The sequence below is a fragment of the Mytilus trossulus genome, chromosome 11 (assembly GCF_036588685.1).
Source record: "Mytilus trossulus isolate FHL-02 chromosome 11, PNRI_Mtr1.1.1.hap1, whole genome shotgun sequence".
Lineage (NCBI taxonomy): Eukaryota > Metazoa > Mollusca > Bivalvia > Mytilida > Mytilidae > Mytilus > Mytilus trossulus.
In genome coordinates, this window is record NC_086383.1 from 46,330,026 (window position 1) to 46,392,255 (window position 62,230).

At 32.6% G+C, this 62,230-nt stretch overlaps 1 protein-coding gene across 1 annotated transcript; it reads right to left on the reverse strand.

The window, feature by feature from the left end:
* Positions 1-3,472: 3,472 nt before the first annotated feature.
* LOC134691207 (uncharacterized) lies at positions 3,473-60,121 on the reverse strand. The gene is made up of 19 exons (XM_063551540.1): positions 59,982-60,121; positions 56,689-56,821; positions 55,254-55,365; positions 53,423-53,508; positions 52,222-52,313; positions 48,381-48,492; positions 47,555-47,661; positions 44,757-44,883; positions 44,409-44,529; positions 43,282-43,367; positions 41,938-42,077; positions 40,727-40,786; positions 39,267-39,428; positions 34,191-34,319; positions 32,974-33,088; positions 25,410-25,553; positions 21,725-21,900; positions 19,513-19,604; positions 3,473-8,711 (listed from the first exon to the last, which is right to left on the reverse strand). Exons 2-19 carry the CDS (start codon positions 56,792-56,794, stop codon positions 8,516-8,518), a joined length of 2,163 nt encoding a protein of 720 aa, XP_063407610.1. The 5' UTR covers positions 56,795-56,821; positions 59,982-60,121; the 3' UTR covers positions 3,473-8,515.
* Positions 60,122-62,230: the final 2,109 nt, after the last annotated feature.

Consider the following 62,230-nt stretch of genomic DNA (forward strand, 5'->3'; position numbering starts at 1 on the left):
ATGCTCAAAAGCTTATAACCACAAACACCATCAAACATGCTCAAAAGCTTATAACCACAAACACCATCAAACATGCTCAAAAGCTTATAACCACAAACACCATCAAACATGCTCAAAAGCTTATAACCACAAACACCATCAAACATGCTCAAAAGCTTAAAACCACAAACACCATCAAACATGCTCAAAAGCTTATAACCACAAACACCATCAAACATGCTCAAAAGCTTATAACCACAAACACCATCAAACATGCTCAAAAGCTTATAACCACAAACACCATCAAACATGCTCAAAAGCTTAAAACCACAAACACCATCAAACATGCTCAAAAGCTTATAACCACAAACACCATCAAACATGCTCAAAAGCTTATAACCACAAACACCATCAAACATGCTCAAAAGCTTATAACCACAAACACCATCAAACATGCTCAAAAGCTTATAACCACAAACACCATCAAACATGCTCAAAAGCTTAAAACCACAAACACCATCAAACATGCTCAAAAGCTTATAACCACAAACACCATCAAACATGCTCAAAAGCTGATAACCACAAACACCATCAAACATGCTCAAAAGCTGATAACCACAAACACCATCAAACATGCTCAAAAGCTGATAACCACAAACACCATCAAACATGCTCAAAAGCTTATAACCACAAACACCATCAAACATGCTCAAAAGCTTATAACCACAAACACCATCAAACATGCTCAAAAGCTTATAACCACAAACACCATCAAACATGCTCAAAAGCTTAAAGCTTATAACCACAAACACCATCAAACATGCTCAAAAGCTTATAACCACAAACACCATCAAACATGCTCAAAAGCTTATAACCACAAACACCATCAAACATGCTCAAAAGCTTATAACCACAAACACCATCAAACATGCTCAAAAGCTTATAACCACAAACACCATCCAAACATGCTCAAAAGCTTATAACCACAAACACCATCAAACATGCTCAAAAGCTTATAACCACAAACACCATCAAACATGCTCAAAAGCTTATAACCACAAACACCATCAAACATGCTCAAAAGCTTATAACCACAAACACCATCAAACATGCTCAAAAGCTTAAAACCACAAACACCATCAAACATGCTCAAAAGCTTAAAACCACAAACACCATCAAACATGCTCAAAAGCTTATAACCACAAACACCATCAAACATGCTCAAAAGCTGATAACCACAAACACCATCAAACATGCTCAAAAGCTGATAACCACAAACACCATCAAACATGCTCAAAAGCTGATAACCACAAACACCATCAAACATGCTCAAAAGCTTATAACCACAAACACCATCAAACATGCTCAAAAGCTTATAACCACAAACACCATCAAACATGCTCAAAAGCTTATAACCACAAACACCATCAAACATGCTCAAAAGCTTATAACCACAAACACCATCAAACATGCTCAAAAGCTGATAACCACAAACACCATCAAACATGCTCAAAAGCTTATAAATTACATTCTTTATCTGTCGCAGAAATCATAATCAGTAAACCAAGAAGGTGATTCAAACATGATATAAAATATGAATATATGAATCAATGTAAATTATAACATTTTTTCATAAAATGTCCTGTCCCAAGTCTGTCCCTAAATCAGTTGTCAAAATCAAAAGCTCAAACACCTCAAACGAATTGAAAACAACTCTTATATTCCTGACTTGGTACAGGTATTTCCTTATGAAAAAAATGGTGAACTAAACATGGCTAGCTAGAAATCTTACTTGTATGAAAGTCACATAAAGTTCCATTTAATTGACAACAAGTTGTCTGCATAACAAACAGACAAAATAGGTAAAAATATCAAAAATTGGGGTACAGCTGTCAAAATTATGTTATAACTTCAACTATCACATACACTTAACTTGATCCAAGAAAATGAGATCAAGGTCATATATAACCCAACTTTAAATACATGTACAACTTACCATCATTCATAACACCAAATGTACTTTAAATACAGTTGACCTATTGCACATCTTAGAAAAGATCTTAAACAGGAAAACTTAACATTGGTCAATAAACCATAAAAATCAGGTCACGGTCATATGAATCCTGCCAGACAGATATGTACAACTTACAATGCATATAGTATCTAAGAGACACATGTAACCAGGAAAACTTCAGATTGACCAATGAACCATGATAATGAGGTCATGGTCAGGAGATAATTGCCAGAAAGACATACCAAGTCAATCATTCACATTGATAGTTGTATGACCAAAATGTAGTTGATCTATTTAAAAAAGAAAGAAGAAAAAAAAGATATCCATATGATGAAGACATGATCTTTATCAGTTTATTTGTGGTCTGTAGCTGGCATGTCAGTAACTGCTAGTAGTCCTTTGTTAATTTATGTATCATCATTGTCATTTTATTTAGTATCTTTTGTTACCTACATGTATTCTGACATCAGACTTCTTTTATACTGAGTTTCATGTGTATTTTGCTGTGCATTTGTTTTTTCTACATTGGCTAGCTATATATATATATAGGGGTATAAAGGAAGGGTCGAGATCTAAACATGGTTTACACCGGTTTGTCTTGTATGGTTTTTTGTTCATTTTTGTTCATTTATATGTTTTGTAGTTTAGTATGACTTCCATTTCCACTGAACTACAATGTAGTATATCTTTTTTTATTAAAAGGCAAGTGGAGGACCACCTCCAGGTTCAGGATTTTCTCGCTGCATTGAAGACCCATTGGTGGCCTTTGACTGTTTTCTGCTCTCTGATTGTGTCAGTGTCCCTTTGACACATTCCCATTTCAATTCTCAATTTTACAAAACATTAAACTTTACATTGAGCAATCAACCACAAAAATGAAGTCAAAAGTCAAATAAAGTTTGCCAGACTGACCTGTACACTGTAACACCAATAGAAGTTGACCTCATTCATCAATGTTTGGGACATCTTTAATTGTAAACCAGTGTGGATCAACAAAATTTAAAAGAGTTATGCCCCTTGAAATTCAAATTATTAATTCTTTGAAAATATGCAAAGAAACTTTTGAGGGATGGATAAAGTAATTGCAATATAGCCCTTACTTTTAGAACCTTTCACAAACTATAATTCTCCTCATGCTGTTGTAGACCTTAGTCTCCTCTTCAAGACTTGGTCCAGGTGAAAAATAAATTGATCTAAAGTACATGTTATACATAGAAAACACATGTAATCTTGTAAGGAATGTCACTGCATAGGTGATGGCCAGTTATAGGGTGAACATTATAATTCATGTCATTGACTTGTATACTTTAAGTTTAAAGTGGAATACTCAAATACTGGATGTTCACATTCTTCAGGATCATGATTACAATATTTCCTTTATAGATATATATGAATGGATATAAACAAAGAAATTGAATACTATTTTGTCTTTGAAACTTATATTCCATAATGTGTAATTTATTAGGTTTCATCTATCAATAAAATAATGTTATAAATCTGTTATACATAGTTATTGATAAATCATCTTATATCATATACTTAAAAAAATATAATTAAAATCAAAATCACTTTAACAAAATACATATTAACTATATGTAAAACTTTTAGAGTCAATGATCCATGACTGAGGCAGCTTTTTCTAAATAATCTTCAATAAAATGATATGTGTAAATTCTAATACAACTGTCTTCTTAATATCATTGACCTACCAATTGCAATTCCCCTGTAAGAACTTATCATAAGCTTTAACAAATATGCAATAGTTTTAAAGTCGATTATGTTGTCATAGAATTTTATTTGCAGATTATTTTTATAGGTTACATTAGTTCTTTTAACTATTATACTTCCAAAAAAAAATGCAAATAACACAAAAATTGTCATAAAAGTGTAATAATTACCCAAACAAGAGTGTGTCCCAAGTACACTATCTTTTTCTTTGTTTCTAATGACCCATGAAATTGGGGTAAAAACTTTTATTTGGCTTTAAAAGTAAAAAAATCATATAGGGTACATGTTTACTAAGTTCCAAGTTGATTGGACTTCAACTTCATCAAAAACTACCTTGACCAAAAACCTTAATCTGAAGCAGGATAAATGAACAGACGAATGACCGGAGGCACAGACCATAAAACATAATTATAATGCCCCTCTACTATCGTAGGTGAGGCATAAAAAAAGTTGATAGACAACTTGGTTATGTAACTAACTTCAATGTTGCTGGTCATTTTTGTTGTTTAAGTTTCTCTCCATATATTCTAAATTTTTAGATAAATGCCAAAAACAGACAAAAAACTATTACTAAAAAAAAAAACTATTACTAAAAAAAGCTATTTGAAACCAGTAATAATAATTTTCTAGATTCAGTGGACCATGAAAATGGGGTAAAAACTCTAATATGACATTAAATTAGAAAGATCATATCGTAGGGAGCATATGTACACTAAGTTTCAAGTTGGTTGGCCTTCTACTTCATCAAAAACTACCTCAACCAAAAACTTTAACCTGCAATTGGACAAACAGACCGACTAACCAACGAACCGATGGATGAACGGAGGTACAGACCAGAAAACATAATGCCCATGTGGGGCATAAAAATAGTCATGAATGCTATTGAAACATTGGACTAGAGTTGATATACAATTTCTGCCAGGTTGATTCTCTTGATGATTCAGTTCAGAAAAAGTTAAAATTGGTCTACTAGTTTCACAAGGAGATATTTTTTAAAACTTTAGGATTATTGATGCAAATGACTTTATAGTGGACTTGAGATTTTCTTGATAACCTTGGAAATAACATACATTAACATAATTAGTAAAATGAAAATATTATATAGCTATACCTAGGTGTCACTTTTAACAAGTGAGGCTGATTCCATTAGTAGTTAAATAACTCTTTTAGGAAACCGGAACAAATTAAATGATGTGGCATTGTATAAGAGCAACAATGAGAAACCTAATTAAGAAATTACAGGTATAACATGTCTATTCAAAAATTTATTTAAAATATTTTATAAAAATCTAAACAATTACATAGGTTTGACCTACATCAGTAAACAATTATTATACTGATTAGAAAAACATTTGCAAAACATAAACCAACCTATTAAATGCCATTATCATACCTGCCAACTTTGGAAGTGCCCATGGGGGTTTTAGTGCATGACAACAATTTCAAAGGTTACAATTCATGGCAGCACTCCTTTTGCGCCAATTACTGTTTTTCAGGGGTATCATTTGCGCCAGTTTTCGGAATTCATTTGCGCCAATTTACCTGAACGCATATTGATTGTACATATTAAAGATTTATATATATATTTACGGTATCATATTTGTCTAATATATTTTTATTCGCTAAATAATTGTTACTCTTGTTGGTGAAAGGTGAGTATATATAATAGGATTACAATTAAACTAAAGGTATGCATACATATAATTATTAATTTTGGTTTCTTGTGTACAATTTGGAAATTAGTATGGCGTTTATTATCACTGAACTAGCATATATTTGTTTAGGGGCCAGCTGAAGGACGCCTCCAGGTGCCGGAAATTCTCGCTACATGGAAGACCTGTTGGTGACCTGCTGCTGTTGTTTTTTTCTTCGGTCGGGTTGTTGTCTCTTTGACACATTACCCATTTCCATTCTCAATTTTATATAAACAAACAGGCTTAAGGAATGTTGTGACAGGTTTAATCTTCAAATGAATTTTACATCTATGTATGTAGATTTTGAGGAGAGAATGCATGTTGTCGTTAAAGAGTTTTTCCCAGGATAAGGTGGAGGGAAGTCATTTTTCTTTAAATTGGCGCAATCGTATATTTAATTTTTGGCGCAAATGATACCATGTAATTTTAAAACAGGTGGCGCAAACAGAGCTTTGGAGAAAAAAGTTGTGGCGCAAAAGGACGCATTTTTGGCGCAAACGGATCTCTCCCCAATTCAAATTCGACGACTATTTTGCGCGTGCTGTTTTGTGAGCTAGAAAATGTGTCATATTTGTAAACTTTCTTAAGTTTATTTGCATTATTCTAGTTATTATATATCAATGCAAAAGATGAACATGTAGCTGCAAGACCAGGAATTAACTTTATGTGTAAGGATATTAAATAATTGTTGACTTTTCCAATTTTATTCTTATTCTGTGTAAGAACCTTCTTGCAGGTGAAAAATGATTTGCCATGTTCACAATTTTAACAAACAGAGGAATACAACACAAGTTTAAAATTTAGGATGTAAGAATAATGTTGAGAGAAAACGTTTTTATTTGATTGATTAATTTGATCATGAGAAATATAGAATTTGATTGGCTTAACAAAATCGTGTTTTAGAGGGTTTTTCATGATCACGATCGTGCAATCATGACAAAGGGTCAAAATCGTGTAGGACACACCTCAATCGGGAAAGTTGGCAGGTATGCATTATTGCCTTTTAATTGTTAACATTAGAAACACGTCATAATATTCACAACATAGATATTATCACTAAATTTCTTCGCCCAAAGAGAATATACACAACATGTTATTTCATACTGAAAATCTAATTATTATTAACATATAAATGATATATAAAATCTTGAACCCTCTGACTAATATTGAAAAATTAAGTTATAAATATGTAAACATTATAAAATCCTGAGCAATAGAAATTTGACCAGCACACCTTTTCTATTTCATGGGTTGAAAATGACAAATTGCCAACTAGAGCATACCTGCTCTTATCAATTAACCTAGGATGCTTGTTATGATTGTATATTAGACCTTAATACTTTTAATGCTGAAAATTGTTTTATTTCTCCCATAAATTCAGTTGAGTTTGACAATAAACAATCCATGCAATTTTTTCACATGAGAATCTGTAAATGGCAAGGGTAAATTTAATTTTGTGAGGTCGATTTTTTTTTAAAGAATAAATAAAATGCTTCGCTGAGCGCAGCCAGTCACGATAGCAGATGTTGAACTGTGAACAGTTGGGGGCAAATTTGGACACAATCATCAAGCTTGATACTGTCTGAATTTGGATTGTGATCAAATTTTGAACATAGTATAGGTTTTAAACACAAAATAAATGTCAAGATCTTACAAATATATATGAATACAGTGCAATTAAAAGATTTCTTCTTGAAACTTTTCAAAATTTTGAAAAATAAATTTGGACCCATTAAAACAAGAGTGCACACACTGAAATGTCTCGCCTTCTAAACTAATCCTTGATACTATCTTGATAGACCTAAATATAAAGCTTTATTTCAACTGTCATATAAACTCAACATTAACCATGAAAATGAAGCATTGATCAATGAACCATAAAAATGAGGTCAAGGTCAGATGCTAGGCAGACAGGTACAGCTAACAATTCTTCAATACAACAAATATAGTTGACTTATTGCTTATAAATAAAGAAAAACTGACCAAAACACAAACACTTAAAACTTAGCAATATGGAGCGTGAAAATGAGGTCAAGGTCAAATAAAACCTGCGTAACCGACATATAGATCATAAAATATTTCCATACACCAAATATAGTTGACCTAATGCATAAAGTATTAGATAAATAGACCAAAACTAAAAAACTTATTTACTTTGACCATTGAACCATGAAAATGAGGTCAAGGTCAGATGACACCTGTCAGCTAGACATGTACACCTTACAATCATTCCATACACCAATTATAGTAAACCTATTGCATATAGTATAAGAAAAACAGACCAAAACACAAAAATTAACTATAACCACTGAACCATGAAAATGAGGTCAAGGTCAGATGACACCTGCCAGTTGGACATGTACACCTTACAGTCCTTCCATACACTGAATATACTAGACCTATTGCTTATAGTATCTGAGATATGGACTTGACCACGAAAACTTAACCTTGTTCACTGATCCATGAAATGAGGTCGAGGTCAAGTGAAAACTGTCTGACAGGCATAAGGACCTTGCAAGGTAAACACATACCAAATATAGTTATCCAATTACTTATAATAAGAGAGAATTTAACATTACAAAAAATCTTAACTTTTTTTTCAAGTAGTCACTGAACCATGAAAATGAGGTCAAGGACATTGGACATGTGACTGACGGAAAGTATATACAAAGTATGAAGCATCTAGGTCTTCTACCTTCTAAAATATAAAGCTTTTAAGAAGTGAGCTAACACCGCCGCCGTAGCCGCCGCCGGATCACTATCCCTATGTCGAGCTTTCTGCAACAAAAGTTGCAGGCTCGACAAAAATTAGAACCCCAAACTTTTTGAATCCCCCCTTGGAGCTGTAAATTACCGAGCCTTTCCTTTGACAAAAATTAAAAAACAAATTGGAGAATTTATCATACTCTATATATAGCTAGTAAATACAAAAAAATGACAGAATATATTACTAAGGCTAGCATGTTTTACTAAATATGTTTAACTGATTGTCCTACAAAATTTAAAGAAATATATTCTAGCAGGAGTATTTGCCTCCATATTCCTCTGTCAATCAGACAATTATTAATATCCATTCTACTGGTCAAATTAGAATTCTTTGTTACACATGTTTCACCCTCTGAGGTTGCCATGGTGCCCAAATTTTCACTCTGTCCAAGTTTAATTTTTTCTGACTTATATTTGGAGGAACTGCTTGGTAAGATTTCAAGGACATCTGAGCTGCCATTAATCCGGCCTTGACACAGAGGTCGGGATCATGACCATGAACTATTCCACTGATCATTGTTGCTGCTAAACTACAAAGAGATGGATAATATATAAAAAAAATATCAATAATAGATACATGATACATAAGACTTTACATATCGCTATTGTGTGCATACTTGCATTACTTTTCTTTAAATTATGAAAACCTCATTAAATTACCATGAGATCTTAACTTATTGAACTTTTATTGTACAACAGGACAATTTCTTTAAACCATTATCCAAAGTAATCTGTGAATGTGTCTATGGGACACAGATGATGCACCACTGACCACCACCTTTTCCTGTCATATAAAGTTATAAAGGGTCAATCTGAAGAACGGTAAAAGTGACACTACCCAAATTTGTACTTGATCTGAGTTCAGTTGTAATAAGTATTGTGTAAAAGTTTTATTGCATTTGGTTCCGGCAAACTAAAGACTAAAGAGTCCACCTGAAATCAGCTTATACACATAAGTATTAAAAAGATGTGGTATGATTAATGAGACAACTGTCCACAAGAGACCAAAATTACACAGACATTAACAACTATTGGTCACTGTACGGACTTCAACAATGAGCAAAGCCCATACCGCATAGTCAGCTATAAAAGGCCCTGATAGGCGAGTGATATGAGAGCCAAAATTACATTTTTAATGCACCTACCTAACACATGGCTAAATTATATATCACTGGAAAGCTAAGAATGTGTACTTTCTAAATATCCCGGTCGTCAAAAGAAATTATGGTGCATTTTTTTTTTAATCGAGGTCAAAGGTCATAGGTGCAATTTCAATTCACGGATACTTCCAGTAGATAAATCGATTCAAAACAAATGCAAAAACGAAACAATTTTATAAGAATGCTGTATTACAATTGGGAAAATATATTTCTATCATACTATTAATCAATTTTGGTTGATTTTAACGGTAACGCATGTTGCGTAACGTTTTCTCTCAGAGTCTTTGAAAATCAACCTTTAAGTCACAAAAATATTTCTGTAGTCGCATTTGCATGATCTAAATCTTATAATACCTCCATATCATTTGATTACACGTATTTACAAACATGTATCTGCAAATTTGATATAAATAATCCGAAACAAAATATTTGAAGCAAGGGGAAAATATAACATATGACGTATTTTTAATTGTTTAGAATAAGTCCCACGATGAGCTGTACATTAAAATTGAGGAAGCGTATGGTCTCCTGTAAGTTTGAAAGACTGCCAACCGCTTCAAGATTAGACAACCATAGGGCAGATTTTTTTTTATTATTGTAGTGCAATATGTTGAGTCTGGATCATACCGCGTTTTCATTTACATCACTAAATCAGATATGATAAGAGTACTATAACTAACATTACTGAAATGAGTAAAGCACTACTAGTATATTTATATCAACAAATTGACCATTTTGATTTAAAACATCACAAGAAAATATGATCACTCATTGTACGTCAAACTGTGTTTGAGTTTACTTTAGTCGGCCGCCGTGTATCTTGAGATATCTAATTATTCAAACAACACTTGACAAAGAAGCTTTTTTTTTTAATTAATAAAATTGAGAATGGAAATGGGGAAGGTATCAAAGAGACAACAGCCCGACCATAGAAAAAACAACAACAGAAGGTCACCAACAGGTCTTCAATGTAACGAGAAATTCCCGCACCCGGAGGCGTCCTTCAGCTGGCCCTAAACAAATATACACTAGTTCAGTGATAATGAGGACAAGGTTATCATTTAAATATTGAACCTTTTATTTGGCTTTCTTATGTTAAAATCCCGTTAGCGTATAACCTAAATGATCGAAACGTTGGACCAATGGGATGTTGGACCATTTAGATATCGGAATATTGCGATATCGGAATATTATTATAGCTTCATTTTAACTTGTAATCTCATTCTTCTTATCGGTCAACATATCCATACATGCAAAGACAACTGCCTTGGCATGGGCATATATCATTATCAGTACAGCAGAGGTTTTGCCCAAAGCGGAACAAGATCTGCTATTTACAGATTGAATTACAAATTGGGAGTGGACATGATGGATTTGTCAAAGAGACACCAACCCGTTCAAAAAGCAGGTAACGGCCGAAGACCACCAATGGGTCATCAATGCAAGAAACTCCCAAACCCGGAGGCGTTCTTCAGCTGGCCCCTAAAACAAAATTTGTACTAGTTTGAAATGATAATTGACGTCATACTAAGCTTCGAAATATACTCAAGAAATTAAGATAAAAAATCATACAAAACTAAGAAAGGCCAGAGGCTTCTGACTTGGGACAGGGGCAAAATTGCAGCGGGGTTAAACATATTTTTTTTGGAAATCTCAACCCTCCCCTTTACCTATACCAATGCGTGAACAGATCAAATCTTATAGAAAGTTGCATAAAATCATACCAGACCGATGTTGCCTTTTAGCCAACCAAAGTCATACCGAAGAACTTTTATTGTTTCTGTAGATCTACATTGTCTTGGATAAGGTGTTGACCACCAGGAGAAAAAGAATGCCATGTAGAATTTAGGCCCCATTTTCAATTTTTCTAATCTCCTGAGCAGTCAAACTTGTTGATAGTAAAGCAAAGGTGTGTCCATAAATACGGTGCATTTGTAATAATAAACCTAAATGAAAAAGAATAAAAAAAATATTTAAAGATAATATACATTCTACTTTAGCTACATTTAAGCTTTATTAACAGCCACAGATGCGCAATCGTCCAAAAGACAAAACAGAAATGTTCTGAAAGCAGGTGGCATAATTTTAATTGAATAACTCAGTGAAATGTTTTTAGAAAATAGACATTCGTCTGATCGGATTACAACTTTACCGTATTTCTGCTTCCGTAAAATACTAGTAGCTGCATAAAGTGCTTGCAACCAGTTTGGCAGTCACTGCTCATATCTTTATATTCGACAGACTGTATATCACAGTCATTTTAAACGGGTAATTTTCCGTCATTACGGCATTAGACAAAATTATAGAGCTACTGTATACAATATTGGATATTGTACCTTGGCCTTGTTGATGCTGTATACATGTAACTATAAATTGGCCATATATTTTTAGTTTTTGATGAAGTTGATAATATGTTGTGTAGTTTTTTTCGGCGGCGATCCTCGGGCAAAAATTAAGCCCGGTTAACTGACCAAGTAACCAGAATACGTCGTTGTGTACACCCACGTCATCTTTAATCGTCGAAATGTTAGTAAACGCTGTTTTATGTTCAGAATTTATTAGCTCTTTACTTTCTTATTTCAAATTTTGTGGCAAATATTTAGCGATGCAAGCTTGATGCTTTAAAGATTTAATAGTAAAATGATCATGACTTCATTTGTAAATCAGATCATTGTAGGAGATATATGTAGTTACACTCAATACAGGTTGAGTTTGCTCCTCAGAGGATACCTTATGAAGTTGTGTTACTTGCTTATAGGCTTTATACATTTCCAAATAAACAAACAGACAAATCAGAATGAGTTGTAGATCTATACTGCCCTCGTCGATATAGGAGAAGAGACTTGTCGGTAGAATTGGTACATGTAGTACAAAGTCTTTGTACAATCAAACAGAAGAAAATAGGTTGTGCTTACTTTTGAAATATTGATAGCAACTCTCATGATATTTTGTATTTTCAAATGGGATGTTTTAATTTTTTTCATATTCATCGACTGCCAGTCTTCTGTAAACTTCGTCATACCGTTTTTCCACTGCGGCAATACAACTGTATCTTTATTTAAGTGTTGAACCAAATAGTTTCTTTGTAGTAGAAACCTGACAGACCATGCTTCTGTGTCAATCAATGGATAGGTTTTTGCTTTTTAGCATAGGAAGGGTTTTATTGTGAACTGGACTGAAAATTTTACAAGACTCGGAAGATTTTCTACAATTTTCCGATACGATTCCTTATTTAGAAAGGGGTGAATTCTACAGAACTCAAAAACTATGTTTTACTTTGATTTGATCTTAATTTCGGACGATTTTATATATATTTAAGCTACACTGAAGTTAAAGATAGAAATATAACCGTTTAAATATGATTTATCGTACTCTAGTAGCACTATTAAGTACACGGAAATCGACTAAAATATTCAGTAAAAAACGATATCGAAATAGATAAGGGATTCCGGAAACTATATTGATTTTACCCACCATCATAAAATTACAGAAATTCGTGATTTAAAGAAATGTTGAGATAAAGTCTTGATCTTGAATGAAAAAAACGATAACTGATGAGTAATTTGGTGTGTTCTAAAACAGATAGAGTGCGAAAGAACTTAATAAAAATTTAATTGTAGATCCGAAAAGGTCAGGATTATGAAAATTTTCGTACAAAATGTCAAATATTTAGGAGGAATGCAAAAGCATGCGGACTTACAGTTGTAAATATTGTTTTTCATTATTTTAAGAATATAATTCCTTAAATTATTCTGTCTAAAAGAAGAGATACGACTGATTTCCTTTGCTTGAAAAAAAATGTCGTAATTTTATAATTTTCAACTAATTTCTGAAATAAACGTCAATTTTACAAAAACTGCACCGTACGATTTTGTGACGACCGGGCAAAAATCAAAGTTTAATCATTATTCTTTCATTTAAAAACAAAATTAGCCGTGTGTTAGGTGGGTGCATTAAAGTCCTTAACTAGACGTCTTTTTCAAATATTACACTCGCCTATGATAAGACAATGTAAAACAATTCAAACGAGAAAACTAAGGGCCTAATATATATAAAAAAATGAATGAAAAACAAATATGTAACACATAAACAAACGGCAACCACAGAATTACAGGTTTAACAGTACAACATAAGAATGAACTATAAAAATCATTTGAAAAAGGCTTAACTCAACAGATGGACAAAAATACAAGTGGACGTGGCCAGCTACTTATACATCCCGACAAAAAAAGACACAATGAACAGATCTGAGAGTACTCACAGTATACCTAAAACGACAAAGTTATTTACCTACATATATATTATTAAAACCATTTTTTTCAAAAGCGATTTTTTTTCGAAGGGTTTAATATTTCGCAGTGGTGTCTTGGCATGGCTTTGTTTGTTTGCTTTTTGGCCTTGAATGTTTGTCCTTAATATTTTATTAACTGTGCATTTGCAATCAGATATTGCAGATCAAAGGAGTTAGTTCGGTAAGGGCCATATTTGGGCCCAATTATAAAGTTCATAGTTACAAGATAATAAATGTTTTAAGTTACCTTAAAGACATGTTAGAAAGTTAAACAGAACTGTTTTTGTCAAAGTTTAATTCGAACACGTTGATTTTTACAGTAAAAAAAGGTGAAAATAAGGGATTTTGGTGAAATTTGACAAAATCAGCTAGATTTCAACCAAATGAAGGACAAGGACACATAGAGCGCAGGCGTCGACAAGCTTAAGATCCAAATAAGACATGTGAAATGTCTTCACAACCAATATTTTAAAAGATCTTTGTTGTCGACGTATGCGCTCTATGTTTCCTATCCAATAATATATAGAAATTTACCCATTTTCATTGATTTTTTCTTGAAAAATCAATATGAGTACAACTTGTGACGTCATAATGAAACGCAGAAACATAAAATTTTCAAAAAAATGGTTTATATCTTAGCTAGGCAATGTATTAGCTGTAATTTATCGTGATATTAGTCACTAAATCTGAATTTGAAATTTACGCTAAAAAAGGGGGCCATTTTAGGACCTTATCGAACATACTCCTTTATTCGTTCATAGTGTGTTAATTTACCTTTTTTGATTGAGTTAAGCCTGCCAATTGATATTTTATTGTGTGATTTTCTATGTTGTGATGATATGCTATTGTTTCAGAAAAAGGGAGAAGGTTTGGTAATAAAACATTTAATTCAGCTGCAAATGTTTGCACCTATCCTAAGGGACCGGTCAAAATTTCTTGATGCATGGGACCGGTGCAAACTGTAATGGGACAAGCACTTTTTGCAGTGTTTACAGGAATGGGACTCAATGTTTTTTTCATTATTGGCAAGCATGGGACATGAACTTTTTGAAACAATGTCTGTATATGAAAAAAAATCTCCATTTCATATGCTTTAGAAGTTTCAATAAAAAGAAATGTGGTGTATAAACCAGCCATACTTTTAAGAAAATTGACAAAATGTGTGATTTCCATATACTTTGTATACAAATTATCTCCCTTGGATTGAAACAGAAATTTTGAAAATGGCCAAGCAATTAAAAGTGCTACTTCAACTATAATTAAACAAAATGAATTGTTTTAATGTTTCTGTTTTATTTTGTACATGTAGACCATTATTCCTTAAATAAAACAAAAATCTAACAGGCTCAGAAATGATGTTCAGTGATGACCCCCTGAACTACCTTAATCATAAATGTTATTATCATGATTATGCAAATTCAACAAACATTGTAGAATGAAAACTCTTTTTTTTTATAATACATACTGGCTGTAGAAAAAGAATGTTTGTGGAAATTTAACAAATACAGTAGCATACTACCAAAAGAAATGATTGGAATATTCATTCAAAGGTCACAACAAATCTGGAACCCATACCCAACAAGCTCTGAATAGCCCAGATATAAATATATAATCACTCAAGCTGCATATATGTTGAGATAGTAAATTTTACTTTTTTCCACTTTTAAAAAAAATGTTTAAAATACAATATTGTTGTAAGTGGAAGTTGGAGATGTTCACTTCTTTAATTTTGATGCTATTTTCACATTCCTCTCGTTTTAAATTTGAAAATTTAACTGTCTCGAGATGTTCACTTCTTCTGGTATGACTATTCAAATAATGGGGATTGTTTTATTCTAAGCAGAAAAAAAAATCATATTTTTGTAATTTTTTTTTTTGGAAAATTTACCTACCCACTGTTAATTTAGAATAGTTAGATTCTAAATTAAGCTGCAATTTTTTTGAAAAAATGTATTCTACCATACACTTCATACATGTTAATTGTTTAATATTGCATGTATCATTTATTATAATCAATAACATATTGTCATCTGTTTGGGCTCCTGTGTTGGCAATAACATATGCTTATGTATTGTTTTGTTTACTTTATAATAGCAAAATAGATACAGTTCACACATAGTAGCATTATTTTTCAGCTATCCAAATACATTGTAGCATGAAATGTATCCACAACTTTGATCATGTTTTTGTGCTTTAACATGGGACACACACTTTTTTACTAGGTAAAGTGCATGGGACAAGCATATTTTCATTCTGCCAGTAGCCATGGGATCAAGAGAATTATTTCAGACAATTTTCTTTTTGCACCGGTCCCATGCATCAAGAAATTTTGACCGGTCCCTAAGTCAGGAATCTGATGTACAGTAGTTGTTGTTTGTTTATGTAATTTATATGTGTTTCTCGTTTCTTTTTTTTTTTATATAGATTAGACCTTTGGTTTTCTTGTTTGAATGGTTTTACACTAGTAATTTTGGGGACTTTTATAAATTGTTATTTGGATGGAGAGTTGTCTCATTGGCACTCACACTACATCTTCTTATATCTATTAAAAAAAGCCTTCTTTTCTGTTTCAAGGGATTAGTTAAAACAAGAATATCAGTTACATATTCATAGATTAAATGAATAAGGAATTGAATGACGTACATGTATGATTTATTTTCTGGAAAATAGGCCTTTTATTATTTCAAGATGATATAGGTAAGCAATTTTCAAAAGGCCTAAAAAATAATATTTACAGGTTGAGTAATATAATAATGATAAATCAATAAAGTACAACAGAATGAATTTCTTTTTACTTGAAGCCATATTAATAACCTGAATAAGCTGAAATGTTTTTATCATGTAAAATATAAAACCAAAACACATAATAAACAACACCTATCCATGATTCGTAGCCTGAATAATTAGGGTCCTTTCCCTGACTTTCTTATGAGGCAGTCATTGGATTAATAGTAGCATCATATTTTTATAGACTGGGTATCCATCAGATAAAAGTTATACGGTCTTCCATAGAAACCAGTCAGACTATGAATCTTCACCCAGACATCTTTGTTGTTCTATCGATCTTTAAAACTGTCCAATTAGTGTGAAAGTTAGTAAGTCAATATAACCTTTAACCACACATTCTATTTGACGGCAATTAAATGTTTCTCAGTTAAAGCTTGTAAATCAGTTTAAAATAAATTTATTTCTGCCTGATTTAACTTATTAAAACATTCAATAATTTTTCTCTTGAAGATTGTTCATTTATCAAAATCATTATGTTTGTTTTATTTCTGAATTATACATTATGATCGTCATATTTTGTTAGATTTCTTTATACAAATAAGGAGATGTGCGATCTTTTACCAATTATAGTTAATATTCTCTCACATATATGCTATTCAGTGGCGGATCCAGAAATTTTCATAAGTGGGGGCCCACTGGCTGACCTAAGAGGGGGCCCACACCAGTCACGCTTCAGTGATTCCCTATATAAGCAACCAAATTTTTTTCCAAAAAGGGCCCCCCCCCTAAATCCGCCTATGCTCTTCAATGCAACAATTCAAACATAATTCCTCACAAACCAATCTTAAGGACTGTTTTGTATTTGCAGTTAAGATTTAAGAATGTACTTTTCTGTGTGTTCTCATACTAGTTTTAACAAGTATGGACACAACATTTAAGCTTGATACAGCTCTGAATTTGGATTGTGATTAAATAGTTGACAAAACATAGGTTTCTGACACAGAATTAATGAACTTAAACTTAAAAACTTAAAAAATTTAAGTCGGACATTTACCTATTATGGTCCAATATCCAAAATCTAAATACATGGTTAGATTCAGCATATCATAGAACCACAAGAATTCAATTTTTGATGAAATCAAATAATGTTCAATTTTAGACCCTTTAGACCTCAATGTGGACCAATTTAATAACTTGGCCCAAATATTAAAAATCTATATACATGGTTAGATTCAGCATATTGAAAACCCCCATATATTCAATTTCTGTTGAAATTAAACAAAGTTTAATTTTTGACCCTTTGGACCTTATAAATGTAGACCAATTTGAAAACTGGACAATACTGTGCAATTGAATATTTCTTGCTATTGCGCAAAATTGTGCAATTGAAATTTCTAGCTATTGCGCAATATTGTGCAATTAGATATTTCTAGCTATTGCGCAATACTGTGCTATTGAAGATTTCTTGCTATTGCGCAATACTGTGCAATTGAAAATTTCTTGCTATTGCACAATATTGTGCAATTGAAAATTTCTTGCTATTGTGGAATACTGTGCAATTGAAAATTTCTTGCTATTGCACAATACTTAATATAATAATTTTGGACGCCAATTTGGACCAACTTGAAAACTAGGCCCATAATCAAATATCTAAGTACATGTTTAGATTCAGCATATCAACATGATGAAAGAACCCCTAGAATTGAATTTTTGTTAAAATCAAGCTAAGTTTAATTTTGGACCCTTTTGGCTCCTAATTCGTTGGAACAAAAACTCACAAAATCAATCCAAACCTTCCTTTTGTGGTCATAAACCTTGTGTTAAAATATCATAGATTTCTATTAACCCATTAACCCCTAATGACGCATATAGGCGTCATGGCGACAACCATTCTTTGATGGCACGTATGACCCTCCATACCTTTTTTGAATTGCCCAACTTGAACTGTCATGATAGCAGGGACTTCAACCAAGCAGTTCATGGTCCATTACCTCTTGTCAGACGTCTGTTCATGAAAATATGGCATTTTGAAAGCTGTTTAAGAGTTCAAAATCGGAAAAACGTGAAAAGTAGCCAAAATCAGGTGGGGGTGGGCATCTGTTGATGGCCACTACTTAACTGGTAGTCATTGTAGGTATACACTATTATCGTAAATGCATGCATAGGTGGTATAGGAACACAAAGAGGTATAATATGGACAATAGGAATCTAGTCTGTACCTGACTTGACGATAATAATTCGCCAGCAAGACACTTTAAAAGTCCCATATACTCCCAGTTAGCATGCATGGACTGCTGTAACAATAGGGTAATACTTGAATGACACAGAAACACAGTCTGGTTAATGTTCACCTCTCAAGGTCATTTTAAAATCGGAAAATAGACGGAAAATGACCATTTTTCAGTGGGGGTTGGTTCAAACCCACGAGAAAATCTTCCACCTCCCACCCCAGCCCCCCAGCCATGCCTTCCGCCCCCAAATGTCAATACATAGTTTAATAGATGAGCAGCAGTTACAGCATCAAGAGTCTGTAATTTGCATATAATTTGCATATTATTGCAAATTTTCGAAAATGGCTGATTTTCCAGAAATCTCTTAGGGGCCAATGAGTTAACTTATACTAAAGTTATTGTGCAAAAACCAAGAAAAGGCTTATTTGGGACCATTTTTGGGTCCCGAATTCCTAAACTGTTGGGACTTAAACTCCAAAAATCAATCCCAACCTTCTGTTTGTAGTCATAGACCTTATGTTAAAATTTCATAAATTTCTGTTTACTTTAAAAACTAAATTTATTGTGGGAAAACCAAGAAAAATGCTTATTTGGGCCTTTTTTGGCCCCTTATTCCTACACTGTTGGGACCAAAACTCCCAAAATCAATCTAAACCTTTCTTTTATGGTATTAAACCTTGTGTTTAAATTTCATAGATTTCTATTTACTCTTACTAAAGTTAGGGTGCGAAAGCCAAATGTTTTTGGACGACGAAGCCAACGTGATACATTTGTACCAATATACGACCAAAATTTTTTTAATTTTTGCGGTTGTATAAAAAGAACTACAAAGATACACTGTTTGTTTATTTTTGTAAAGAGTGGGCAACTAAATGTAATATAATAAAACGTTAAATCTGTTGTTTCTGGCTTTAGTACATACCAATCTCCTGCTCCAGATACACTGACAATATTCTCTGGAGGATATCCTGCATTAAATGCTGGGAAAATGTCTGCTGTCATCTTGTCAGAATGCTGCAAAAAAATAAAACAAATACTTAGATAACATTTAATTGAGCAATTTTCTGTAGGAAATGAACAAATGTAAGTTAAAATACAACCAAACAAAAGATAAAGATTATTCATTCTTTGTCTTCATTCAGGTATTTTGTTGAAACAAGAGTGCACACGCTGAAATGTCTCGCCTTCTTTACTAATCATTGATATTATGTTCATAGTCCTAAATATAAAGCTTTATTACAACTGACACATAAACTAAACATTAGCGAAGAAAACTAAACATTGACCAATGAAATATGAAAATGAGGTTGAGGTCAGATGACCCATGCCAAACTACAAGTTTAGTTGACCTATTGCTTATATTTTAAGAAACAGAACAAAACACAAAAACTTACACTGAGTAATGAACTGTGAAAATGAGGTCAAGGTCAAATTAAACCTGTGTGACTGACCTATAGATCATGAAATATTTCAATACACCAAATTTAGTTGACCTATTGCACAATGTATTAGGAAAAATAACCAAAACTCAAAAACTTAACTTTGACCACTGAACCATGAAAATGAGGTCAAGGTCAGATGACACCTGCCAGTTGGACATGTACACCTTACAGTCCTTCCATACAGTGAATAGACTAGACCTATTTCTTATAGAAGCTGAGATATGGACTTGACTACCAAAACTTAACCTTGTTAACTGATACATGTAATGATGTTAAGGTCAAGTGAAAACTGTCTGACAGGCATGAGAACCTTAGAAGGTACACACATACCTAATATAGTTATCTTTTTACTTATAGTAAGAGAAAATTTAACATTTCAATTTTTTTTTTCAAGTAGTCACTGAATCATGAAAATGGGGTCAAGGACAATGGACATATGACTGACGGAAACTTCGTAACATGAGGCATCTATATACAAAGTATGAAGCATCTAGGTCTTCTACCTTCTAAAATATAAAGCATTTAAGAAGTTAGCTAACACTGCCGCTGCCGGATCACAAGTTTGCAGGCTCAACAAAAAATTAACTTGAACTGTTAAAGTGGACTAAAACTACTGGCTCCCCTTCATGTTCAGAAGTCATTCTGTAAAGAAAATAACAAACAAACACATTCTAATACAGCAAATAAGAATATATACTGATTTGGCACATTAAATGAGGTAGTCCTGAATTTTCAGAGGGTCAATATGATACATGTACTCAGAGAGGAATATGAAGATTTGTGCAATGTTAAAAGGAATTGTCTCAACCAATTAAATGTTGATTTCACTATCACTATCAATATGTATATACTGTAGAATAATATAGGGTTATTGCATGAATATTGGGGAATATTGTCCCCAGTAGAACTTTATAATACACAAGCTTGCGAGGGACAATATTCCCCAATATTCATGTAATAACCCGTTTATTGTATAGCTATATAATATTTAAAAGTAAAAATTTGGTTTAAACTAAGATTTTGTCGTTGATGACGTCATGAACTTTGAAGACTAATTGCACTAGGGCAATATTAGAATTTATTGCACGCTAACTTTTGGTTACTTTCTGTGGGAAATTTATATTGCTTTACAATAATATATCGTAGTATACCTTACATTATAGATTAATCATTTAATTGGCTAATATTGAATGAATCATGTGTTATAGTTGCATTTCAATGTTTTTTCCCAACAAATTTAAAGTATGACATTATTAAACATCGGATAAACAAAAACAAATATGGCAACAGCCAGTTAAGAAGCCCATCAAGTGACACAGAAACAAGATCAAAGAAGGCTTGGAATTTCATATAGTGCCAAAGATATCTCTTGTAAATGGCCCTGAAAGGGGCCATATATATTTTAAAGAAAGAGTCTACCTTTGTTGTACATACTTCTATAATGAGACTGACACAAAATAGTTTTCTAACCTAAGTGTTTTTTATACAATCAGTAACAATATATATTTTACTTTTAATTGTAACTTGTTCATTCGGTATAATAAAACAGTTATGGCACATTCAGTTGGTGATGTCAAACATTGTCATCAACCCAAGTAAGGGTTGACAATGTTGGATATACACCTCCTTAGCAGGCCATAATTGTATATATAGTATCTATTTATAATTTATTTGCTTTTCATGAACATTCACCTCAAGTCTGTATCCTTTGACAGGAAACTTCTGATGCTGACTCCTCTGACACAACATAACTCCATGTCTTCCTAGTGTCACTAAGACAATTGGTACTTCCTCAATGATGACCTTTGTCAGCCAAATAGCTTCATCTATAATTCCTTCTAAAGTCACTACATCTGCATCTTTATGACCTGCAGACAAAAGTAAATAAAGGATCAGTAGAAAATCTATATAATTATATCTATGACATTTTCAGTCGTTCATGCTAATATTTAAAAATCAAAGCGCTGTAAGCACCGTAGGCAGTTAACCAAAAACCAAGGCAAACATAATTATGAAAACTGTGGCAATGTTGCTTCAACTATTTTTTAAAGATTTAAAAGAACAAACATTAAACATTCATATATAATTGTGCATTTATGTTCATTTAATGAATTAAACATTAAGGCAAATTATTCATATTTGATCAAGGTTTTCAATAGCAAAGCACATGACCACGAATGGTCATGAGTCTTTCGTGAGTCAGCAGTGGTACAAATTTGCAATGATTGCATTTCTTCTAGTTGAGCCTTATTGTTCGCATTAGTTGACTGTTAGTAGTTCAAGTTGATTTTAGTACGAAGTTGTAAAAGTATGAATGGACTTGCTTCCCTGGAAAGAAAACTTTACAGTACAAAAGTTATGAGACACAAATCAGACAAATGTTTACTACTACAGAGATCAATGGTGAGGTCTGACTGACCTGTCCATAGTAAATGTAAATGACTCCCACCTTCACCCCAAGTCCATGATGTCTAAGTTTGGAATAAAATGACAGGTGTTAGAGTCTAGCAAAGAGATATGCATATGTGTCGCCTATGAGATTGACCTTGTATGTCATTCAATCTTTTTGAAATGAAAAACAGGAATGAATATGGTTTAGGCATTGGTATCTAAATCTTTTACAAGTTCTCAAAACACACACAAGAGTGTGTGGGGTGACCCTAGGGACTACCCCTATTTTTCATTTGATTTATAATATATTCCCATACATGAATATATATAGTTTATTGGTGGGGATCTCGACCGTTATCAAGTTTTCAAACAGGAGGGGTGGGGGACCCCAGTGACTTCCCCTATATTTCATTTGATTTGTTATATTGTCCAATGCATGATTATATATGGTTGAGGGGTGGAGATCTCATCTGTTTCTAAGTATCAAACAGGAGTGGGTAGGGTGACCCTAAGGACTCTCCCTATATTTCATTTGATTAGTTCTAATACATGAATATATATGGTTTAATTTAAAGGTGGGGATCTAGACTGTTTCCAATTTCTCAATCAGATGACTGCAGGGACTCCCCCTATATTTCACTTAATTTAGAGTTGGGGATCCCAACTGTTTCAAAGTTCATAAACATGAGGGGTAGGGTGACCACAGGGACTTCCCCTATATTTTATTTGATTTGTTATATAGTCTTATACATGAGTATATATCGTTAAGGGGTGATGATCTCGAATTTTTCCAAGTTCTCAAACATGAAGGTGTACAGTGACCATAGGGACCCCCTTATAATTCATTTGATTTGTAATATTGTCCCATACATAAATACATATTATTTAAGATTGTGGATCTCGGCCGTTATAAATTCTCAAACAGAAAGGGGTAGAGTTGCCCCACGAACTCCACCTATATTTCATATGATTTGTTATATTGTCCCATACATGAATATATATTGTTTAGGGGTGACGATCTTGACCATTACCAAGTTTTGGTCATTTTGGTTTCTTGTGGATAGTTGTCTCATTGGCAATCATACCACATCTTTTTTTTATATAAGAAAATTCCAGCTATTTTAACTGACCTATCAAAATTGAGAAGAAAAAAATACCCCTTGAAATTGCAGTAATAGGTTTAACTTGAAAAGCCTTTAACATGCATTACCAACATTTATCACTGATAAAAAAGATTATATTGTTACCAAGAACATGTATATTGTTAGATAAACTGTTCCCAGCTGTCACTTGTATTGGATTTTGACATTAAAATTGGTGTACAAAATATTTTCTGCTTTTTCCTTCTTTTAAACAGTTTTGGTTTTCAATTCTAGTGTTTATATTTATTTACCATGCATAGCTGTATTTTGCTTCTGGAATCGAATCCGATATTGTAATCTCGCGGCAGCCATTTTGTTAACAATGTTGTTTTTGACAGAAAGTGAGATACAATTTTACTCCGATTTACACATTATTTATCGGCGATTTTCTGTATAAAGCTAGCGGTTAAACAAATTGAACATCGCTTTCATGAATAGGAAGGATGAAAATAAGTTTGAGATTGTTTTTTTAGGAAACTTTGGTAAAAATGTTGGCAAGTTATTTTTTTATTTTCTTTAAAGGTCCGTCGGACGTAGCTAGACTGCAAAAGTTCGACTGCAAAAGTGGAAGGTCACAGACCTCGGACCACTGCTTATTTGAACCCCTGCGTCGAAATTAAAAATATACAAAAATTTCGTCTTCTAATTCAAAATTGTCGCCAACAGCGTGATCAGTTGAACAGTCATTACGTTGTTGACTACAGTATTGACGACAAACAATATTCCTACGAGTTTTGCAATTTGGGAAATCTTTACTACTTGTCTTTAGAGATTTTTGGCGATTGAATATTTTATACATTTGTTCTTTGACATCTTAGCCAAAAGCTCATGGGATAATAAACTACATAAGGATTCCTAATGTGCTCTACTTCCTATGTGCAACTTCAAAACTTTTGGGAAAATCGACAATCATTTAAGGTTTTCTGGTCATATTTTTTGTAATCCAGAATGAAAAGTATGAAAAAACTGTCCAATAAGTTATAAATAATATAGTAGCCAGCTAGATGATAACAATGGCATGTAGTTCAGCATTTCTTGGGTAGCACACAAAGCCAGGGTGCTCACATAAGGCAGCTTAACTGCCTAAAAACCAACAGAACAAACAGCAAAACCCAATCTTAATTATCCTGGATAACACTAATTAGAGAATTTCACTTAAAAATATGACATAAAATTCCTTGAAGAGTAGACAAAAGATATTGCCTATTTCTAAGCAATGATTTGCTTTTACATGGTGTTCTTTGTATTAGTTTATAATTGACCTTGAACAACTGATTTTAATTTCTCTTTAAAAGTGTGTGACAAATAAAGGCAACAGTAGTATACCGCTGTTCAAAACTCATAAATCCATGGATAAAAAACTAAATCAAACAAACCGAACATCAGACAAAATCACACGAGAATAACAAATATTACATCAAAACCAAATACATGAATTTGGGATAGACAAGTACCGTGCCACGTCTTATCGCAATATGAATTTACACTCAATAATAAGAGAAAACAAACGACACAATGTTAAAATGTAATACATGACAAGTGTGTAAATACATACATAACACCATAGACAAAATGACTGATCATCTATTAATGCCAAGCTGACAAAAAAACAGCAAACAATTCTAACAAGTGCAAGAGCTTTTATCAACCTGAAGCTTGGCTTAGCTCCTGACTGTATATCAAATATCATTGACCTAATACTTGTAGTTCTAGGTTAACTGGCATAATCATAAACAAATACATTATTAAAATGCAGTCACCGCTTGAAACAACACGCTTATGTAAAATTCCTGATTTTCTAAGAAAAAGCTGAATCCCTATGACATACTCTAATAACTTCTTACCTATTTGCGAATCCAGTGTGTTAGTTAAATGTCTGTATATAACTCTTAACTCATTCAAATTTGGCGAAATGTAGGTTAACCTTTGCCCTGCTGATGTCAAAAAGGGTTTATGTGCTTTGTTAACATCTGTAGGTTCATACCAAACTGAAAAATAAAAAATGTTTGTATCATGATAGGGTGGTTTTTACCTTGACTACCTATAAGCGTCTTGCACAGTCGGTACGACTTGTGTCAGACAAAATCTTAAACTGGAAACTGCAAAGAGCCTGTATCACTAGTATCTTCTCTGATTTAATAAAAAAAAAAATGGTTAATGATGATGAGAGGTAAGGCATCCAACATCTTTCCAAAGAGAACAATCATTTCATAATTTTGGATCCCAAGTGCTATTAAAATAACTATGTACTTTATTTGGCCTTTTTATTTGTTTGATTCTAGTGACACTGATGAATCTTTTGTAGGTGAAACATTTGTTAACAATTTTAAGCCCAGTTTCTACATTATTCCAACAAGATAAACAATTTATTTTGCATAAGTGTTTTACCCCATGTGGTATTTTAGAGATGAATGCTATGTTTATCAACTTTATATAAATAGTTTATCAGTTCAATAAATTTAAGTTAAGTTGCAAATCTATTCAGGTCTCCTCAGAAATTTTATTTAAAATTTGTGTAGAATTTAGAGAATATTAAGTGTGTCATCCCCTTTAACCCTTAATTTAAACTGTACTTTAAAAAATATTTTAAGATTGAGACTCACAAATCCGACTAAAGACTAAAGTGAACACACAGGCAAAGTAAGAAAATGTAATGCTCTGAATCTAGAATTAGAATCAGGAATAGTGTTTAATTTCTAAATAAACTTTTGAAACTGCAGGATGAAATATAAATTCACAATAGCTTTTCATTCGTATAGCTCTAAGCAATCTAAGTGAAATATAAATAGAATCAATCAATATACATTTTTGGTACAATACTACATGGTGTTATATTGTTTTCATTGAAAGCCTCCACTTACCAGGATATTTTTTGTACAATACTACATGGTGTTATATTGTGTTCATTGAAAGCCTCCACTTACCAGGACATTTTTGGTACAATACTACATGGTGTTATATTGTGTTCATTGAAAGCCTCCACTTACCAGGACATTTTTGGTACAATACTACATGGTGTTATATTGTGTTCATTGAAAGCCTCCACTTACCAGGACATTTTTGGTACAATACTACATGGTGTTATATTGTGTTCATTGAAAGCCTCCACTTACCAGGACATTTTTGGTACAATACTACATGGTGTTATATTGTGTTCATTGAAAGCCTCCACTTACCAGGATATTTTTGGTACAATACTACATGGTGTTATATTGTGTTCATTGAAAGCCTCCACTTACCAGGACATTTTTGGTACAATACTACATGGTGTTATATTGTGTTCATTGAAAGCCTCCACTTACCAGGACATTTTTGGTACAATACTACATGGTGTTACATTGTGTTCATTGAAAGCCTCCACTTACCAGGATATTTTTGGTACAATACTACATGGTGTTATATTGTTTTCATTGAAAGCCTCCACTTACCAGGACATTTTTGGTACAATACTACATGGTGTTATATTGTGTTCAATGAAAGCCTCCACTTACCAGGATATTTTTGGTACAATACTACATGGTGTTATATTGTGTTCATTGAAAGCCTCCACTTACCAGGACATTTTTGGTACAATACTACATGGTGTTATATTGTGTTCATTGAAAGCCTCCACTTACCAAGATATTTTTGGTACAATACTACATGGTGTTATATTGTGTTCATTGAAAGCCTCCACTTACCAGGACATTTTTGGTACAATACCACATGGTGTTATATTGTGTTCATTGAAAGCCTCCACTTACCAGGACATTTTTGGTACAATACTACATGGTGTTATATTGTGTTCATTGAAAGCCTCCACTTACCAGGACATTTTTGGTACAATACTACATGGTGTTATATTGTGTTCATTGAAAGCCTCCACTTACCAGGACATTTTTGGTACAATACTACATGGTGTTATATTGTGTTCATTGAAAGCCTCCACTTACCAGGATATTTTTGGTACAATACTACATGGTGTTATATTGTGTTCATTGAAAGCCTCCACTTACCAGGACATTTTTGGTACAATACTACATGGTGTTATATTGTGTTCATTGAAAGCCTCCACTTACCAGGATATTTTTGGTACAATACTACATGGTGTTATATTGTGTTCATTGAAAGCCTCCACTTACCAGGATATTTTTGGTACAATACTACATGGTGTTATATTGTGTTCATTGAAAGCCTCCACTTACCAGGACATTTTTGGTACAATACTACATGGTGTTATATTGTGTTCATTGAAAGCCTCCACTTACCAGGATATTTTTGGTACAATACTACATGGTGTTATATTGTGTTCATTGAAAGCCTCCACTTACCAGGACATTTTTGGTACAATACTACATGGTGTTATATTGTGTTCATTGAAAGCCTCCACTTACCAGGACATTTTTGGTACAATACTACATGGTGTTATATTGTGTTCATTGAAAGCCTCCACTTACCAGGACATTTTTGGTACAATACTACATGGTGTTATATTGTGTTCATTGAAAGCCTCCACTTACCAGGACATTTTTGGTACAATACTACATGGTGTTATATTGTTTTCATTGAAAGCCTCCACTTACCAGGACATTTTTGGTACAATACTACATGGTGTTATATTGTGTTCATTGAAAGCCTCCACTTACCAGGACATTTTTGGTACAATACCACATGGTGTTATATTGTGTTCATTGAAAGCCTCCACTTACCAGGACATTTTTGGTACAATACCACATGGTGTTATATTGTGTTCATTGAAAGCCTCCACTTACCAGGACATTTTTGGTACAATACTACATGGTGTTATATTGTGTTCAATGAAAGCCTCCACTTACCAGGACATTTTTGGTACAATACTACATGGTGTTATATTGTGTTCATTGAAAGCCTCCACTTACCAGGACATTTTTGGTACAATACTACATGGTGTTATATTGTTTTCATTGAAAGCCTCCACTTACCAGGACATTTTTGGTACAATACTACATGGTGTTATATTGTGTTCATTGAAAGCCTCCACTTACCAGGATATTTTTGGTACAATACTACATGGTGTTATATTGTTTTCATTGAAAGCCTCCACTTACCAGGACATTTTTGGTACAATACTACATGGTGTTATATTGTGTTCATTGAAAGCCTCCACTTACCAGGATATTTTTGGTACAATACTACATGGTGTTATATTGTGTTCATTGAAAGCCTCCACTTACCAGGACATTTTTGGTACAATACTACATGGTGTTATATTGTGTTCATTGAAAGCCTCCACTTACCAGGACATTTTTGGTACAATACCACATGGTGTTATATTGTGTTCATTGAAAGCCTCCACTTACCAGGACATTTTTGGTACAATACTACATGGTGTTATATTGTGTTCATTGAAAGCCTCCACTTACCAGGACATTTTTGGTACAATACTACATGGTGTTATATTGTGTTCATTGAAAGCCTCCACTTACCAGGATATTTTTGGTACAATACTACATGGTGTTATATTGTGTTCATTGAAAGCCTCCACTTACCAAGATATTTTTGGTACAATACTACATGGTGTTATATTGTGTTCATTGAAAGCCTCCACTTACCAGGACATTTTTGGTACAATACTACATGGTGTTATATTGTGTTCATTGAAAGCCTCCACTTACCAGGATATTTTTGGTACAATACTACATGGTGTTATATTGTGTTCATTGAAAGCCTCCACTTACCAGGATATTTTTGGTACAATACTACATGGTGTTATATTGTGTTCATTGAAAGCCTCCACTTACCAGGACATTTTTGGTACAATACTACATGGTGTTATATTGTGTTCATTGAAAGCCTCCACTTACCAGGACATTTTTGGTACAATACTACATGGTGTTATATTGTGTTCATTGAAAGCCTCCACTTACCAGGACATTTTTGGTACAATACTACATGGTGTTATATTGTGTTCATTGAAAGCCTCCACTTACCAGGACATTTTTGGTACAATACTACATGGTGTTATATTGTTTTCATTGAAAGCCTCCACTTACCAGGACATTTTTGGTACAATACTACATGGTGTTATATTGTGTTCATTGAAAGCCTCCACTTACCAGGACATTTTTGGTACAATACCACATGGTGTTATATTGTGTTCATTGAAAGCCTCCACTTACCAGGACATTTTTGGTACAATACTACATGGTGTTATATTGTGTTCATTGAAAGCCTCCATTTACCAGGACATTTTTGGTACAATACTACATGGTGTTACATTGTGTTCATTGAAAGCCTCCACTTACCAGGACATTTTTGGTACAATACTACATGGTGTTATATTGTGTTCATTGAAAGCCTCCACTTACCAGGACATTTTTGGTACAATACCACATGGTGTTATATTGTGTTCATTGAAAGCCTCCACTTACCAGGACATTTTTGGTACAATACCACATGGTGTTATATTGTGTTCATTGAAAGCCTCCACTTACCAGGACATTTTTGGTACAATACTACATGGTGTTATATTGTGTTCAATGAAAGCCTCCACTTACCAGGACATTTTTGGTACAATACTACATGGTGTTATATTGTTTTCATTGAAAGCCTCCACTTACCAGGACATTTTTGGTACAATACTACATGGTGTTATATTGTTTTCATTGAAAGCCTCCACTTACCAGGACATTTTTGGTACAATACTACATGGTGTTATATTGTGTTCATTGAAAGCCTCCACTTACCAGGATATTTTTGGTACAATACTACATGGTGTTATATTGTTTTCATTGAAAGCCTCCACTTACCAGGACATTTTTGGTACAATACTACATGGTGTTATATTGTGTTCATTGAAAGCCTCCACTTACCAGGATATTTTTGGTACAATACTACATGGTGTTATATTGTGTTCATTGAAAGCCTCCACTTACCAGGACATTTTTGGTACAATACTACATGGTGTTATATTGTGTTCATTGAAAGCCTCCACTTACCAGGACATTTTTGGTACAATACCACATGGTGTTATATTGTGTTCATTGAAAGCCTCCACTTACCAGGACATTTTTGGTACAATACTACATGGTGTTATATTGTGTTCATTGAAAGCCTCCACTTACCAGGACATTTTTGGTACAATACTACATGGTGTTATATTGTGTTCATTGAAAGCCTCCACTTACCAGGATATTTTTGGTACAATACTACATGGTGTTATATTGTGTTCATTGAAAGCCTCCACTTACCAGGATATTTTTGGTACAATACTACATGGTGTTATATTGTGTTCATTGAAAGCCTCCACTTACCAGGATATTTTTGGTACAATACTACATGGTGTTATATTGTGTTCATTGAAAGCCTCCACTTACCAGGATATTTTTGGTACAATACTACATGGTGTTATATTGTGTTCATTGAAAGCCTCCACTTACCAGGATATTTTTGGTACAATACTACATGGTGTTATATTGTGTTCATTGAAAGCCTCCACTTACCAGGACATTTTTGGTACAATACTACATGGTGTTATATTGTTTTCATTGAAAGCCTCCACTTACCAGGACATTTTTGGTACAATACTACATGGTGTTATATTGTGTTCATTGAAAGCCTCCACTTACCAGGATATTTTTGGTACAATACTACATGGTGTTATATTGTGTTCATTGAAAGCCTCCACTTACCAGGACATTTTTGGTACAATACTACATGGTGTTATATTGTGTTCATTGAAAGCCTCCACTTACCAGGACATTTTTGGTACAATACCACATGGTGTTATATTGTGTTCATTGAAAGCCTCCACTTACCAGGACATTTTTGGTACAATACTACATGGTGTTATATTGTGTTCATTGAAAGCCTCCACTTACCAGGACATTTTTGGTACAATACTACATGGTGTTATATTGTGTTCATTGAAAGCCTCCACTTACCAGGACATTTTTGGTACAATACTACATGGTGTTATATTGTTTTCATTGAAAGCCTCCACTTACCAGGACATTTTTGGTACAATACCACATGGTGTTATATTGTGTTCATTGAAAGCCTCCACTTACCAGGACATTTTTGGTACAATACCACATGGTGTTATATTGTGTTCATTGAAAGCCTCCACTTACCAGGACATTTTTGGTATAATTCCACCTTATGTAATAATGCTGTATTTTGATTGGATGAGAAACATGGTATTTTTCACCAATTTCTATATATTGAGATTTTCTTTTCTCTGCCGGGGTATTTGCCATTAGGGAATTCCATGTGCCGGGGTATTTGCTAGCAAATACCATGGCAGATGGGAACTACCCTAGCAAATACCATGGCAGATGGGGAATACCATGTCTAAAAATAGCTCAATGAATTATTTTTATTCTAATATGACAAATTCATGGTCATTCTAAATATATGGTTCCATATGAAATATTTAGAATAAAAATGCATCATTAATGAATTTGGACCAGATGACGTGAAAATTCCGGGAATGACGTCATAAATAAAACTCAACGGTACGAATTGTCAACCAGTCACATAAAACTGGAACCCACTTGTATTACGTTTCACTGAAACTGATGAACAAAGTTTAGTAGTCAGCCAGAGAACCAGCTTATTATCATAAAAAGGGAGATATGTATACATTCAGTGACTTTACATTAAAAAATGAAAAAAAATGATTATACGGTCAATGCAATTTGACTGCGCAAATACAACAGCTGCAGTGTATACAAAAATTATACATTCAAGTAGAAATTTCGTATGATACCTGATTATAATAAACTTTCTGAGGTGGAACATTCGGTGGAATTAAACAATTATATCATGCTTACAAGGGGTATTTGCCAAAAATACCGGTTTCGAGGTAATCAAATTTCCCTCGCCTAACGGCTCTGGAAATTTGTACCTCTCAACCGGTATTTTTGGCAAATACCCCTTGTAAGCATGATATATTTGTATACAATACTACATGGTGTTATATTGTGTTCATTGAAAGCCTCCACTTACCAGGACATTTTTGGTACAATACTACATGGTGTTATATTGTGTTCATTGAAAGCCTCCACTTACCAGGATATTTTTGGTACAATACTACATGGTGTTATATTGTGTTCATTGAAAGCCTCCACTTACCAGGACATTTTTGGTACAATACTACATGGTGTTATATTGTGTTCATTGAAAGCCTCCACTTACCAGGACATTTTTGGTACAATACTACATGGTGTTATATTGTGTTCATTGAAAGCCTCCACTTACCAGGATATTTTTGGTACAATACTACATGGTGTTATATTGTTTTCATTGAAAGCCTCCACTTACCAGGACATTTTTGGTACAATACTACATGGTGTTATATTGTGTTCATTGAAAGCCTCCACTTACCAGGACATTTTTGGTACAATACTACATGGTGTTATATTGTGTTCATTGAAAGCCTCCACTTACCAGGAACATGGTTCTTATGACAAACTTGACAAACATATTCTATTGAATCAGTTGATATATTTCCATCTAATACAACCATTGGTGCTAAGGCTAAGTTCTTCTCAAAACCACTAATCTATTAAAATATATATAATGGTATGATATGATATGATCAGTTTTTCTCCTACACTGGTATCACACCACATTTCAAACTGTGGAGACTTAAGAGCCTGGTTTATGTCATCAAAACAATGTCTTATAAATGGAAATATTTGAATTTAAAAAAAAACTAATTAACTCTGAAACTGCAGTCACAGTCAAATGGAATTTGTTTGATAAAAATATTCACTAACCTGGTATTTAATTTGCATAGTATAAATCAATGTGTTTAACCTATGATAGACCTACTTCAAATGCCTTTTTAACCTGACTACTTGTGGTCATAAGGTTAGGGTTATATTTCATATATGAAATGGATATGTTATAGTCTAGAATATAAATCCACTTATCTTTTACCAGTTGTGGTAAACATGTAATGTATACTTGCTGAAGAAAATGTCTGTATCTTAATAACTTAATCGCATCTACAACCATTTCTAGTGCAATTGTAAATGTTGTGTAATTCATTTTTTGTTAATTGGAATAATGTGACTAGGAGATTAATGATAAGAACTGCTGGTAGACTGATATCTGTATGAAGCCTTTCCTAAAATCACAACTATTTGGTTCATTCTTCAAAAATCACAATAATTTCTGAATTTAAAGTATGTAATTTTTTTATATTAGTGTTGTCAATGGTTAATAGGCAAATTGAAACAATTCACATAATTTTCTGAGATATCAAGAGAAAATGGAAGAATCATCGGTTTCAGACATTTTCAATTAGATGAGATCAGAAAGGTTTATTATCTTACAATCTGAAGTTATTACAACTGACACCATAGCAGGTACAGTGTAACTTTGCCAGGAATCCTCACAAACAAGCCTTATAATGCCAAAGGACTAAATTTAATTCATTGTATTATAAAAACGTACTATTGTAGGGTACTATAGATAAGGCCTTAAAACATCAACTTAAAACTATCGGTTTACTGGTTAATCAGTTGAACAATTATCTGAGTAACCAGTTAGGTAAAACTGTCAATTTGACAATCATATTCATACTCCCCCTTCTTGTATATTTTGCCCTACATTAAACAATCACCTTCTTTAAACTGAATACAGATACAGATACTCACATATTCAGGAGTAATTTGTTTGTGGACATTCATATCTCCTATTCCAAACATCAGTTCACCATTGCTACTTAAAACAGCACAGTAAGTGGCAGTGTTGAACTTGTCAAGAGAGGTCACTCCTGATAGATCCTAAAATGGGGGAAAAAATGTTACAATTATAATAGAGTGCACACGCTGAAATGTCTCCCTTGCTTTACAGATCATGATTTATCTTTATGCTGATCAAGGATTTACTACATAATATATATAATGTACATACAACCTTAGTATAATCAATGCTCAATGAAAAAGCCCTGTAGGTCAGATGAACACTGCCAGACAGTTGTTTATTCCTTAAAATCTTTAGCTAACTACAGCAGACCTATTGCTTATAGTGTCTGTGAAATGTTCGTAATCATGAAACCTTAATATAGATTACTGAGCTTAAGGCAGACTTGTTCAACTATTAAAGAATCATTTCATTCCGAAAATTTAAATATTGGTGACCTAGCTATTGCTAATAGAATCTGAGAAAATGATACTAATCACAAGGAGAGCTTTCTGAATAAATGTAGTACATCTTCAAAATATTATAATTTTGTTCACTTGCAAGTGGAATTTAACAGTAATATGTTCGAATGAGATACATACTTTTTAAGGAGTAGGTGCCATGATATAGCTAAGTGTTCTCAAAATGGTGTTAAACTAACAATCAATAATACATATAGATTCTACCAATGCATCAAGTGTAATACCATATTTATCCACTCGAGACAGTTAAAATTTAAAAGGTGAGGCTTGCCAAGGCGTTTTAAGTATTTAAAATTTAACTGTCGGGAGTGGATAAATATAGCATTACACAACATTTGGTGATGGAATCTGTTTCTCTAATGATTTTCTAACAATATTCAGGCAAATGTTTTCCTTCTTTTCGAATGATCTGCAAAAAGATGTGTTCTTTCTGTGTGACGTCATCAGGCACGGTTGCCTTTTTTCATGCCGTCACAATAGGAAATGCAAATGAAAGCAAGAAAATTCAATGTCATAGTCGGATTTTAACCAATAAAGTACAAAGAAACCACACGTTGAATAATTTTTTTTATACAATGGGTGCAGAAAGGGATAAATTGACAGAGAATTAGAGAAATAAGGTTAGCTTACCATGTGTTTACAATAATCATCAAATACTGTTCTGTTAGCATCATTACCAGTGGCTGATATAAACAGTGGATTGGTATCTAACTTACCATGTGTTTACAATAATCATCAAATACTGTTCTGTTAGCATCATTACCAGTGGCTGATATAAACAGTGGATTGGCATCTAACTTACCATGTGTTTACAATAATCATCAAATACTGTTCTGTAAGCATCATTACCAGTGGCTGATATAAACAGTGGATTGGCATCTAACTTACCATGTGTTTACAATAATCATCAAATACTGTTCTGTTAGCATCATTACCAGTGGCTGATATAAACAGTGGATTGGCATCTAACTTACCATGTGTTTACAATAATCATCAAATACTGTTCTGTAAGCATCATTACCAGTGGCTGATATAAACAGTGGATTGGCATCTAACTTACCATGTGTTTACAATAATCATCAAATACTGTTCTGTAAGCATCATTACCAGTGGCTGATATTAACAGTGGATTGGTATCTAACTTACCATGTGTTTACAATAATCATCAAATACTGTTCTGTTGGCATCATTACCAGTGGCTGATATTAACAGTGGATTGGTATCTAACTTACCATGTGTTTACAATAATCATCAAATACTGTTCTGTTAGCATCATTACCAGTGGCTGATATAAACAGTGGATTGGCATCTAACTTACCATGTGTTTACAATAATCATCAAATACTGTTCTGTTAGCATCATTACCAGTGGCTGATATAAACAGTGGATTGGTATCTAACTTACCATGTGTTTACAATAATCATCAAATACTGTTCTGTTAGCATCATTACCAGTGGCTGATATAAACAGTGGATTGGCATCTAACTTACCATGTGTTTACAATAATCATCAAATACTGTTCTGTAAGCATCATTACCAGTGGCTGATATAAACAGTGGATTGGCATCTAACTTACCATGTGTTTACAATAATCATCAAATACTGTTCTGTTAGCATCATTACCAGTGGCTGATATAAACAGTGGATTGGCATCTAACTTACCATGTGTTTACAATAATCATCAAATACTGTTCTGTAAGCATCATTACCAGTGGCTGATATAAACAGTGGATTGGCATCTAACTTACCATGTGTTTACAATAATCATCAAATACTGTTCTGTAAGCATCATTACCAGTGGCTGATATTAACAGTGGATTGGTATCTAACTTACCATGTGTTTACAATAATCATCAAATACTGTTCTGTTGGCATCATTACCAGTGGCTGATATTAACAGTGGATTGGTATCTAACTTACCATGTGTTTACAATAATCATCAAATACTGTTCTGTTAGCATCATTACCAGTGGCTGATATAAACAGTGGATTGGTATCTAACTTACCATGTGTTTACAATAATCATCAAATACTGTTCTGTTAGCATCATTACCAGTGGCTGATATAAACAGTGGATTGGCATCTAACTTACCATGTGTTTACAATAATCATCAAATACTGTTCTGTAAGCATCATTACCAGTGGCTGATATAAACAGTGGATTGGCATCTAACTTACCATGTGTTTACAATAATCATCAAATACTGTTCTGTTAGCATCATTACCAGTGGCTGATATAAACAGTGGATTGGCATCTAACTTACCATGTGTTTACAATAATCATCAAATACTGTTCTGTAAGCATCATTACCAGTGGCTGATATAAACAGTGGATTGGCATCTAACTTACCATGTGTTTACAATAATCATCAAATACTGTTCTGTAAGCATCATTACCAGTGGCTGATATTAACAGTGGATTGGTATCTAACTTACCATGTGTTTACAATAATCATCAAATACTGTTCTGTTGGCATCATTACCAGTGGCTGATATTAACAGTGGATTGGTATCTAACTTACCATGTGTTTACAATAATCATCAAATACTGTTCTGTTAGCATCATTACCAGTGGCTGATATAAACAGTGGATTGGCATCTAACTTACCATGTGTTTACAATAATCATCAAATACTGTTCTGTTAGCATCATTACCAGTGGCTGATATAAACAGTGGATTGGCATCTAACTTACCATGTGTTTACAATAATCATCAAATACTGTTCTGTTAGCATCATTACCAGTGGCTGATATAAACAGTGGATTGGCATCTAACTTACCATGTGTTTACAATAATCATCAAATACTGTTCTGTTGGCATCATTACCAGTGGCTGATATTAACAGTGGATTGGTATCTAACTTACCATGTGTTTACAATAATCATCAAATACTGTTCTGTTAGCATCATTACCAGTGGCTGATATAAACAGTGGATTGGCATCTAACTTACCATGTGTTTACAATAATCATCAAATACTGTTCTGTTAGCATCATTACCAGTGGCTGATATAAACAGTGGATTGGTATCTAACTTACCATGTGTTTACAATAATCATCAAATACTGTTCTGTTAGCATCATTACCAGTGGCTGATATGAACAGTGGATTGGCATCTAACTTACCATGTGTTTACAATAATCATCAAATACTGTTCTGTTAGCATCATTACCAGTGGCTGATATAAACAGTGGATTGGCATCTAACTTACCATGTGTTTACAATAATCATCAAATACTGTTCTGTTAGCATCATTACCAGTGGCTGATATAAACAGTGGATTGGCATCTAACTTACCATGTGTTTACAATAATCATCAAATACTGTTCTGTTAGCATCATTACCAGTGGCTGATATGAACAGTGGATTGGCATCTAACTTACCATGTGTTTACAATAATCATCAAATACTGTTCTGTTAGCATCATTACCAGTGGCTGATATAAACAGTGGATTGGCATCTTACTTACCATGTGTTTACAATAATCATCAAATACTGTTCTGCATCATTACCAGTGGCTGATATGAACAGTGGATTGGCATCTAACTTACCATGTGTTTACAATAATCATCAAATACTGTTCTGTTAGCATCATTACCAGTGGCTGATATAAACAGTGGATTGGCATCTTACTTACCATGTGTTTACAATAATCATCAAATACTGTTCTGCATCATTACCAGTGGCTGATATAAACAGTGGATTGGCATCTTACTTACCATGTGTTTACAATAATCATCAAATACTGTTCTGCATCATTACCAGTGGCTGATATGAACAGTGGATTGGTATCTAACTTACCATGTGTTTACAATAATCATCAAATACTGTTCTGTTAGCATCATTACCAGTGGCTGATATAAACAGTGGATTGGCATCTAACTTACCATGTGTTTACAATAATCATCAAATACTGTTCTGTTAGCATCATTACCAGTGGCTGATATAAACAGTGGATTGGCATCTAACTTACCATGTGTTTACAATAATCATCAAATACTGTTCTGTTAGCATCATTACCAGTGGCTGATATGAACAGTGGATTGGCATCTAACTTACCATGTGTTTACAATAATCATCAAATACTGTTCTGTTAGCATCATTACCAGTGGCTGATATAAACAGTGGATTGGCATCTTACTTACCATGTGTTTACAATAATCATCAAATACTGTTCTGCATCATTACCAGTGGCTGATATGAACAGTGGATTGGCATCTAACTTACCATGTGTTTACAATAATCATCAAATACTGTTCTGTTAGCATCATTACCAGTGGCTGATATAAACAGTGGATTGGCATCTTACTTACCATGTGTTTACAATAATCATCAAATACTGTTCTGCATCATTACCAGTGGCTGATATAAACAGTGGATTGGCATCTTACTTACCATGTGTTTACAATAATCATCAAATACTGTTCTGTTAGCATCATTACCAGTGGCTGATATAAACAGTGGATTGGCATCTAACTCACCATGTGTTTACAATAATCATCAAATACTGTTCTGTTAGCATCATTACCAGTGGCTGATATAAACAGTGGATTGGTATCTAACTCACCATGTGTTTACAATAATCATCAAATACTGTTCTGTTGGCATCATTACCAGTGGCTGATATAAACAGAGGATTGGTATCTAATCTACTGAGACAGTCAGCTAAGTTCCTGCCAACCCCTCCAAACGATTGTCTCACATTCCCAGGATAAGTAGCTCCATTCATCTGATTAAAAAATAATAAACAATAAAAATAAAAGATCTTCAATTAATTTAAAATATGGATCTATAATTACTTATTAAAGACATATTATTGCCAATTCAAGAAATCCTGGAGTTTGGTCATATGTTTTTTTTTTTAAATAGATCCTGGAAACACTTAATTATGTCTTGAATGACTCAATTTATCATTGATCTGGACCACCAAAACCTTCACTTTTGTTGTTTAAACAAATGTTCTATCCATTATCCTTACATTATAACCCACATTTTTTAGTGAAGTATCTGATTATGTTACATATTTACCTGTATATTCTGTGATGACATTTTTGTTCTATTTACCTGTATATTATGTGATGATATTTTTGTTTAATTTACCTGTATATTCTGTGATGAAGTTTTTGTTCTATTTACCTGTATATTCTGTGATGAAGTTTTTGTTCTATTTACCAGTTTATTCTGTGATGACATTTTTGTTTTATTTACCTGTATATTCTGTGATGAAGTTTTTGTTCTATTTACCTGTATAATCTGTGATGAAATTTTTGTTTTATTTACCTGTATATTCTGTGATGAAGTTTTTGTTCTATTTACCTGTATAATCTGTGATGAAATTTTTGTTTTATTTACCTGTATATTCTGTGATGACATTTTTGTTTAATTTACCTGTATTCTGTGATGAAGGTTTTGTTCTATTTACCTGTATATTTTGTGATGACATTTTTGTTCTATTTACCTGTATATTCTGTGATGAAGTTGTTGTTCTATTTACCTGTATATTCTGTGATGACATTTTTGTTCTATTTACCTGTATATTCTGTGATGAAATTTTTGATCTATTTACCTGTATATTCTGTGATGACATTTTTGTTCTATTTACCTGTATATTCTGTGATGACATTTTTATTCTATTTACCTGTATATTTGATGACATTTTTGTTCTATTTACCTGTATATTCTGTGATGAAGTTTTTGTTCTATTTACCTGTATATTCTGTGATCACATTTTTGTTCTATTTACCTGTATATTCTGTGATGAAGGTTTTGTTCTATTTACCTGTATATTCTGTGATGACATTTTTGTTCTATTTACCTGTATATTCTGTGATGACATTTTTGTTCTATTTACCTGTATATTCTGTGATGAAGTTTTGTTCTATTTACCTGTATATTCTGTGATGAAGTTTGGTTCTATTTACCTGTATATTCTGTGATGAAGTTTGGTTCTATTTATCTGTATATTCTGTGATGAAGTTTTGTTCTATTTACCTGTATATTCTGTGATGAAGTTTTTGTTCTATTTACCTGTATATTCTGTGATGACATTTTTGCATAAAAGTCAACTATAGATCCTCCAATGACAACCTAAAACAGGAAAACCACACATTTTAAATTCTAACTACCGGTATACCAATTTCTTCTACAACAATTTGAGGCAGGTGCTACATCATGGAAATACAGTCAAAATTTCGTTGCATGATAAACTCAGGTGAAAACCAGGTGCTATGCCAAGATCTAACAAAAACAATATTGTGCAATTAGAGATCATAAAAACCTAGTTTTCCCCCTTTTTTGGCCCTTTTGCCCCCAATTCCAAAATATTTTAAGCAATAACCCACCAGAGTCAATACTAACCATCCCTTCATGGTGTAGAAACTTGTGATATAATTTCAGAAAGATCCGTACCCTTAAACACAAGTTATTGTTTGAAACTACAAAAATGCTGATTTTGGGCCCAATTTTTGGCCCCTTATTCCTAACCTATTGGGACCATAACCCCCAAAATCAATCCAAACCTTTCTTTAGTCGTATTTAACTTTCTGGTAAAAATTTATAAAGATCCATTCAATAAAACAAAACTTATTGTCAGGAAACTAAATGCGTCTTCCGAAGACGGCATGATACCATTAAATTATACAACGCAAAATTTTGTTTGCAGTCGTATAAAAAGTGTTTCATGGGTAAAGTTCGTTGAGAATATATAATTTTTTAAAAGTTTTATTATTGAGATAATACAGTGGTTAATTAATCTCAATCCTTGTGAAGATCTTTGCTTGATTTTCTCAAGTATAAGTTATTGATTGCGGGTATGTTCAATAATGAATGACAATTGATGACCTAGTTTGAATTTTTTGAAATACTAAGGCTTTTCTACCTCAGGCGTAGATTACCTTAGCTGAATTTGGCAAAACTTTTAGGAATTTTGGTCTTCAATGCTCTTCAACTTCATACTTTTTTTGGAATCGAGCGTCACTGATGAGTCTTTTGTAGACGAAACACGCGTCTAGTGTATATACAAAATTTAGTCCTGGTATCTATGATGAATTTATTTACCAGGAAAGAATAAAGTCAAGCCAAGAAACAACTCAAGAAATAAATGTTTATAAAGATATACAGAAACTATAATGTTTGTTTCTTCATAATCTTAAAAAAAAAGTTTGTATTTTCAAATAAAATAAATATACAACAAAATCAAACTTGAGGTTTCGTTATACAAAAATCTGCACACTACTTACAATCCTGCTGTCGCCTGTCTCATTTGACTGAGGTCTGTGTCTGGAGGTAGATATATCAACTGGTTTGTAGTTTCTTATATCACTTAGTTTCCTTGCTATCTGACACCCTACTATGGCATTATTTTTCACCAATGCAATATCATAGCTGGTTAAGGGAAACACTGAATACCCTTTTGTTACCCTTTCTTACAGTCTTACATTAATAAATGTTATAAAAAATTTAGAACATCATTGAGAAATTCTAAATTAAAAAGGTTTAACCTTTGAATAATTAGTGATATAAAGCTTGTTTAGTTTGGATCTAGGACAACAGAAAAAAAGATACTGTATTTCTGCAGATACTTTTTTTTCTAACATGTCTAATAAGTACTTTCTGGCTGCCTTCCATGTAGTTTAATTTTAGTGATTTTCTATTTTTTTCCCCAAATATATACATAAATTTAATCAAGAAAGTGTCAATATAGTACACAGATGCCCCACTCCTACTATATATCAAAACTCCAATTTGGCATTAACATTAGACAGATCAGATCATTGAGAACATGTGTACAAGTTGATTGGACTTTAATTTAATCAAAAACTATCTTGACCAAGAACTTTAACCTAAAAGGAGACTGATGGACCAACAGACAGACCAAGGGACAGCACAACTAATGAAGGGAAAAAACTATTGAAACAGACTTAAAACATAATGCCCCTAGGTGGGGCATAAAAATAGAAGACCCAAATTTTAAACATTTGAGAGTATTTATATTCCCAATATGTCCTTCTCTTCAATCATATTATAGCACACATGCATACAATTTAAAAACATGCATTTTCTTCATCTGAACTTCATGTTTAAAATATAAAAATTAAAGAAAATATTTTCAAAAGCTTAGATCATGTGAAGCAATTCTGTAAAGAGTAACTGTAAACAAAGAAGACATTTATTATGAAATATACTCTATTGTTAATAATTACAATATGTGTCCTTGAACTTCAAAGACATAACCTTAAGTCAATATAACAACCTTTTTTTGTTTTTTGATTTTAAGGTCTCATTGAAAAATACACAATCAGACTTATATAATGCTATTAAAGGCAAAAACACAAAACAGTAAGAGATACCAGGTTTACAATTTTGTGTGTCAGACACATGTTTTGTCTACACATGACTCAATATAATGCTAGGAATTATTGTGTGCAAAAGTTATGATAGGTGTAACAAAACATGAAACTACAGTTTTACATGCACATTTTGAAAAAAAATATCTGCTAAAACCGATTTCAATTAATTACAAATAAAATCAATTGATTATAATGTCCTACATAACCAACAAACTGTACAGTGATAAAGGATACTGGCTGTCAAAGATGATCCTTGTGTCATCTCATTTACTCTCTGTAACACAAATGGTGTTACTTCCTTTCCAATAATATTCTGCTTCCTACAATAATATAATAAATTATTTAGTAAATATGGAAAGTACAGAACGGCACATCTAAACATAGACTCCTGTTTCTTCATGTTTGTATTAGCAATCTATAGAAAAAATATTTTGTTTTTACAATTATATTTCTTCACCATTTGGTCTTAGATAATCTCATTTGTAATGTAGGCAATCATGGTTGACATCAAATTGTTTGGAGATTTGTACAAGTACATATACAATGACTTTTTGCTAATGGTCACATTTAATTCTGTTATTGAAAAGTTTTACATAAAAAATAATCTGAAACATATGGCAAGCCGTTTTACTATTTATTCTAACTTCAAGATATCTCAAATAATATATAAGATATCTAATATATTCCAGTTTTTATAAGATATCTTATAAACTTTAGAAGATATCTTGTAAAGTGTATAAGATATCTTATAAAGAAAATTAAATGAGATATCTAATAAACTTTACAAGATATCTTATATAGTTGATAAGATATCCTATATAGTTGATAAGATATCTTATATAGTTTATAAGATATCTTATATAGTTTATAAGATATCTTATATAGTTTATAAGATATCTTATATAGTTTATAATATATCTTATATAGTTTATAAGATATCTCATATAATTTTCTTTATAAGATATCTTATATACTTTATAAGATATCTTATATATTATATGAGATATCTTATATAAAAAATATTTACAAGATATCTCCTAAAGTTTATAAGATATCATATATAAATAATTGCATTGAAAATCAAAGTCTCCCATTAAATCATAATTAAATGCGTTTCCTTAAACCAACATACATAATAAATCTCAAGCCTTTACACCGTTTTATTTAATTTATTTATATGAAAGCTTGTTGCCTATAATTAAGATAATAACTTATAGATATCTTATAAAGAAAATTATACTAGATATCTTATAAAGAAAATTATACTAGATATCTTATAAAGTTTATTAGATATCTTGAAGTTAGAATAAATATTAAAACTGCTTGCTATAGAAACACCATAACTTATTTAGTATACTAACTTAGCCTCATTGAGTGCTTGCTGTATAGCCTCCTCTATTACCTCTCCATCAGCTGATGATTCCTGAGGTATAGGTACTGCTATCAGTATTCCACTTTGTAAACCTAAACTTAGTTGAGCATCTGTAATATAAAAGCTATTCCCGTAACATATATAATAATCTGCTATCAAACTTCAACATCCACATCATTTGGTCTTTGGTGAACAGCCATCTTAGGGGTAATTATATCACTTCTCCTTAATTTTATGTGTCAATAATCATGATGATAACTTCAGAGTTTAAATAATTTGCATGAAATATATGGATTGTATAGCTGAAATTTGAACATGTTTCTACTGTTATAATTACCAATAAGTTGTGCTGCTTTTGTAGCATCTTGTACATTATATGGTGATTGGTACCCACTTGTTGGTACAAAGAATGCTGGGAAATCTCTACTGGTTCCATAACTGGCCACACAAACTCCTTTTGTTTCCTATAATATACAATGATCAACAAATGTCAGTCTTACTTCAAATTAAGACCATGTTATTCAGTATCAGTCAAAATCAAGATTTTAAGACAAACAGTACCACATTGTTTATTACATATTGAAACATATATTATCAGTAGTAATTGAAAAAAAACACAATATGGACAATAACTAGACATTTGTTATATTCAATTATTTGTGAAATAGCTTTGGCCATATTTCAAAAAATGTATCCTATCAGTGACAGCTGTGTATAATCACAGACCTTTATTACATAAATAAATGTTTCAAACAGTGTTTTAATATACATTTTACTAGTATGCTAAACGTGGTGAAATTTAATACCACAATCGGTCTGTAGTATAATAAATGTATAACTAAATTTAATGATTATTACTCGCTAAGAAACTGGAAAAACAGTTTCTTAAGTTGTAACAAATAAATATTATAGCTTCAGTTAATAGTCATATACTGTGTTAATATATCGTATGTCTAAAAAGTACTAAAAAAATAAATATTATTCACAAAAAAGTACGCACAAATCAATTAAATAATAATTGATTGAGAAAAGAATTAATTTGTTGAAAGTTCAATAGATGGAGAAGAAATATCTAAAAAGAAGAAGGTTATTAAAGACCATTCACAAAACATCTAAGTAATTCATTTCAGAAAATCTGAATGTATCTAACATACATGCAACATATCTTTGTTTTCACTGTTACATTTCAATGTATATTTAAGAATTGAATACTTCTTTTGGTAACTTCATAGGGTTGTAAAAACGTTGACCGAAGTACATTTTGTATAAAGCGTGGAAGCTCTTCATTCTAAAAATGTGGGCACAGTCAACACTTTTACAACCCTATGAAGTTACAAAAAGAAGCATTCAATACTTATAACTAAAATTGAGAAAGGAAATGGTGAATATGTCAAAGCGACAACCACCCGACCATAGAGCAAACAACAGCCCAAGGCAACCAATGGGTCTTCAATGTAGCCAGAATTCCCGCACCCGTAGGTGTCCTTCAGCTGGCCCCTAAAATATGCATAATAGTACAGTGATAATGGACGTCATACTAAACTCTGAATTATACACAAGAAACTAAAATTTAAAATCATACAAGACTAACATTTATAAAGGCCAGAGGCTCCTGACTTGGGACCATGAAAACCTGTATTTAATCAATTTTTTATTTAATTCATCTGTGCACTTTATTGTGGGACCTCGTGTTATCATGAATGATAAGTTTTATTGAGTAATGCAATTGCTTAAGGAATAACAAGTGATGTGCAATTCGCCAATCAGTATAACGTAAAATAATGAAACATACAGCTGATGTAATTATATATATGTGTTTATAAGTCTGAAAATTACACCCAACAATGTTAGAATAAGATTTTTCTGCTGACAAATTTTTGTCCGTCCCTCTGTGGGATATATATATGTGTGTTTATATGAAATTAACTATTACAACTAACTATATCAAAAAGAAAGGCTATATCAGTCTTAATGAAATGAAAATATTGTTTTTGTATACCTTTGGTAACTACTGTATACATTTGTGATTCAAACAAAGGGAACAACAATTAAACATCCAACACAACACATGAAACAGATTAATAAACGAAATCCTTTTGGTAAAACATAATGATTTATAAATATCACTAATATCAAGTTTAAATAGCAGGAAAAAATTAGTAAAATTATTGTGAAGCAAAAGTAAGTTGACACAGTGTTGAGACAAACCTTAGATCAGGCTGACATATATGTACTGAAAATTAAGAGATGTCATAATATTTACTTTAATGGTTTTCTAAAGAATAAGTTGATTTTCATACATACATGAATTATCATCAAAATACATGCGGCATCATTGGACAAATGGCATTTTTTTTTTATCTTTTTAAACTGAACTTCATTGAAGATTTTATGGTTATTAGCAATGGTTGATTGTAAAAGGAATATATTATTACAAACAACTTTCCTAGCTAAACAAGCGAATAATGTATAAAGTGATTGGCACAGGTTGTAGACATTTTTCTATTTCGAAATTTCAGACCTTTGATTACTTCTGATGATTATTTTATATCCTTTTAGTGGTTGGAGTTTGGTATTTTTGTTATTTTACTTTTTATTAAGACTTTTATTGCTTGATAAATGATAAAACTGTTACAATTAGAGATGTTTTAATTGTTAGAAAGTTTGCTAATTCATATTTACACTATATAACTCGGAATTTGGAATATGAAAATAAGTAGATTTGGTATGATTGTAAATGAGACAACTATCCACCAAAGTTCAAATGAAGTATAATAGGCAACTGCACAGCTTTCATCAATCAGAAAAACATATTGTATAGTGATCTATAAAATACTCCAACTTGAAAAATATGAAACAAATCAATTGAGAAAACTTATGGATTAACTTATAAAAAAACAATTAACAAAGGGTATACTGAAATATTGGTTAGTTATCTATACTGATTATTCACAATGCAGTCCTGAATTTAATTACTTTAAATGGGTACTTTTGAGTTAAAGACATCATGGTTTACTATAGTTTGAATTCAATTAAAGGGACATTTTTTCAGTATAGAAGTTAGTCTTATACAATATTTTTTCATAGATTCCTTCAATTGAACCATATTTAAAGTAAGAAAAGAGTGGTACAAACCAGATATTCCAGTGTTCTACCAATGTCCAGTATAGATTTAACACCAGCTGATATAACTGTCACAGGAGTTCTACCAAGTTCTGTTAAATCAGCACTAATATCCATTGCTAAAGACAAAAACAAACTTTTAAGAAACAGCTATATTTTTTAAGTATGGTTTTGTCTTTTCTTTTCAGTACTAATTTTCATCACAAAGATATGGAGATATGCAATGCAGCTTTGTGGCAAAAGTAAAGAGGACAATGTTTGGTATCACTATATATCATGCTTCAGCTTTTGAAACTATGGTTATAGTCTCTTTTTAAGTTATTATTTAATCCATCTAGCCTACAACAAGTATAAGGTTTATCTTTCATGGTATTTGTATATCAAATATATCACAGACTTATCTTACTTGGCTTCTCTTTAGCACAGTCAGAGTGGAAGGGATAAGTAATCACCATCAAATATGATTTACTGATTTTGATGAAACAGAAAACCAGATAACATTGCTTTATCATAAGTTGTTACTGTAGAACTAACAGAACTCGGTTGCAGACACAATTATCTCAAAGCTAAATGACTCCTACTAAAATATCTATGTATCTATTCCATTTCCCCCTAATAGTTATAAAGACAAAAGGACATTAACCATTCTAGTAATTGTCTTTCCCCCCAAATAACAGTATTAGACAATAGATAGTGACACTTAATAATAGTCTTGTCATTTCTGATTTCATTATAAAAGCTAAATCATCTTGTTATTTCTAACCTTAACAAACCTCTAATCCTTTTCAAAGTTTACCATATGATAATGTAAATTGACTGTATTTATAACATTTCTTACATGTCTCTGCCCCTCTATGTACTCCTCCTATCCCTCCAGTAACAAATATAGGTATACCAACTTGATTGGCAATGCTCATTGTCCCTGAGACAGTTGTTCCACCATTCATACCCTGCAATTATATATAAGTAGATCAAAATTTTAATTCTTGTTATTTCAAGTTATCAATTTATATTGTTGGTGAGCATTTTGTGACAATTTTTAACTACATCTTTCATACTGGAAGCCTTACCACCTAATACATAATAGTTAGAGATTGATTCTAATATGACGTGCTTCATTCACTTTGTGAATAAACCCATGCTCTTAATACATTAAAATGTGTTTGCAAATGCGTATATTGACTACTGAAGAATAATGAGTTTTATCAAATTAGCATTTAATGCATTTGATTATCTTAAAACATTTTTAACACCTCTTAAATGATGCATATGTTGTTACTAATTCATTCATTGTGACTGTAACGTTGCAATTGGAAATTGACATATGGACCATAATTTGCTATTGGGCTCGTTTCCTATAACTATAGAAAAGTGATAAAATTGCGAATTACTGTAAGAAAAGTTGTAACTACATCTAAAGATGCCATTATTTCTATCAACATACAAGTGTATGCTACTCTTCTCTAGAAAAAAATTTGAAATTAACAAATTTCAAAGATTATACAACCGTTTTTTTGTATCGTTTCTCGTGTTACTTTTCGCTTCCTAAGTGCATAAAGCTGACTGATTTATAGATAATCGTCACCCGCAAATTCGTAACTTTTGCTTTCAAATAACAAAGAACATCAACCAATAAGAATAGTGAGAAGAAAATACCAAGAACTATTAGTATTTCTGTAGCAGGTGTAAGAACACTGTCGTTACTTTGGTTTCCCATTTCGTAACGCAAATTTTAGATGGTGTAATCTGCTTTGTTGTAAAAGAATTCTTTGCAACAATATGCAAATATGAACTCTCGCGAGATGTTCAAACAGGTAAATCAGAGATGATTTACATTCTTGTTTTGTTCTTCGTAATAATTAAGTTAGAAAATGACGTTATCGTTATGCGTTACATTTCACACGAAACAGAAGTCAAGTTATTTATTAAAATTGTTTTTGTCATTGAGTTCTAATCATTTCCGGTCATACGTGAAACATGTGACTAACATGTGATCACACCCTTACAGCCAGATATACAAAAAACTAGGTCTAAACATTGTTTTTGTTTCCAACGGGATGTTAGCAAACATAATCTGTAGACTTGTTTCGTCTTGTTTAAAAAAGGAAAATACAATTTTCAAAGAGATTGCGCCGGGGGTCTATTATTTTTCCTATGTGCATAATGTTACATACGATCTTGTGAAGTTGTGTGTAAATAAATGCCCAATGACTTGACAAAATCGATTTCAGATTTGACCGACATTTTAACACACTTCGTTTCCCAATAACGATGTAAAGGGTCCTTGGAAAATTCAATTGAAATTACGTCTCTTATCATGGTGCCGATGTTCTTTGGATTGATTTTGCTTCAGCAGTAAATATTACTGGATATTTTAGGTGAATAAAGATAATTTAATAAAAAATACATGTTAATATACCGTTACACTTGGAATGTACAAAGTTGGTATCTTTGTCACAATTTTTAATTATTTTTTTTTATTCATGTTCTTCAAACTCTTTTCAGAAACGCAATAAAGTTGTCAAAGGAAAAGTAATTTTTTTTTGGTGCCTTTTCTAAAGATTCTAATTCCAAGTTAAAAGTTTTTTTCTTTACTGGATTTAAAGAATTTTACATTGCCAATGATTTGGAATAAATTGTATATAACTGGAATTTCAAAACCAAATATAAATACATTTTTTTTGGCTAAAACATCAAGATACAACGATTATGGTATCCTGTATCAATGAAGAAAATATGGAAATTCCTGAATAAATTGTACTAATTGTTTTCCAAACAAGCACATATTTAGGAGTTTTATAATACTGTTACATTTAAGATGGATTTTAAGAAAAAGTATACTGTTCAGATTATTTTAAGCAGATTTTGCAATAAAATAAAACTACAAAAGTGCTTTCGGTTTCTTATGGTTTCCTGTCGCGTTTAAATAAAACTTTAATTTAACATTGAAAATAGATTTTAAATATTAACATGAAGCAAGTAACACTAGTAATGGTGTTCATTTATGTCTTTTGAAATATATAGTGCAAAATAAAGAAAATAAAGATTGGTTTCCTGTTAAGTTTCCTGTCACGTAAACGGTGAATCAAAATGTATTAATTTTTTCTCGAAAAACTCAATTGTTCCATTAATACTATTCTAACACCAACACAACCCACAGAATAAAAGTTAAAGTTTTAGAACTTATAAAAAAGGATACAAAAAGAAACCAAAGGCTGAATACCAAATTATGGTCCATATTTGACCTAGTTATGACAACCTTTCATGCTGGCTGTTCAAAACTTCTCTCTCTGAAAAATAACATTGTAAGATATTTGCTTGTTTACAAACAAACTAGAAGCTCTCAAGAGGCTGTGTCGCTCACCTGTTACTGTATTTACTGATGTCGTCCATCTTGGTTGGTAGGTGGGGTCATTAGACACTTTTTTTAAATAGATACACTAGTAATGATTGTGGCCAAGTTTGGTTAAATTTGGCCCATAGTTTTAGAAAAGAAGATTTTTGTACAAGTTACAAAAAATGACGAAAAGTTGTTCAAATTGACATTTAAAGGGCAATAACTCCTAAAGGGGTCCTCTAACAATTTTGAGCATGCTGACTTATTTGTAGATCTTACTTTGCTGAACATTATTGCTGTTTACAGTTTATCTCTATCTATAATAGTATTCAAGATAATAACCAAAAACTGCAAAATTTCCTTAAAATGACCAATTCAGGCGCAGCAACTCAACAACAGGTTGTCCGATTCGTCTGAAAATTTCAGGACAGATAGATCTAACCTGATCAACAATTTTACCACCTGTCAGATTTGCTCTAAATGCTTTGGTTTCAAAGATATAAGCCAAAATATACATTTTACCCCTGTGTTCTATTTTTAGCCATGGCGGCCATCTTGGTTGGATGGCCAGGTCATGGGACACATTTTTTAAACTAGATACCCCAAGGATGAATATGGCCAAGTTTGGTTAAATTTGGCCCAGTAGTTTCAGAGGAGAAGATTTTTGTAAAAGTTTACAGACGACGGACGACAGACGACAAGTGATGAGAAAAGCTCACTTGACCTTTCAGGTCAGGTGAGATAACTAGAGCCTCTCAAGAGCCTGTGTCGCTCACCTTGGTTTAAGTGCATATTAAACAATGGACACAGATAAATTCATAACAAAATTATGTTTTGATTTTGGTGATGTGTTTGTAGATCTTACTTTACTGAACATTCTTGTTGTTACAATTATGAACTTGGCCCAGTTATTACAGTGGAAAATATTTTCTAAAAGTCTACAAAAATTTATGAAAAATGTAATAAATTGACTATATAAAAGGGCAATAACTCCAAAAGTGGTCAACTGACCATATCGGTCGTGTTGACTTATTTGTAGATCTTACTTTGCTGAACATTATTGCTGTTTACAGTTTATCTCTATCTATAATATTAAACAAGATAATAACCCAAAACAGCAAAATTTCCTTAAAATTTATATATCCCTTCTTTAGGTTTTCATACCTGAGATATGATATAGGATAGATCCCTTCTTGAGGCTTTTATACCTGAGATATGATGTAGGACATATCCCTTCTTTAGGTTTTCATACCTGAGATATGATATAGGATAGATCTCTTCTTGAGGCTTTTATACCTGAGATATGAGATATAGAACAGATCCCTTCTTTAGGTTTTCATACCTGAGATATGATATAGGACAGATCCCTTCTTGAGGCTTTTATACATGGTTTATCTTTCTTGGAAAGTATTTCTAGTTCTTCTTTTGAAAGACCTGCAAAGTCAAATTAATAAATTTAATAAGCTTCCAATTACTTTTAAAAACAATTGCTCACACAAGATAAACCCAAGATATAAGTACATATGTATTCTTTAAACAAAATGTTATTGAAGCAGTGGCGGATCCAGAAATTTTCATAAGTGGAGGCCCACTGACTGACCTAAGAGGGGGCCCGCTCCAGTCACGCTTCAGTGATTTCCTATATAAGCAACCAAATTTTTTCCCAAAAAGGGGGGGGCCTGGGCCCCCTGCCCCCCCCCCCCCTAAATCTGCCTCTGTGAAGTATTAGTTTGAAAATTTATGATAGCTGTTATAATTATATATATCATAGCCGTTATAATTATATATATCATAGCTGTTATAATTATATATATCATAGCCGTTATAATTATATATATTAAACAAGAGGCAAAGTCATTGCAAATTAAACAACATTTCTAACAGCAGTAGATATAAATATGAAGATGTGGTATAGGTGCAAATGAGACAACTCACGATCTAAGTCACAATGTATTAAAAGTTAAGCAATTATAAGTCAAAGTAGGACTTTCAACATGGAGCTTTGGCTCACAATGAAAACAGTGTACTTTGTAAGAATAGATGATAGCTACAAATACAGAAACTGTAGATGATAGAAGATAGTTTTCTGTTTTTCTGTTCTATGTATAAAAAAGAAGATGAGGTATGATTGCCAATGAGACAACTATCCACAAAAGACCAAAATGACAAAAACATTAACAACTATAGGTCACCGCACACCCTTCAACCATGAGCAAAGCCCATACCGCATAGTCAGCTATAAAAGGCCCTGATAAGACAATGTAAAACATTTCAAACGAGAAAACTAACGGCCTTGTTTATGTAAAAAAATGAACGAAAAACAAATATGTAACATATATATGTATTCACTCTGAAAAATAATTTGGTAAATCTACTAGTGACTAAATATATCTCACTCAGGATTTACCTTTTTCTTCACTTTAATACACTAACAAATTTTTATAAGCAAGAGCCCAGTGTGTTTCAATTTCAAATGAATACGGAAGGCATATTTTAAAAGAGACCAACTATAATAACACATTACAACACAAAGTTTGACATACCTACTTTCACTTTACCATTAATCACAGCTATTGTAGCAGGAATTACGCCCTGGTCTCTCACTAGACTTTCTACTGATTGTGCTGTGCTAAATATATACAAGATCATTTCAGTTGATAAACCATACATATTAGCATTAAATTCCCCTACCTTAAACATGACAAATGTTCCTAAAATTCTAGTTTTTAGTAGAAATTTGCTTACTAGTCCAGTCAAACAATAAGTTTTAACATTGTTTAACCCCAAACTAATTGCATAAACAAAACGTTTTAGTTCTAATCTGTAGCATTAAGCCCCAAATATGCACAGAAAAAAGTCCCATAAAATCTAACTAGAGGAAAACTCAAAATCACCAATTTTAATTTCCTATATGAATTTACATTGGAAAGGTAATATAACTCCCCCAAAAAATAGTCTTTTTTGTCAGTTTTTGGTTGATTGTCTTAACATTAAAAAAAGGCATGTTGCTATGATGGAGCTACAAGTTGGTCTTTGACTATACATGTATTATGTCATCTTCTGCTCATTAAATGTACAAAACCGAAGCGTTATGGGTATTTTTTTATTTTTTTGCACATTTTTCATTGAATAATTTGCAAATTTGTGGCTTTAATTGTGATCATTTTGAAAAATCAATGTGAAAAGTTGGTATTGTTTATATCTGTAAATTATATTTGTTCAGCATCTACCTTGTTTAAAGGAACTTTAGAACACAAAAAGAAGAATACATGATTATTATTATTTTTTTTAATTTAAGATTCTTTGACATGTTGAAAAAAATTAATAAAGGTCAACTTATGAATTACGAATTCTAGGTTTAAGCTTGATAAAAGATATGAAAACACATTTAGAGTTGTTTGTTATACTCCACAGACGATTACAATATCAAGAAGTAATACATTCTACATATAAGAAATTTAAAATCATAACTTTTTAGTCTTCCTCAAGTTATATTTTGTCAGACTTTTTTCTGTATATATTTGGGGTATAATGCTCAAGATTAAAACTTGAAAGTCTTCTCTTGCAATTACTTCAAGGTTAGGGTCCAATTTCTGCTAGATTGACTGGACTATACAGCATACATTGTATGTCTCCAACCATTATCAGGGGTCATAATAAATAACAAGTGACCTACTTTTCATTCAATAATTTGAATGTGTACAGTTAGATGTGGTGTTCATGTGAAGAGCATTCTTTCTGGTCAGTCCAAATAATTATGAACTGTTATTAACAGGCTAGTATTTTTATTTTTTTTCTAGGACAGTAACCATGGTAACACATCAAAATACCATTTCAAGAGTAATAATATATTAGACTATCTTTCCAGGATATTAAATTAATCTACCAAGAAGATATGTTTGAAGTGTGAATATCTTGATAAATGTTTCCACATAGTTCACAAAGATCTGGGATTATTTTTTTCATGTGATTTTAAATGTTTTATTTTTCAAACATTTTCACTTTCAGAAAATAAAGAAATATTAGATGATTTTCTGCTATTTAGTAAACAGATATCTTTTTCTCAGAATAAAAGTTTGCTCAATCAATTCCTAAGAGAATTAGAACCATATCAATTTTGATTGGGTGCATTCCATAAAAGGTTCTTAAACATATTTGCAAATTTTTGAAAACTATAAAAAAAATTAAATGAAGTAAATATGTTGAAAGCATCAATACAAGTTTATTTAAATGCCTTAATTTTTTTGTGGCATTTTGAGTCAATCTGATGAGTCAATTATTATCATGATTATTCAATTGATTTTTATCATCTTGTTCTTACTCGGACTGAGTGAGCTAAAAAGTCACAGACACACATTTCAAACGTAAATTTACCTTAGATTATGAGGATATGGCATACCATGTGTTATTATTGTACTTTCCAATGCTACTACTGGCTTCCCAGAATGCAATGCTTCTTTCACTTCATCTTGAACATGAATCACACCTTAAGGTACAAATTTCATAAACAATTTTATAATCAGATATTGATAAAATAAGAATGTACATGGATACCATATCATATTCTGTGTTCAGTGGACCGTGAAATTGGGGAAAATACTCGGATTTGGCATTAAAATTAAAAATCTCATATCATAGGGAACATGTGCACCAAGTTTCAAGTTGATCAGACCTCAATTCATCAAAAACTACCTTGATCAAAAACTTTAACCTGAAATGGGACAGACGGATGGACAAAAAATAAAACAGATGGGAGAACAGACAAATAAACAGACACACAGACCAGAAAACATAATGCCCCTCTACTATCATAGATTGGGCATGAAAACTAATGAAGACATCAGTAAATAGTTATCAAAAGTACCAGGATTATAATTTTATACGCCAGACGCGCGTTTCGTCTACATAAGACTCATCAGTGACGCTCAGATCAAAATAGTTTGAAAGCCAAACAAATACAAAGTTGAAGAGCATTGAGGACCCAAAATTCCAAAAAGTTGTGCCAAATACGGCTAAGGTTATCTACTCCTGGGGTAAGAACATCCTTAGTTTTTCGAAAAATTCAAAGTTTTGTACACAGAAAATTTATAAAAATGACCATATAATTGATATTGATGTCAACACCGAAGTGCTGACTACAGTAACATTTTATCATAATACTTTAGAATATATACAGTCAGGGGTACTACTTGTACAAGTTTATTAACTTGAAGAAGTGAAAAAAAATATACACATACATTGTATAAGTAAATTTGTAGGATACTTATACAAGTGAATTTTATTTACCTGTATGGGTAAAAAAAATGGCTAGTTGAGTCCCTTAGGCATTCAAAATTGCATCTCGAAACTTGACGAGTTGTGTGGGATTGTAAGAAAAATTTACTTCTCCAAGAAGTAATACCCCTGACTGTATATAATCCACTGTTGTTTATGGTCTTTTATGTTAACACGCTGTTAATTCATAATGTGTTTGTTTACTGAAATATTTCTGTATATCAAGGATATAAAAAAATAAAGCAAATATTGGAAATGACCTTTGTCCAGTTGGGATGTTCTACAATGTATAGCATGCTATAATCTTTCCAAAAACTGGTAACTCAATAAAAACTGACAAAAGCCAATCTTAGACTATATCAACCAACACAGATAAAATCTATACATGTTAAATGTTCTCAAAAGTTTCTAATTTTGACTTTTAAATATTTTGATTTGTGCATGTGTTTTAAACACACTGACATTTTTGTCGTTGACCGTTCCAGCTTTCATCTATACATGCTATATTACTAGATAACTTTTATAGGGTACTTACTATTTGAGAAGTAACAGGTCTTCTGTTTCCATGGTGTCTGTTTAAGGCATTTATAACCATATAATCTTGATAACAACCTTGAGAAGTGTGGCCCTGTCATTGTCATTCTAAACTCTTTTAATTTGTGTGTTACCTACAATTTAAACATCAGTATAATTAACATATGTGTCACTCACCTGGATCTATGTGCATCTTTAAAAACAGCCTCTTCTTATCATTGTTGTTCTATTTTATTTTATTGTGCTTTGTCTCTATACACATGATACATATATGTACATGCTATTTATAAAACAAGAATGTGTCCAAAGTACATGGATGCCCCACTCGCACTTTCCTTTTGCATGTTCCATGGACCGTGAAATTGGGTATTAATCTAATTTGGCATTAAATTAGAAAGATTATACTATAGGGAACATATGTACTAAGTTTCAAGTTGATTGGACTTCAATTTCATCAAAAACTACCTTGACCAAAAACTTTAACCTGAACTTTCATTTTCTATGTTCAGTGGACCGTGAAATTGAAGTCAAGTCTAATTTGGCTTTAAAATTAGAAAGATCATATCATAAGCAACAAGTGTACTAAGTTTCAAGTTGATTGGACTTCAGCTTCATCAAAAACTACCTTGACCAAAAACTTAAACCTGAACGGACGCAGAGACGGACGCACAGACGGACAAACGGAGCCACAGACCAGAAAACATAATGCCCCTCTACTATCGTAGGTGGGGCATAAAAATGTGTTTCTTTGTCTTGTTTGTTGACATATTTGTTTGTTTTTAAGATTATTACACAATGTTGACTGCTGCATGTGCTGTACTGCTATTTTTGACATTTTTGCCTTTTTTCTGTTTGTTTTGTTCACACATTAGTGTCAATATGACAGAATTTTATGTGACTGTCCTACAAATGATAGGTTAAGCTTGCTATAAAACCAGGTTTAATCCTCCATTTCTACATAAGGATATATAATAATATATATGACAGTTGTTATCTCTCTGCCTACCATTTTTTAAAGTATAAATACATTAATTGATTGTGTAACATAATGACCATATAAATATAGAATTCAGAGGCGTATTAAGGTGGGGCCTATTTTGAGAAAAAAATTTGGTTGCTAATATAGGGAATCAGTGATGCGTGATGAGATCCGGCCCCCTCTTATGAACATTTCTGGATCCTTCACTGAAATTTACCACTGTGTCAAATATTTTATGATAATTTTTTACCATTTATTTATCCACATGATCCACTTCAGATAGTAAAATATTGAAATTTAAAATGTGAGGCTTGATGAGGATTTTAGATATTTATAATTTAACTGTCATGTTGACTGTAAAAGTGGATAAATATTGTTCTTCACAAGATTTGGAGGTGTAATCTGTTCCTCTAATGTTTTAACCACAAGAGACACAATAAAGGAATCCTTTTTTTTTTTAAATAATCTGCAAAAAGATGCAATCCATGTGTTCTTTCAATTTGACAAATACAAGGCATGATCACCTTAATTCATTAATTTTGTGAGATAACAATAGGAAATTAAGAGGAAAGCAAGAAAGTTTGACATCTGTCATCATAATGGAATTTAGACCAATGGCATGAATGGAGAACTGAGATAAGAGGTACCACGACACATGTGGATTTAATAAAAAATAATCAAGAGGTCAGAAAAATGATAAATATGTAGAGAAATATTGATTCTTATGTATCATATTGTCGCTGGGCTTCTAAAATGTTGTACATGTATATGACTTTTTTTGGCTAAAAATACTTTTTGACACCAATGGTCTGAGCGGGAGGAAATCTTTGGTATTACAAAATAGCATACAGTTAGACCAATCAAAATGTGTGAAATAAGACATATTAAAAAATTGCCAATGTCAGTTGTTTGTAAAGTTTGCTTCCAAAATGTTGTATAAAAACTTGAAAATCGTTGTATAATGGCTTTGGGGGGAAAATAAGTGTACATTTATTTATATCTGTGAAAATAATTAAAGTTCTTGGATAATCCAGAAATGTCAAAGTTTTTATTTCACTGCTATTTACAAAAATTTTCAAGTTCACATACGACTTTTTGGAAGCATGCATTTTACCAAAATTTTCAAAGCCTGATTATGAGATATTTTTTTCTTGAAAAATTTGTAATACAACATTTTAGAAGCCCAGCGACGATATGTATATCATGTATATATATATATATTGGTACCAGTGGATTATTAGATTTATCCAATCAAGATAGTTAAATTATCAATTTTTTAAATCCCAGCCTCAGTGAGGGCTTAAGGTAATAAAAACAAAACACATGTGTTTTCGCTAATTGTGCAAAAAAAAAGGGCAGACTTATAAAACATGTTAAAAATTTGCACCTGTCCTGAGTCAGGAATCTGATGTACAGTAGTTGTCGTTTGTTTATGTAATCTATACATGTTTCTCGTATCTCGTTTTTTCTCTCTATATAAGACCGTTGGTTTTCCCATTTGAATGGTTTTACACTAGTAATTTTGGGGCCCTTTATCATGTTTATAGCTTGTTGTTTGGTGTGAGCCCAGGCTCCATGTTGAAGGCCATACATTGACCTATAATCATAATAATGGTTTACCTTTTTTAAAATGTTATTTGGACGGAGAGGTGTCTCATTGGCACTTACACCACATCTTCCTATATCTAAGGTTACGCAACATCATTTATTTTACAAACATTTATTGATGTTATTTTATTTAACAGTACTTGTTCAAAATGGCATAACAATGGTTAGGGTAGGTAGGGTTAGCTGAAACACCAGTATTTTAATATTTTTTTTTCGGGAAGAGAGGTCTTTATAATTGATCATTTAGAGGTAGAGATGTTTTGGATGGAGGACAATTCAAACAACTGTGACAAAAATATTTGGAAAGTATGGGAGAACCTAGTCTAGATAATATTATGACATCTGGCAAGGATATTTTATTTCTTTTCTGGGATGTCTTCTTACAACGACATAGCAAGGCATCCCAGATAAATAATAAAATTATAGCCTTGCCAATGTTCATAATTATTTGGACTCGGGAGAACCTAGGCCTGAGACCTAGGCAGATTTCCATGAAACTTTTCTGTTTAAACATGATATTTTTTTTCTACCAAAGGAGACTACTTTTACGCAAATCTGCCAATATTTTATATGGATGGCGACAGCCGCTGCAATAGACTGATAATGCCTGTTCAAGGGTTTTTTCGGCTACATGCACATGATGCATGTCATCGATCATCTGTGATCTGATGAATAACCAAGACAGGCACTGTAACTGAAGTAATTACCTGATCCTACACAGTTGTCATGTCTGACATACTGATGAAAGTTCAAATATAAAGGTAAAATCGAACTATTTAGACCAAATACCGTATTTTGATTATTTTTCTCTCTCTCGGGGATGATAGAGAATGGGAAACGAAACACGTCTATTTGTGTCCGGTTGGTGTCCGATATCCAAATAGATAAATGTAATGATTATACGAATGATAAAATGATCAAAATAAAGATAACAAAACATCGTATCATATCAGAGACATACATCATGTACATGAATATGTGTGGGGTTTAAATTAGCAACAGTTTCCAGGAATGAAGAATCATGACAAAATTTCAGGAAGCTGAGACTAGCAGTCATAACACATACTGAGGGCCTGGACAGAGTATTGGGAGTATGGGAGAGAGGGGGCGGGAGAAGGGAGAGAAGGTGTAGGAGGAAGGAGAGAAGGGACAGGAGAAAGGGGGTATAAAAGGAGACAAAAATGTGTATTAAAAATTAAATTATTAAAATTTAGCAGGAAAACAATTATTTAATGATCTTTAATAAATGAGTGAATCAAAAGATTAAAAAAAGTGGTAATAAAAAGTAAAACAAAACAAAAACACAAAAAAAACCCGACTCTGACTAAATCTGAAAACGGAAAGTCCTTTTAAAGGTTTATATACCCTTCTGTAGCCATTTTTGTGGTGACATCCCATTAGTCCGCAGGGCCTAACTACATTGAGGCAAATGAGGCAAATGCCTCATCATGTTTGAAATTTCAAAAAAAAAAACTGAAACAAAAAGATTCATTGTCAAATTGTTTTGACGAAAAGTGTCTTGCAAGAAATCAGTTCTCTTCACTCTCTGGTGTAGCCCCTGCATGTTTTTCGTGATCCATGTTTCTATTTTAATTTTAGTTATCAGAGTTGTTTGTACTTCTATGTCCCGGGTTTTGTTCATTTATTGTCCTACTTTATGACTATAGTCTGAGTGTTGATTTTCATTTGTAAACGTGTGGTTTTGCAATGTTGCATGCCAACTGATGTCCATGCAGACAATGTGCGAGAAAATATTTTAAGAATATACGATGCTACAAGACACAGAAATGAATCGTCGTTTCTGCATGGAGAATTGAACTTGATATCAAAGAGAACAAAACTGGCTTTTTTCGTAGATACAACTAGAAAGCTGACATGGTTTAATGATTGAAATATGGTCACCAATTCCACGGTATAAAAAAATGAGAAAAAACAATATATGACCTTTTACATTGAAGGGTTACCCTTGCATTAAGTCATGTTCAGATTCTTTTAACAGAAAAAAAGGATTATTGAGTACACGTGCACGGAACCTAATCGCTAACAAAGTCAATGTATAGAAACATACACATGATTAATTGTTAAAGTTTAATTCTTGTTCTTCATCTTGATAGTTACTGGAGTGTCTCCAACAATAAAAGAATAATTAATATCGTAAAACAAGGTCAAGATGGTCCCGAGTGTCGACATTAACAGTACTAGATCTTAAAGTATAATGCACTGTCACTAAATTTAAATCTAGCCATAAAAAAGACTCCAAAGTCTTAGTACAATACAAGACAAGAACAGACAGACAGATCCAGAATTAAGGATTGTGAGAATTACGATTTTTGCTTTATCCATCAACGGCCCCATACCCCTCGCCAAAATTTTTTCGCCTCGCTACGCTCGGCAGATATTTTGCCTCACTTCTTAAAGAGGCTAGTTACGGCCCTGGTCCGACAACCATTATTCCGACAGCCCATTACTCCGACATCCTATTATTCCGACAGCCCATGACTCCGACAGCCCACTATTCCGACAGCCCATTACTCCGACAGTCCACTATTCCGACAACCCATTACTCCGACAGCCCATTATTCCGACAATGTATTTTTCTTATAGGTGTATGGGAAAATTTTCTCTAAAAAGACCAACTCCGTTCTATGTTATATTTGTGGTTGTCCGTTTTGATCCCAATTATTCTTTCCATGGGGGATATAAGTCTCAGTATACTGGAGTTGATACACATGCTATTGCAACTGACCAGTCCTTAACCTGGTCTCTCTTTCGTTTCACGTGTCTGGGTATTTTATTTTTCTTTACATTTCATCGTTTGTGTGTCCACTCTCAGTCTGTGCTGTTCTAGTTCGCTGTGTTTTTTGTGTGTGTCTTGCTCTACCTTCTTTCCTAAGATCTTCGGTTACCCCCTTTCGCGTATCAGGGAAGTGAGGTTTCATGTCGTCAGTCAAATTGA

What these genes read in the sequence shown, in the direction of transcription:
- LOC134691207 (XM_063551540.1), bottom strand. Translation starts at nt 56,794, where the DNA reads ATGACAATGACAGGGCCACACTTCTCAAGGTTGTTATCAAGATTATAT. An exon ending in TGTCCTATATCATATCTCAG is followed by an intron (nt 48,493 to 52,221) that starts GTATGAAAACCT and finishes ATATAATTGCAG; the next exon opens with GGTATGAATGGTGGAACAAC. An exon ending in GTAGAACACTGGAATATCTG is followed by an intron (nt 44,884 to 47,554) that starts GTTTGTACCACT and finishes TGTATATTATAG; the next exon opens with GAAACAAAAGGAGTTTGTGT.